We start from the raw sequence: 72,089 nt of genomic DNA on the forward strand, positions 1-72,089 counted from the left end.
TCAGCAATCAGCCAGAGTCCTGTTTCAACCCGGATGGTCCTCCCCACCCCCCATCCTCTGCTGCCCCCTCTTCCTGACCAACTGAACATTTCCATTATCCAGCGTTCAGCTTTTCCCCTGCTGTATTCCCCTCCCTCCACTGGGTGAGAACCCATGGATATCTGCACTGGCTACATCAATCCCAGATTCCCCACACATACACACCAGTTTGACCTGCCTCAAACCAATAAGTACATTTATTAACTGATGTAATAAGAAGTCCAGAGGTAGGAAGATTCCAGGGTTGATTAATTTCATGGCTTTCAAGTGTCATTAAAGACATAGAGTCTTTCACCTTTCTGCTCCGCCATCCCCACCACAATGCCTTCTCTTTTCACAAGTTGAGTTCTGCAGCTGTCAGTGATCATGGTGGGCTGGAGTTGGTTCCCACAGGCTCCTGAGAGCCAATTGCTAAATATTTAGGAAGTTTGCCAGTCAGTTGTAGAGCTTGAAATTGGCCATAATGGGAGAATTTACACCACAGAAATGGAAATAGACAAATGCTACAAACCAGGGCTTTTCATTTCTTGGAGAGGGTGTTAGCAGCAGGTTAATGCTGCATCACATCTTCATACAATAACATTTAGAAACAGAAAGGGTCTATTTCTCAAATATAGCTTCTTTTTTTTTTTTTTTAAGAGCAGAGAAACATTTTCTGAAAGCCTCGTAGAAAATCCACCACCCCCACCCTCACCCTCCCAACTTCCTTGGCCTGATTATGTCACATGCCCACGTTTTAACCAAAGATTGACAAATGAACAGGATGACAATTTCCCTGAAGTATGGGCACCTGATACCTGAAAATCAGGGTTTTCTTAGCTGGAAATAGGGTAGGAGGTAGTGTTTGTGTGAGGAATCTGCAGGATTTGTCTCGTGCCCATACACACATTCTGCCAGATGATTCAGAGCTTCTGTCTCTGCCCTGGCCCACCATGGAGGTTTCAGCAGGTTTACAGGGCAAAAAGGATTAAATGTTTGCCAGGAAGAGAATTACATTAATTCTGTTTGTTTGTTTGTCTGTTTGTTTGTTTTTAGAGATGGAGTCTCACAGTGTTTCACAGGCTGGACTTGAACCACTGGACTCAAACAGTCCTCCTGTCTCAGCCTCCTGAGTAGCTGGGACTAAAGGCACGTGCCACCATGCCCAGCCATACTACTTTTTTTTTTTTTTTTGAGATGGAGTCTCGCTCTGTAGGCTGGAGTGCAGTGGCGCGATCTTGGCTCACTGCAACCTCCGCCTCCCGGGTTCAAGCGATTCTCCTGCCTCAACTTCCCGAGTAGCTGGGACTACAGGCACACACTACCACGCTCAGCTAATTTTTGTATTTTTAGTAGAAACCGGGTTTCACCATGTTGGCCTGGATGGTCTCGATCTCTTGACCTTGTGATCCGCCTGCCTTGGCCTCCTAAAGTGCTGGGATTACAGGTGTGAGCCACCGCGCCCGGCATGCCACATTAATTTTGTGTGTTGACATGCTATTTCAATTAAGTTAAATAAATACAAGACTAGATCTCATTAGGCAGTTTACTCAAAATTAATTTTTCTCTCTTCAGACTTAATCTAATCCTGATTTTCTCTCTGGCTTGAGTAGACCATAAAGTTGGAATGTACCTGAATCTTTTTTGGGAGCCAGCTTCTTCAACGGCTTGTCTGAAGTTCCAAAACTTCCTACGGTATTGTGAGGTATCAGACTCTATGCCATCTGTCTTCACTGACTCCAAGGAAGGGACCCCAAAACTGCTCTTTGATAATTCCAAGAAAGTGTCTAAATTGCACTTCTCTGCATCCCATTCAGCTTTTTGAGCTTTTTTCCTTCCTTTAATGAAAAAAGAAATAGAAACCTTCTTACCACGCATGCCTATGTTTGTGCACAATGAGACTGGCTTACATCAATTTTAAAATGGCCGGGCACAGTGGCTCACACTTGTAATCCCAACACTTTGGGAGGCCAAGGCAAGAGGATGCTTGAGCCCAGGAGTCTGAGACCAGCCTGAACAAGATAGCGAGACCCCATCTCTACAAAAAATAAATTAGCACACCTGTAATCCCAGCACTTTGGGAGGCCAAGTTGGGAGGATCACTTGAGGTTAAAAGTTTGAGACAAGCCTGGCCAACATGGTGAAACCCCACTTCTACTAAAAATACAAAAATTAGCCAGGCATGGTGGCAAGCACCTGTAATCCCAGCTACTCAGGAGGCTGAGGCAGGAGAACTTAGGAGGCAGAGCTTACAGTGAGCCGAGATAGCCCCACTGCACTCTAGCCTGGGCAACAGAACAAGACTCTGTCTAAAAGAAAAAAAAAAAAAGAAAAGAAAAAATTTAGCCAGGCATAGTGGTACACACCTGTAGTCCCAGCTATTCAGGGGGCTAAGGCAAGAGGCTCACTTGGTTCCAGGCTGCAGTGAGCTACGACTGCACCACTGGACTCCAGCCTGGGTGACAGAGTGAGACCCTGTCTCTAGTAATAATAATAATAATAATAAAACTTTTACATGAGACTCTGTAGGGTATAAAAAGAATTAAAAGCCCAGTCCTTCCCTTCCAAGAGCTGACAATCTGTTGGAATAGGCACATACAAAAACCAAATGAACAGTATAAGTAAAAAAAAAAAACTATAGCCTTTTGGGAAAAGGATAAATCGTTGCTGGGTAGGTTAGCAATTTTTTTTTTAATTAATGTTTTCCACTATTTTATTATATTATAAAAATGTTCAAACAGAAAAGTTGAAGGGATGGTACAATGAACACCATGACCCCATCAGTTAGATTTAATACCTGTTCATTTTCTGCCATATTACCTATCTAAATATTTTGCTACCCATTTTAAAGGAAGTTGCAGTCACTGTATAAGGATAAGATAGTCAGCCTTGTTCCTTCAGTAGGCACCTTTTTTAAAAGGACATTTGCCTGAAATCCATAATACCTTTATCATATCTAAGATAATGTTTTTAATATCATCAAAAATCTAGTCAATATTAAAATTTTCCTAGTTGTTCCAAAAATAAATACGGTATAGGATATAGTATAATATGATTTTGCAAACCAGACTTATACATTGCATTTGATAGTTATATCTCTTTAGCTGACTTTAATCTGGAAGAGTTCTTCTACTATTTTTTTTTTATAACATTAACCTTTGAAACTACCAGACTAGTAAATGGTCCCAAATTCTAGATTTGTTTGATTGTTATCTCAAGGTGTTAACTTGTTTTTCTAGACTTGATGTCCTGTTCAAATAAAGGACAGGTTTGGTTCAGACAGAATCAATCATTGTCCTGACCGGAAGCAGAGGGCATACTCAAAGGGTCTAACTGAAGGATGTGAAATGAAGGGACTATTTACAGATGTGTGGGCAGGCATAGGGAACAAGCGATGGTGAGGCACTGTGGGACTGCTGCCCCTAGGTCTGCAACAGCCTGAGCTGAGCGCAGTTACTGAAGCATTGCAGGAGCTGGAGCTTTGGGAGAGGGCTCCCCACCAGGAGCCATGGATGTAGCAGTAACACAGGCACCACCAAAACTGCACCCGGGCAGGGAGTTGGGTGGTGGGGAACAAATACCACAACATCTCTCTCATCTACCTTCAAAATGGCTGTTGGAGCCCCTGCACTGGCCAAATCTAACCAGAAGCCCAAAAGCAAAGGAGCTTGGACAATGGAGTCTGCAGAGGGGAGTCTCCAAGGGTGCAGGGCAGGATGGTGAAAGGTGTCGAATGGATTTCTAAAGGCAAATGGAGAATGATGAGCACACAGCTTTGACAGTTTTGGCTAGAATGCTTTATAGGTCATGCTGTGAACTTCAGACTGCATCACATCAGGGGAAACGAAATGTTAGGTTGTCTCACCCATTAACCAAGTTGGATTTGACTCCTCCGTTAAAGCAGTGCTAACCACATCTCCCCACTGAGATGTAAAGGTGTGTTTTCACTTTGCAATCAGCAAGTGATCCAGCTGGAGACACTTGGCACCAGGGGGATTCATGCTTTTGCCCCAGTAACTTTTTGCATAATTGTTTCAGCATCCATGGATGATTCTTACAATCAGTCATTTCATTAGGTGTCACAAAATGTTGATCTTTCTGATTTTTTTCATCCCATATTTGGATATGGAATGAAAATCATTTGAAATTTTATACATTAAAAATAGTTGAGGCTGGGCACCAGTGGCTCATGCCTGTAATCGCGGCACTTTGGGAATCTGAGGTGGGTGGATCACAAGGTCAAGAGATCAAGACCATCCTGGCCAACATTGTGAAACCCCCGTCTCTACTGAAAATGCAAAAATTAGCTGGGTGTGGTGGTGCGTGCCTGTAGTCCCAGCTACTCAGGAGGCTGAGGCAGGAGAATTGCTTGAACCTGGGAGGTGGAGGTTGCAGCGAGCCGAGATCACGCCACTGCACTCCAGCCTGGGCAACAATGCAAGACTGTCTCAAAAAAAAAAAAAAAAAAAAAAGGTTGAATATAAACCATTTCATAAGGTTCAAATGAAAATATTTATTACCTAGCACTGTTTGGGAAGGAAATCTTTCCTCAAATGGAGAAAACCTACAGTTCTTCCTAAAAAGAGGGAGTTAATATTTACTTCTTTTCCTTTATATATCAGTTGTCAAAGTGAGAGTCAAATGAATGTTAAACTGCTGCTTTTCTTTTCCTCCTCTTCCTCTTCTTCCTCTTCCTCCTTTTTCTTCTTTCTCTCTCTCTCTCTCTTCACTTTTTCTTCTTAATGCCCAAATTGTCCCAAATTTAGTCAGTGAGAGCTCCTTCAAGCCAACCCCTTGATAGGCCCCTGTTAGTCCTAGGGGACTTTCCTTGTGGAACTCTGGTATGTCTAGGCTTACCTGGTTTAAGTGATATTTCCCTGCCCCAGACCTCCAAAGAAGCTTGGCTACTTTTAGTAGAAAATGATATTTAGAGGCTGGGCATGGCGGGTCACACCTATTACCCAGCATTTTTGTGGGCCAAAGGAAGAGGATCTCCTGACCCCAGGAGTTTGAGACCAGCAACATGGTGAAACCACGTGTCTCCAAAAAGTACAAAAATACTAGCTGGGCATGTTGGCATATGCCTCTAGTCCCAGCTACTCCGGAGGCTGAGGCGGGAGGATCACCTGAGCCCAGGAAGTCAAGGCTGCAGTGATCAAGCCACTGCACTCCAGCCTGAGCGATGGAGTGAGACCCTGTCTCAAAAAAAAAAAAAAAAAAAAAAAAAGAAGAAGAAAAGAAAATGCTATTTAGAGACCAGTAAGTGTTCTCTTTGCCAGTGAGTCATTATTGCTTCTAGGCTCTTACAGTGGACAGAGCCTATGCGCACACACACACACACCCTTTAAATCAGGAGTTCACATTAACCCTCCAATTCAAATGTAATGTTATCAGATAGTCAGGAATTTATGTTGAGAAGCAAGGATTTAAGTTGGCTGTGAGAGGTATGTACAGTATCTTTTTAAAAAATAATTATTTTCTATACTACAATCCTACTTACAAAGAAAAACGAAACTAAATAAGAAAAGAGAGAGAACAAATTTACCAACAACCTCACCCTTTTAACACATCACTCAATCTTTTTATATACGTCCTTGGTGGTTAGGGTTTTAATATATAGAGAACTGAAGAGAGGAGCTTCCAAACAGGAAAGTACAGGTCCCAATGTAGATTTAGGACCTGAAATGAAAAGTGTATATACAAACATTTCTCATCTTTAGGCCTCTCTTTATGCCATACTTTCTGGGTGCGTAACCTTTCCACTGTCTCTGTCAAAATCATATTCATCCTCAAGAGCTTTCACCGACCCCCAGCATGATGTAGCCTTGCCCTACCTGCAGTGCGTTTCTGTGGATCTGATACCACTTTTCACTTGATACCTGTTAGAGGTATGTGTGGACCTGCCGTATCTCCCTAACTAGTTCCCAGCTAGTTATAGTCAGGAACTGCATCTGGTTGTCTTTGTATTCTAAAAGCTCTTAGCTCAGTAACTCATATAGAAGAAGCTTTCAATAAACATTTGCTACAAAAAATTCAACCGTGGAGGGTCCCAGAATGAGTCTAACAGGTTCACACTATATTGTGAAGACCCCCATAACTGTTCTCCTAGATTAAAAGAAACTTTTCCATTGCCTCTCCATCTTTCACCCTAGTTACTTACTTTTGAAACCTCGGGCTTATGTTATTTCTAACTATTACAGTTGCCTAGTAATACTTCTATTTTAAGGCTGCTTCTAATTTTCAAATAACAATTTTAAATACCTTTAAATAGAATATATTAGTTTTTTTAATGTCGTTAGGTTGAGAGGTATAAACAATATTCTAATGCTTTACAAGGGAGGTGACTGAATTGCCTTCTTTATAGGCTATAAAGAAAAAGACAACCTGGTGATATGTTTTAAACTCACCATGATAGAGGCAGATAGATACATTATTGTAAGAGACGTGGATGTCTCTTTCAGCTCTCAGATTTTAATTGAGCTATATAAATGTACACAGTCCACCTTTTTATGACTAAACTAAATTGGTTGGGTTCTAAACTTCATTATTGGCAAATATAATAGTAATTTCAGTAATACTTACAATACAGAAACCTGTTGGCCTCTATTTTCTTATCTATAAGATGAGAAGGTTGAATTAATCAATCTCTATAGTCCTGAAGCACTGTAGTTATGAAACACCACATAAATCTTCTGGGAGTCTATTATTGCTAAGATGTATGCTTTCTATAATATTGATCAGAATAATTTTTTGGCTCCTAAATCTTCCTAATAGCTGATAGATTTTCTAAAGAACAAATTTAGCTTCATTGAATACCTTTAGATTCTTAACACAAGTACTACAGTTGAGGAAAAGGAAAAACAGACATATTGAAAGAATATTAGACATGTGTTTGAACCAGCTGTGCTACTTACAAATTATATGACGTTTGGCAGTTTACTTATCCTTGATGTAATAGACTGAATGTTTGTGTCCCTAAAAATTCATATACCAAAATCTAATCTCCAATGTGATAGTATTTGACAGTGGGGTAGCCTGGGCATGGTGGCTCACGCCTGTAATCCCAGCACTTTGAGAGGCCGAGATGGGCATATCACAAGGTCAGGAGGTCAAGACCATCCTGGCTAACATGGTAAAACCCTGCCTCTACTAAAAATACAAAAAATTAGCCAGGTGTGGTGGCACATGCCTGTAGTCCCAGCTACTTAGGAGGCTGAGGCAAGAGAATCACTTGAACCCGGGAGGCAGAGGTTGCAGTAAGCCAAGATTGCACCACTGCACTCCAGCCTGGGCAGCAGAGCAAAACTGCATCTCAAAAAAAAAAAAAAAAAAGACAATGGGAGGTGATTAGATCATAAGGATGGAGTCCTTGTGATTAGTGCCCTTATAAAAGAGACCCCAGAGAGCACCCTTTCCCCTTCCACCATGTGAGACCACAGAGAGAAAATGACTGTCTATGACCCAAGAAGTGAGCCCTCATCAGACACCAACTCAGCTGGGGGCTTGATCTTGGACTTCCCAGCCTCCAGAACTGTGAAAAATAAATTTCCATTGATTTAAGCCACCTTGTCTATGGTATTTGGTTATAGCAGCCTGAATGGACTAAGACACTTGGTATTTCCATCTCAAATTAAATAGTAATCCCTATTTTGTGGTATTGTTACAAGGTTAATTTAGATAACTTAGAAGATAGTCCCTGGCATACCACCTGGCAAATTGTAGATAATGAATGAATGTTTATTGAGATGCCCCTCACTATATAGATTTGGTGGAAAGTGGTGGTTGGATATCCCAGGTCAGATTGTCCATTATAATTAAGGGGTTTTTTTTGTCAGATCAGAAATTACTATGGCTAGCTTAAACAGAGGGAAATTTACTAGGAGGATATGGGGGAGTTCACATGAAAGGGAAAGCTAGAGAACCAGGCCAGCAGATGACAAAAAGTAAGGCCATGTCAGGGTCTGTGTAGCGAAAATATTCCAGTAGTCTAGTCTAGACACAGTGTTGCTTTGTCCAGTGTTACTAGAATAAGTGAGCTTTAGCTATTTTCAGTCTGTCACACTGATTGAGAATCAGATCCCTGTTAGATTAGCTTGGGTCTTACAGTTTCCACCTGGCTACGGGTAGTCAGAGCAAAACAGTCCCACCAGAATGCAACCAATGAGAGAGAGAGAGAGAAAGAGAGAAAAGAAAAAAGAAATTAATCCTCTACATATAGGACTTTTTAAAAGTGTTAGATATACTAGAAAAGAAAAAGCAGAATCCAGAAATAAAAGACTTCTCCCCCACCCTCTGTAACAAGGGACCAGAGGACCCCACCTACCCATCACCCTTTGTCACCACTATCATTACCACCACCACCCACAAAAAGAACAGCATGATCCCTGACATGTTGGGTAAAGAATTGCTTGTAAACTGAAAGAGAGGAAACTCAAATGCCCACCAGAATATAAAAATAACAAGTAAATGAAGCTGACCAAGTGTAAGAAAAATGGGAATGGTAGGAACTGGGGTGGAGGAAATACATACGCCCTGCACTGCCCTGCCCACGATGGGCAGCGGCTACTCGGCTCTCAGCAGCTGTTGTGGAAGAATGTGGGCCCAGTGTTGTCTGATCTTGGTATTTTCTCAAGAGATACTGGAAATCCAGGTTTTTATAATGAAAAACATTTTAAAACACTGGGTAAGCCAAACAAAACATGCCGGAAGGCCTAAACACACTCACACTACACCAAGTGTGAATAGCTGCTGTCTGTAGGTGGTGATGCTTGGGGTTGTTTATATTTTCATTTTTATATTTCACTGCTTGTTTCAGAATTTTAACAGTGAACATCATATTACTTTTATAATGAGAGAAGAATGAAGGTTGTCAAATATTTAAAACTTCATTAACTAAACAGGTAGACATTTGAGTTTTCTCTTTTTTAGTTTACAAACAATTCTTTACCCATCATTTCAGACACCAGGTTGTTCTTTCTGTGGGTGGTGGTGGTGATGGTGGTGACAACGGGGAATAGGTAGGTGGGGTGCCCTGGCCCCTTGTTGTTTTATCTTGCATTAAGATCAGGATAAAACAACAAATGTTACAGACATTTTCTCTGGGTCAATGTTTACATGTGACTAAATTTTTATATTATGTTTTACAACAAAAGTTTGCAGTACATCACAAATAATTTCAGCCTAACTGCAGCAATAGGCCAAATCTCAGGTTTGCTGATTCGAGGTTTGTGGTCACTATCTTTAGCTATTGTTTGCCCATCAGGACTTATGAAAGCAATTGCTCGTTCCATAATATTATTCTCGTTTCTACTTAAGTATTTAGCCCAGATTCTATAATATGCGAGTCTTCTGGATTCTGACTAGATGTTGGAAAAAAAGAACAGGCAATTCTTCCCCTGGAGTAATTATAGTGTAGTCTACTATCTAGAGCAGTTAGAGTGATTGTGAGTACTAAATCAGTTAAAATTTATAAAGCACAGACTGGATGCAGTGGCTCATGCCTCTAATCCCAGCACTTTGGGAGGCTGAGGAAGGTGGATCACCTGAGGTCAGGAGTTCAATATCAGCCTGACCAACATGGAGAAACCCTGTCTCTACTAAAAATATAAAATTAGCTGGGCGTGGTGGCACATGCCTGTAATCCCAGCTACTCGGGAGGCTGAGGCAGGAGAATTGCTTGAATCAGGGAGGCGAAGGTTGCAGTGAGCCAAGATCGCACCACTGCACTCCAGCCCGGGCGACAAGAGCAAAACTCTGTCTCAAAAAAAAAAAAAAAATTATAAAGCACTTTGGATAGGTGCTTGGCACAAAGAAGATGTGAAATGAGTGTTAGCTGCCATTGTTATTATGACTGTTGTTAGCATTGTCATTATTACTATTATTCAGGAAGTGGCAGTTAAAATGATCATTTCTTGATAGGGAATGGAGGATGCATGGGACGGAAAGGAAAAATGGGGGTATGGAAGGGTAAGAAAAGATAGATGAGGCATTTCTGATTTACCATTTCTTAACTTAGAAGACAAAAAAGGAAAAACTGAAAAAATTTGAGAATATGACAAATCTGGAGAGTCAGGGTGGGACAGTAGGTCCAGGGTTAGGACATTGGTAGTGGCATCCAGCAAAGTCCTACAGAACTACTAGACCATGACTTTTCTAACTGCCAATGACAAACCCATTGTGGGTCATGCAATTAATTTAGTATGTGACAATCAGCTTTTTTTTTTTTTTTTTTTTTTTGAGACGGAGTCTCACTCTGTTGCTCAGGCTGGAGTGCAGTGGTACAATCTCGGCTCACTGCAACCTCTGCCTCCCAAGTTCAAGTGGTTCTCCTCCCTCGGCCTCCTGAGTAGCTGGCATTACAGGCACACACCACCATGCCCAGCTAATTTTTGTATTTTTAGTAGAGCAGGGGTTTTACCATGTTGGTCAGGCTGGTCTTGAACTCCTGACCTTGTGATCTGCCCACCTCAGCCTCCCAAAGTGCTGGGATTACAGGCGTGAGCCACCACACACCTGGCCAGCATTTTTTAAATGAAACAGAAGGGAACAGAGCGGAACACAATAGTGCCAGCAGTGAAGATAAGTACTGTTTATTGAAAATTCGTGTGTTGTCTTATGTAGAAGTATGTATAGGCGGCAGTTGTGGAGGCTAAAATTTTTTGAAAGCTACTTTACTAGACCAAAGTTGAAGCCTTGGCTTTATTTTCTGCATCGAGCCCCCTCTGTAAAACAGAAAGAAAATGTCTGTGTGTATGTATGTACATTCATGTGCATATGACTATGTGCATGTATATACGTAATTATCCTAAAAGAATTTCAGAAAAAGGGGCCAGGTGCTGTGGCTTACACCTGTAATCCCAGTACTTTGGGAGGCTGAGGCTGGAGGGTTGCTTGAGGCCAGGAGTTCAAGACCAGTCTGGCCAACATAGCAAGACCCCATTTCTTAAAAAAAAAAAAAAAGTTTTTTAATTAGCTGGGCATGGTGGCATGCACCCATGATCCCAGCTACTGGAGAGGCTGAGACAGGCGGGTTGCTTGTGCCCAGGAGTTTGAGGGTGTGGTGAGCTTTGATCACGCCACCACATTCCAGCCTAGGCAACAGAGTGAGACCCTGCCGCTAAAAATAATAATAACAATAGATAAAAATAAAACAAGAACTTGAGAAAAAGGAACTTTTTAAGAGGAGAGAAGAAATCCCCCATTCCCCAAATAGATGGCCTAGATCTGAAGATGTTTATTCCAAGGGTAAACTTTTCAATAGTAATAAATAGTGTTTACTGAGACCTTACTGCATGCCAGGCCCTGAGCTAAACACTCCACATTTAATCCTCCCAACAACCCTATGAGGTGAAAATAAACACCAACAGTACAAAGAAACCCCAACAAACACTTACAGATTGAAAATCTACAGATAACCCTGCCTCACTGACTCCTCTCTCTGTCTTCCCCAGCCCCACCCTACCTACCCCCTCCCGTCCTTTTTCTCTCTCCCTGTTTCATATTTCTGGAAAAGAAAAGAACAACAGTCAAAAAGAAGGGAGAAGGGAAAAGAAAAGCCACGGAAATAAAACAGATGGGAAAAGAGGAGAGGAGGAAGGAGGGAGGTGATCAAAGGAGAAAGGAGGAGCGTACTGAGCATCGTTGGTGCCATACCTTATATCGCCAATAAATTCTCATTTTGAATAAAAACCCTTGCATGGGACTGTTGAAGAGGGCTCAGTCTTTAGGGTGGAGTTGAGAAGGGCAGAGAGGTGTGGTGTGCCAAAACAAATTCCTGCTTCCTCATTCTGCTCAAGGTCAGCCTTGACACACACTCGTCCAATGTGGCATGAACACCAGCTACAGACAAACCGCTTCCGTGAAAACCAGTATTTAGGTACTGATATTAGCATCTGGTGCAGGGTAGCCTAGAGTTACGCATTTTCTCCTCTCAGGAGCCCTCTATATCCGTTCGATTTCTGCGATGTACGCCAGCAGGCTTTGGTTCAATGTTAATAACTTTGTTCTCTTTGAATTCCTGTGAGATTTTATTCCCTTTGGTACCCAGGGGTTGTGTGCCACAGTGATTTCTGCCCAGCAACACTTCTGCTGTGATAAAAAGAGACTGCGGGAAAGGCCTGCTGCTTGTCCTCTGCCGGATGCTGCTACCCAACACAATTACTCATACTCGCATTCAGAGAATGTGAGAGAGTGATTCTGTTTCCAGGGCCTCGGTCCTGAGAATTTACTGTCTAATAAACTGAGAACACTAAGCCACGCGCTAAGCGCACATCGTCACTACCTGGAAAAGGCACCTTCTGGCTAGAGCCAAATGGACTATCATGTCTGTATGGACAAAAATGTTGTGCTCAGCAACCTAGCTCTCTCTTCTTCCCAATTATGAGACAGAGCATCAGAGTTGGTGAACCACATTACTGCGAGACACCAGCATTGTTGTTAATGCTGTCATTTCAATTATGTTTTGAACTAGGGTTCTGTTGGCTTGCTTGCTTCCCCCACCCCATCTCCCTCCCTCCATTGAAGGAAGAAGCCAAGGTAGGAAAATACCTGCTTGAATTGTTCATGAAATGTTAAAATTTCTGCTTTACCATGGAAAACCAGAGTTTAGACACTATTACTCATGCTGGCTCAGAAACTCAATTTTTAAACTTTCTGACCCCAAAGAAATCACAGAATTATCCTCTTTGCTTCTGTATCTTCCACCTGGGGCCCACATTTGATCTGTGTCAATGCCACTCTGAATGCAGGACCTCTTATTGCCTTGGGCCATGCGAAGGTACAGGAAAAAACTTCAGGCTGATCACTCTCAGCAAACTAACTCAGGAACAGAAAACCAAACACGGCATGTTCTTACTCATAAGTGGAAACTGAACAGTGAGAACACATGGACACAGGGAGGGGAACATCACACACCGGGGCCTGTCGGGAGGTGGGGGGCCAGGGAAGTGAGAGCATTAGAACAAATACCTAATGCATGCAGGGCTTAAAACCTAGATGACGGGTTGATAGGTGCAGCAAACCACCATGGCACATGTATACCTATGTAACAAACCTGCACATTCTGCATATGTAACCCAGACTTAAAGGAAAAAAATAAAAATAAAAATAAATTACCCAGAAACAAATAATATTTCTTAAAATAAAAATAAAAAAAAATTTAAACTTCAGGCTGGGACACCAAAACCCGATCGATTCCTGATCCAGCCTTTAAAAGCACCCCAGGCCGGGAGTGGTAGCTCACACCTGTAATCCCAGAATTTGGGAGGCTGAGGCGGGTGGATTACTTGAGGCCAGGAGTTCTAGACAAGCGTGGTCAACATAGCAAAACCCCGTCTCTATTGAAAATACAAAATTTAGCCAGGCATGGTGGCGCACACCTGTAGTCCTAGCTTCTTGGAAGGCTGAGGCAGGAGAATCGCTTGGACCCAGGAAGTGGAGGTTGCAGTGAGTCAAGATCGCGCCACTGCACTCCAACCTAGGTGACCGAGCAAGGACTCTGTCTCAAAAAAAGAAAAAAAAAGAAAAGAAAGCATCCCAAAGAGTCTCAAGGTTTATAGGGGAGTCACAGAAAAAATGTTCTCAAGTCAAAATGAATTCAAAGCTGCTTTAATTAAATGCCTTTTAGCACTGTATAGAAACATATGAAGATTTTGTTACAAAATCAAAAAACAAGTGATTCTCTAATCTTGTTTTTGTTACCAGCTTCCCACTGACCTACTTTTAAATTGCACGAAAAATGTGGCCTCCCCCGCTACCCCTCCTTCCTGTCCCCTCTCCTCCTGACCTCTATGCCTCTTCTCCCTTCCAGTTCTGTCTTCTATGGGCTCCTTCTTCTCCTCCCACTTAGATAGGGTCTCAAAACTGGTATTCATGTTCTCTTCTTCCTTCTCCCTGATGATGAGAACCCCAACCTTGTGGCTTCCCTGTGTATCTCCAGAAGGGAGATACCCAAATCTCTAGCCATAACTCTCGTGGATGTTCCAATCACTTAAGTCCAAAGGCACCGCTCGTCCCCTTTTGCTGGGCCAACCTCCATGTATGCCTCTTGCTGCACCTTATTATTAATAGTGCAGCCAGGCATGGTGGCTCACACCTGTAATCCCAGCACTTTGGGAGGCCGAGGCAAGTGGATCACCTGAGGTCAGGAGTTCGAGACCAGCCTGACCAGCATGGTGAAACCCCATCTCTACTAAAAATACGAAAAATAGCCGGGCGTGATGCCACACGCCTGTGATCTCATCTACTTGGGAGGCTGAGACAAGGGGATCGCTTGAACCCGGGAGGTGGAAGTTGCAGTGAACTAAGATTGTGCCACTGCACTCCAGCCTGGGCGACAAAGCAAGACCTTGCCTCAAAAAAAAAAAAAAAAAAATAGTGCCCACTTTCACTCTCACAAGGGTCTTGGACAATATATTATTTAGTCATTCTCCTTAAAAGCAGGATTTTCTTCCTGAATATTTACTTGATCCAACATTTCCTCCCTCAGCTACTTCTTTTTCTGAAGCTCTGGCCTTCTTCCCAGCATTTGCATTTCTGTCAGTGCTTCTGACGCGTTTCCATCTTCCAGAACCTGGAAGCCCTGGCATCCTGTTGACTCCTCCCTCCCCATCTCATCTTAGCCATGCAGAATGGCGACACCAACGTCAAAGGAATTGGACACAAATCCTGACTGCATCACTTACCAACTCTGTGCCCCTGCTCCCCTCTGGTCTCTGCCTCAGCACTGTCATGTGTAAAACAAGAAGAACAATACATTCCTTGACCAGCGTCACTGGAAGCATAAATAAGGTGGCTTCTGAAGGGCCACTGGGCACTGTGCCTAGCACAACAAATCTGACTGCATCTTATGCATGCGTTCATTCAACACATTTATGGAGCACCTACTGTATGCCAGGCACTGTTCTAGTTCCTGGGGATACATCCATAAGCAAGACAGTCAAAAATATCTGTCCTCATAGAACCCACATCCCAGTGCAGAAATCTGACAATAAACAAATAAAGAGCTCCTAGGTCAGGTAGTGATAAGGGCCACAAAGAGAAAGCCAGACAGGGTAAGGGAAACAGGGAGTGCCGAGGTAGAGAAGGGCTGCTGTTTTAAAAGGGCGGCTAAGGAAGTTGTCACTAATAAGATGACATTCAAGCAGACACTTAAACAAGAAAAGAGGTAAAGGAATTATCTAGGCAGGTATTTATTTATTTATTTATTTATTTAGAGACAGAGTCTCACTCCGTCACCCAGGCTGGAGTGCAGTGGCACGATCTCTGCTCATTGAAACCTCTCCCTCCTGGGTTCAAACAATTCTCGTGCCTCAGCCTCCCAAGTGGCTGGGTCTACAGGCATGTGCCACCACACTTGGTTCATTTTTGTATTCTTAACAGAGACAGGGTTTCACCATGTTTGCCAGGCTGGTCTTGAATTCCTGGCCTCAAGTGATCCACCCGCCTGGGCCTCCCAAAGTGCTGGGATTACAGGCGTGAGCAGCCACACTCAGCCTAGGCAGATGTTTAAGAACAGGCACAGGCAAGTTCCCTGAGGAAGGCCTGATGTGTTGGAGGAAGTCAGGGATGGCAGCTTCGTGGAGTGGGGTGGATGCCTAGTAGGGAATGAAGCCAGTGGAAGCGGGATTCCCACGAGGGCCTCGTAGATCCAAGCGAGGCATTCAGCTTGTCCTCAGAGGGCAGTAGGAGAGCTGCCAGACTGCAAAGGGGTACCTGTGAAGAGATTAGACCTCAGGGCAAGGCCAGAGGCAGAGGGATTAGGGGAACATTGCAGTAATCCACACAAGAAGTGACAGTCACCTGGATCAGGGTGGCAGCAGTAGAGGAGGTGAGAAGTGGACACCTTCCCTTTGAAGTCTCTCCAATTTCCCACCGCATTTCCCTCTCACAGCGACGGTCCTGTCCCTGGCCTTCATCACCTCACCCCTGAATTATTTCATTAACCTCCTCACTCCCTCACTGGTGCTCATGGACTGCCCCCGCCCCGGCTCTCCTGCGGTCACCTTCATCACATCACTCCCCTGCTCAGGAAATATGACTGTGCCCTGCCCATCATCCCCAAGTCCAAATTCCTCTCCCTGGCTCTCAAAGCCTTCCACTGAGTTCTACACACTCGATGTTCTTCTGACCATAAACCAGTTCCTACCAGTACTCCAGCACCAATTCAGACAGTAACTGGCTTACTTAATGACCAAGAGATCTGCTATTCTATATCCAGTTCAAAATTAACTGGATAGTTCTTTCAATCAGCATAGCACCAGAGTTCCATTACAAAAACAATTAGTTGACATTGATCAAATGCTTACCAAGTGCCAGACACTAATCTAATAACTTTACAAACAGCTTCCCCTCCAATTGTACAACATCCCTATGAAGTGGGTACTGTTATTATCCCCAACTTTACAGATGAGGGAACTGAGGCACAGAAAGGTTAAGTAAATTGCCCAACACCACAAAGCCAGTTGGGGGGGGCAGGTAGGGGGGAGGGAGGAGCTGGGATTTGAATCCAGAAAGTCTATCACCATCGTCAGCACCCTTGCCGTGGCACTCCATTGGCTCCCGTACTTGGACACAGTGTCTCAGGTTTCTTCATGTGAATCATTAAATTGTAAGTTGTGTTTACAACAAAATTCTCATTACTGTCCCCCAAGCTTTTGCTAAGCATTTTGTCTTCTTCCTATCTCTACCATCTCTACCATGTCTTCTACCTATCTCTACCATGCCAAATCCCACCCAGCTCTCAAGGTGTAACTCAACTTCCTGATTTTCTACAAAACTTCTCTAAATACATGAGACCTCACTGAATCTCCATTCTTCCAGCTATTTGAAATCCACTGCAAATCACTATGTTTGATTTTTTTTTTCCATGTATCTTCCCAACTATACTGGATACTGCTTATGTAGAGCAACCATAAATTATGTTTCTTTTTATATCTCTACAGTATGTAAAGCAATCCTGAGCCATTCCGTTCAACAGACATTTTAAAATAAACCCTACAGTGAGCTAGAGCCTGTGTGGGTCCCAACAACACAGTGAAGACAGCACTCAAAAATACTTGTGGGCCAGATGTGGTGGTTCACACTCGTAAACCCAGCACTTTGGGAGGCTGAGGCAGGAGAATCCCTTGAGGCCAGGCGTTCAAGACTAGCCTGGGCAACATAGAGAGAACCCCCCACCATATCTACAAAAAATTTTTGAAAAATTAGCTGGGCATAGTGGCACAAGCCTGTAGTCCCAGCTACTGGAGAGGCTGAAGTGGGAGGATCACTTGAGCCCAGAAGGTTGAGACAACTATGCGTGAGCTATGATCGTGTCACTACATTCCAGCCTGAGCTATGATCATGCCACTGCATTCCAGCCTGTATGACAGAGCAAGACTCTATCTCTGAAAAAAAAAAAAAAAAAAAAGTAAAGAAAAGAAAATACTTGAAATACTTGTAGACCAAATGAGAAGATCCAGGGAAATGCCTGTTGAAACATAATTACCTATTTTAATTAACATTTTTCATATAAATGCCATCAGTAGTGACACTTCATACACAAACATATGATTTTCATGTCATTTCAGTATAAATTCATTGAGCATCTACTTTGTGCTTGTTGCAAAAAGGAATGAGACAAAGCCCTGCCATCAGAGAATCCTCAGTCTGTGTTACCGTATGTCTTAGGGCATGGTTGGAGATCAAGAATAGAAAAGCCACTAAAATATACTTAGGTAAAAGAAAACAGAAGGTAAAAGAGAACCAACAGGCCTGTTGTGGGTGATTGGAACAGAAAATGACCAAAGATGTTACTTTCTTCATTGCCATGTTATCTCTTCCTCTGCTTCCCTCATTTTACATTTCTCTCTTTCCCCCACCTCTTCTCCCTCCCCATCCAGCCCATTCCCAGATTGCCTTCCTTTGCTCTCCTATTACACCATCCACCATGGCTTACATTGGATGGTGCCCTCAGCCTCCAACAAGTACTGGCGACCGTCCAGGTCCAGCTATGTCTGTTAACTTGACTCTCTCCATTCTAATCCCAAGTGTCCAGCAAGAGACTCCAAGGGGCCTACTGTGGACAGGTTTCCAACCCTAGCCCAAACAGCTGTGGCTGGGGAGTGGGGAAAGGATGCCCAAGGTCATGTTGAATGGTATGCAGGGGACTGCTCTTTCTGGGGCTAGGCTCAAAGGTGTGGGATGATGGCTTCTGTAAAATATAATGTGATAGGGCTGGGCGTGGTGGCTGACGCCTGTAATCCCAGCACTTTAGGAGGCCAAGGTGGGTGGATTGCTTGAGGTCAGGAGTTCAAGACCAATCTGACCAACATGGTGAAACCCCATCTTTACTAAAAATACCAAAATTAGCCGGGCATGGTGGCAGGCACCTGTAATCCCAGCTACTCAGGAGGCTAAGGCAGGAGAATGGCTTGAAGCCAGGAGATGGAGGTTTCAGTGAGCCGAGATGGCAACACTACACTGCAGCCTGGGCGACAGAGCAAGACTCCGTCTCAAAAAAAAAAAAAAAAAAAAAAAATTTATATTTATATATATATATATATTTTATATATATAATGTGATAAATGGTCTAATAGTTGCTCTACATACAACTCAGATTCACATTTTGCAGACTTCACAAATTCATAGAATTTTACAAATATAAGGGATTCCAGGAATCATTTGACACAATCCCCACACTTGAACTCATTGTAAACCAAAGCCTGAGAGCAGATAAGGGTGGATCCCGTACTCTCTGACTTCTAGTCTACTCCAACATTTACCAAACCAAAGCAGTTTAAGACCACCTTTGACATCTTCGGTAGGTAACCGAAGATAGTCCACACTGCATCATAGCATGTGGATTTGTTTCTTTTTTAATATAATTTCTGTACCTACTAAGAACTTTCACATATATCATCCCATCTAGTCCTCTCAGCAATCATGAAAAGAATTGTTAAGCCTATTTTGTAGATGATAAACTGAGACCCAAAGAAATCAACAGACTTGCCTACACTTTACGGTTCATATCAGGCAAAGCCAAGATTTAAACCCATACGATTTGACTTCAGACCTCACTCCTTCTGCTATGCCATGCTGCCTTCACTCTCTGGGAATCAATGAAGTGTCAATTTGTATTTGTAATTTTTTTCTATATGTTATGATGTTTTATTTATTTATTTATTTATTTATTTATTTATTTATTTATTTAATTTATCTATTTGAGACAGAGTCTTGCTCTGTCGCCCAGGCTGGGGCGCAGTGGCACGATCTAGGCTCATTACAACCTCTGCCTCCTGGGTTCAAGCCATTCTCCTGCCTCAGCCTCCCAGGTAGCTGGAATTACAGGCACTCGACACCACACCCAGCTAATTTTTGTATTTTTAGTAGAGATGGGGTTTCACCATGCTGACCAGGCTGGTCTGGAACTACTGACCTCATGGGATCTGCCCACCTTGGCCTCCTAAAGTGCTGGGATTACAGGCATGAGCCACCGTGCCTGGCCTGTTATGATGTTTTAACATCTTAAAAATCTAGCTGAGAAGAGACTGCCCCTTTTGGGTTAGCCAGTTCTTAGAGATAGCAGAGGGCTCATGGAGAATGCCTTTGATATGCAAACCAACCAGTCCAGAGCCATACCTCCTCTACCAGGAGGCAATATTCCTCTGCCTTAATCATCCCAGGGTCACATACCAGGCAACTAAAGACCACTCCTATAGCCCAAAGCTTACAGGAATTATTCAAAATAGCCAGTTCTAACCAGTTTACTCTGCCATACCTTTCCCATGAAAACCCCAGTAAAGATGCCTCCTGTTTCCAGACCCTATGGGCATAATAAGCTTTGTTTTCCTGAGCCTCTGCTGTGTGGCCTCTTGTGGCCACACCCCAATGACCATCACATAAAAGAACACGGAACACAATAACAACAACAACAACAAAAAGGATTAGAAAAGCAGACTGAGAAGTTCAGAGGGTCCTTTAGTAATTTTCAAGGAATTAGCATGCACAACAGAGGAGTGGTCAAATGATAATGCGCTCAGACCATAAATACGATATTCTCAATCCCAGCAAGCACGACTTCTGGCACTTCTTGCAGCATTCTTGTCTCCAACGCAGCAAAAGGAGTGACAGAAACATTTTTCAATGCACAGATCAATCCGATTGGTTTGGAGGGAAAAGCTGGTTCTCATTTAAGACGATTTAGTAGCAGTGATTCATTCTATCAAAGGCATCGCTGCTATCTTTGATGCAGACACTATCATCCTATGCCCCTCTGCAATCAATCCCGAGATGTATAATTTGTTTAGCCCAGTGAAATTCTTCACAATTCTCTAAACAACTTCAAATGCTTCTGATAACTTGACCCTGCATTCCTTGGATTGAAAAGCAGCAAGGCACAAATGTCTGAATCCCAGGCTGGTTCCAAAGAGCAGTACTTCAAAGAACTCTGCAAGGCTGAGTCTTGAGGGTTTTTTCCTTAGTATACTTTTACTTATTCTTCCTTAGTATACTTTTACTACTTATTGACTTTAGTTTCTTTGCCATGGTGGAGATTTATTATTCTTTAACTTGTAAAGCTGTAAAGCAAATCAATTGTATGCTCTGGTTTCAAGAAATCCTGATAAGGTCTCCCAACAACACAAGTAGGGACAGGGTGACTAACCTCCATTTATCCAGGCCTGGAAGGACACCAGGAATGTGGGACTTTCAGCTTTAAAACCAGGAAAGTACTTGGCAAACCAGGACAAGCCGGTCACCCTAATCTAGAGATTTAAGAAAAAGCAAATCTTTTGTCTTATTAAACTTTAAGAGGTGTCTTAGAACTAAATGCCTTGACGATGCAGGATGCTAATAGCCCATTAATATCTTAAAGCAGAATATTTTCTACAGGTTTGCGGAAAGCCCGAAGTATGACTGTGTGACAATAAATACAACAGCTCAAACAGTGATTCTTAATACCTCCAAATGTGATGAAATACATCAAGCAAATGAAGAGCAAAATTGACACAGGTGACAATGATTCATTTCAATATGTAAAGGCCCGGCAGGGCCTTTATATAAAAGTGAGTCTTTAGCCTTCAGCACAAGAGTCTTTGATTCACTGCCACTAAACGATGGGAAGTGCCAGTTGTAACTCTCCCAATGGTGGGAAGCAGGGGCTTCAGTCCCATTCTCCTGGTTCAAACTCTTACCTTTACCTATGTCCAGCAGTGTTGGAATGGACAGCCCAAAATAATGGGCACATTAATTAAATCTTCAATAGGGATGGGCGGGAGGGAGCCTGCTGGGAACCCAGATTGCTTTCATCCTTTCTAGGGAATATGAAGAGTTAAGACATTTACCAACCCAGCCTCTAAAAAAAAAAAAAGAAAGAAAGAAAAAAAAAAAAAACTCTCAAGACTCAGCCTTGCAGTGCTAATTGATTGATGTCATTTATAAGAAATCTAATAATGTTGAATAATTTATTTTAAAATGACAGATGTTGAAAATATACAGTCATACTAATCTGGGTCTAGCAGAGGATACATTCATGATCATCATAAATAATTTCATGTCAGGATTGAGTTTTTATGTTTTAAACAATCTTCAGGTATCTCATTTTAGTGCTTATATTAAAGTAAATTTAGGAAAAAGGTAATTTGATCCAGTGGATAAAACCGGATCACAAATTTGTCATTCCTCAAACATATGCCAACCGCTGTGTTAGGTGGTGGGAGACATGGTGGAGAACAGAGAAATAGTCCTTTCTCTCACTGGGTTTCCATTCTAGGGGGGAAAACTGACAATAAATAAGTACACAAATATAAAAATAATTATAGATGGCGATTAACAAAAATTCACAGTAAATCTACTTTCAGTTTTCCCATCACTCTATCCATAGCTCTTTTTTGCTTTGTTTTGTTTTGTTTTGTTTTGAGATGAGGCTTCACTCTGTCACACGCACTGGAGTGCACTGGAGTGATCTCGGCTCACTGCAACCTCCCACTCCCTGGTTCAAGTGAGTCTCCTGCCTCAGTTTCTCCAGTAGCTGGGATTACAAATGTGTGCACCACCATGCCCGGCTAATTTTTGTATTTTTAGTAGAGACAGAGTTTCACCACGTTGTCCAGTCTGGTCACAAACTCTTGACCTCAGGTGATCCCCCCGCCTCGGCCTCCCAAAGTGCTGGGATTATAGGCGTGAGCCACCATGCCCAGCCTATCCATAGCTCTTTGAACCATTCACAATAACCTAAGAAACCTCAGTTTCGTATATGAATACATATATCTTCATGAAGAAGGATGATTTAACATTACATAATTTTTCCACCAGAAGAACTACACTATACTCACCTCAGGCTATTAAAAATTTTTCATTACTTTTTTTGTGTTTTATTGAATATTTTTAAATCCCTGGAAACAATTTACATCAAAATGCAAGGCCTCACGAATAAGTTCGGTTTCTCGCTATTGCTGAGGCCTTCTTTCCTTGCTAGTAAGATTGACACCTGTACTTTCTGGTTCCTAGAACAAAGAGAAGAATAAGGAAGAAAATCGTGCTCCATCTCTGTAAGTGTAACCAGTGCTAGCATAGAGGAGAAGAGGCATGGACGATAAAGCTACTTTAAGAATGTAAAATACCCAGGCTCGGTGGCTCACACCTGTAATCCCAGCACTTTGGGAGGCTGAAGTAGATGGATTAAGGTCAGGAGTTCAAGACCAGCCTGGGCAATATGGTAAGACCCCGTCTCTACTAAAAATACAAAAATCAGCCAGGCGTGGTGGCACACACCTATAATCCCAGCTACTCAGGAGGCTGAGGCACAAGAATCACTTGCATCGGGGAGATGTAGGTTGCAGTGAGCCAAGATTATGCCACTGCACTTTAGCCTAGTGGACCGAGTAAAACTCTGTCTCAAAAAAAAAAAAAAGCAAAATGGCCCAATCCTCCTCTCTAGCCAGGACAGTCTTAGTATGGCCACCCTCCCCTCTGCACCTCCCTCTCTCCTCTGCACCTCCCTCTCTCCTTCTCTGCAGAGTAGCTGTGGGTTCCCCCCCAGTTTCCCTGTTAGTCTCCCCCTCCAGTAAACCTGCTCTTCAAACCAGACTCAAACTCACTCATACCAATGTGTCAGTGATTGATGACAGCAAGGATATTACCATTTTAATAAGGATGAAGGTCTTTAAGAAGTGAAACTCTAAGACTGGGGTCTGCAGCTCCAGTGAGTGATAGTAGGTAGTATATATTTAGCCAGCCCTAAAGAGATCCTGACTACACATTCACAGTCTCCTGGTCTAAAAGCCAACTAGCATATAGGGTGCTGGCTGCTTCAGATGCAACTTCATTGTCACACACCGCGGTCATGATTTACCATACAGTAATGCTGTTTCCAATATATGATGGAGTGGCACCCAGAGCATCTGCTCAACTGAAAAACCAAACAACAACAACAAAATCACTGTAGGTACACTCGGTCCGTCTTGGGTTACTTTCTTTAATCATTTTTCAATGTATTGAAATGCCCTCCATCCATTGCATTATTTAAATGTCTGTGTGTGACATTTCTCTCTCCAGCTAGAGCAGGCACTTTCTTCTAAATCACCACATAGAAAAGATTGAGAGATAGTCTCTCAACTATTAAGCATAAATTAATCTTTCCAGGATTCATTTCAAATGTTTTGTTCTGAATGCTTTTCACATTATTATTAATAACAATGGCAATTATGTTTATGGGACATTTGCCATGTACCAGGTGTTCTTCCTTAAATTATTCCTCATGCTCACAACAGCCTCCACGTTAGTTATTATTACCTCTCTTTCTGTAGTTGAAGAAACCACCCAAGGCCACACAATTGCAGAGAAATTCTCCGGCGTTTGTCTATGTCTCCTACAAAAGATGCGAAGGGAGTTTATCATGGTTTTTGCTCCTGACTGGGTATTGGAAAGGCAGGAAAAATACTGTATGTCTCGACAATTCTACAAAACATATTAGGGCACAAGGTTAAAAGACAGGCAACTTTTAAAGCCTCTGTGTTTTCTGTGGGCTATTTATGAGTCTGGAGGTGAGTCAAGAATGAAACAGCCAGTTACAGAGAAGAAGAACTATAATCAACACGATGGGACTCAGCAGAAACAGCCTGAACCAAGGAAAGAGCATTCCGATTTAGACTCGCCCTCTCCAGAGCAGGTAATGATAGAGCAACCAACTGGCTGCCAGCCACAGGTTTAAAGCATGTGATGTCAGGACCAACCCTCCTTGGCAAATTCCATCTTGTTCCAGACTAATTTCTAAGTGTTCCTGCTTTATTGGATAGTATTATTAACCTTGCTTTCATGGGATAAACCAGGGTTTCAGTCAGGGGAGGCCTGGGGGCGGCTTAAGGATGGTTGTTCATTCCGTTCTTCCCTCCCACTCTCTCTCCAACACCCTGCCTGAACATCAGCCTAAGAATAGTCCCAACTACCATTTGCAGACTTCACCCCAATCTACAAAGTCTTTTCACATACCTTATTCATATAACCTTGTGAAATTGGTGCCATTAGTAGTCCCTTCCTAAACAGAAAGATAACACAGAGAAAAGTTATGACTGACTCTAAATCACACTGCCCAGAAGGATCAGAGCCAGAAGTGGATCCAAGTTTTCTGGGTCTTCTGATTTGAAAAGAGACCAAATGAAAGCCTGCCAAAGAAAAGGTAGCATATGGTTATCCTTTGCTCCACCCCACCTCTCTGACGTTAGGATTAAAATTAATAATAATTTGTTGGATTATAATAGTGTCCTACCATTCACTCTAGCCATCTCCAACAAAAACATGCCTCAGTCCCACGGAGCTTTCCATTTAACATCTTCCAGTTTAATTTCACTCATGGGCATTTATAGAAAGCATTGCTATCCAGCGGTTTCTATTTTCCCCCCTGAGGTTTATAGACAATGCACAAGTATTACTAAGTGTTAGATGCGTACATGAGAGAATAAATCTTCCTACATGTCCTGTTTATGCCTGAGATTGAGTTTCACTGCTTAGTTATGAACTTCCAAGGGGATAGCTTTTATAAAACACATACATACACTGAGAATTTAGTCTGTACACTATGGGCGATAGTAGCCATTCTTACTGTCAAGACAGAAACTCATTCTCGGTGAAAACAGGTTTCATTCACCTGAAGTCAAAAAGAAGAGAAGAATTTGAAATTACTGCAACCACTATTTAGATTGATGGTCAGTTACTCAAGAAACAATTATCCAATCTGTGGATTTCCTCTGTTCCTCCTGCTTACTGTGTGCTTGGCATTTTTTACTATTCATTATCATCTCCTGCAGAGGGTGTTAGAGAAAAAGAGGGGAGGTGAGATTCAAAATAAAATTCCAATAAATTATCATCAAGCACCTACTGTATGCCAGATGCTGAGATAGGTACTGAGAATCCTAAATGAGTATTTAGGATTTAATCACTGGTCCCTGTGCATAGGTTGCTGTCAGAAATGCTGCATTAAAGATATGTATAAGATACTACAAAACTCCAGTAAAAGAGCGATTCACCTGAAAAGGAGGGGAGGAGGTGAAGACAACGGGAAAAAAGTGATACTTCCACTGGAACTTGAAGAAGTTGAACTCCAGGAGGAAGCAGATAAGTGGGGAAGAGAAGATAGGATGAGCGGGGCAACAGCAGGAGTGTGGGCAGTGGGGTTCAGAAGTGGGAAGGTTTCACTAAGGGTGGTGCAGGTGGTGACCACACATCCTGGTTTGCCTGAGTCAGTGCTAATTTATGGTCACTGTGTCAGCATAATTAATATAGCACCTCCTTTTACTCTCAAAAGTATCCTAGTTTGGGTAATGAATTATAGCCATCTGTGTCAATCTGAGGCACATATGTCATCACTCTCCCCTCCTTTATCCATGGAAGACATTACTAAATTACCATGGTACATTCCTAGCTAGGCCCCGACTTGTCTTCAAAATCCTACTGAAAATATCACTTTAGGCAGTATCACAGATTGGAATTGGACCTACATACGTTTTCCAAGCTATGGGTCAGAGAGGTTGCAAAATGGCAACTCACCGGCCATATCTGAATGGTATCTGTATTTTATTTGACCTGCACAGGATTTTTTGCAATTCTGAGCCAGCATTTACTATCATGGGATATAACTCAGAAATTTGTATTTCTGACTTTATTTGAGAAATGGGAAAATCCAATAACATAGGACCTGTATTCCACATAGTGGAACAATTGGCTGAAGTTAAATAGCAAATATCACCCTTTTGTCCAATATCTACCTGTTGTTGTCAGCCTCCAAGCTGGTCCCCACTGATCCTCACTTCCTGGTATCCACATCCTTGTACAGTCCCCTCTCACACTGTATCAGGTTTGATATGTTTGATATGTCAATGGAATATGACAGAAGTGATGTTATTCCATTTCCCAGGCTAGCTGTCATTCTGCCTTTCTTAGATTACTTGCTCTGGAGGAAAACAGCTGACATGTTGTGAGGAGAGGCCCACATGGTGACAAACTGAAGCTTCCAGCAATCACCATAGGAATGAGTCTTTTTGAAGCAGAACTTCCATTCTAGCATTCAGATGATTGAAGCCCCCATCAACATCTTGACTGCAAACTCATGAAAGACCTGAGCCAGAACCATTCGGCTAAGCTGCTCCCAGATTCCTGACCCTCAGAAACCATACAAGAAATGAGCATTTGTTGTTTTAAGCTGCTAAGTTTGCAGGGCAATTTGTTATACAGCAGTAGATAACTAATACACCAACAAAATTGATTTTCTTACGATCTGCTTGTCTCTATCAATTATTTTACCTACCTGGCTCTCAAGACAGTTGAGGTTACATCCCAGCTCTACAGAAAGAAATATTGTTGATGGTTTTAAGCAAGAAAGTGAGAAGGTCAGATCTGGCTTTAGACGTATCACACTGGCATCTGTGAGAAGAAGAAGTAAGAGGGAGGCTCAAGATCAAGTTTATTTCCTGAAAAACTCATAAGTAGACTTGGCAGTATAGCACAAAGGGGATGTGATATATAGAACCATGTGTAAGAGAGTAAGCTCCGACTCTAGGTCAGATGATATAAGTTCAAATCACCATATCACCACTGAAGGATCATATATATTTTAGTAAGTTACTTAGCCTTTTATTTCCTTAACTGAAACATGGGATTAGGAAGGCTTACAGCTGCAAGTAACTAAACACCCATCTACTCACAGCTTAAACAAATAGTTTATTTTTCCCCTATAACTGAAAGTACAGAGGTAGGCAGTTGCTGGGAATGATTCAACTGTTCAGCAATGCCACCAGGATTCCAGGTTCTCTCTAGCTTTCAACTCTGCCTTTCTTAGCAGATTGGCTCATTGCCTTGTGTTTCTAAGGTGGCTGCTATATCACTCCAGCCATAACAGTTCTGTCTTAGGTCGTAGACTTAAAACAGAAAGAAGCAGGGGCAGGTCGAGAGCTTTAATCTAGCTATGTGTGTCTTATTTTACCAGGAAAGGGAAAAGCTTCCCAGAAGCCCCCAGCAGACTTCTGCTTACTTCCCATTTGCCAGAACTGGATCACAGAGCCTCATTACTGGTAATGGAGATGGGAACATGAGTATTTAGTTGAATATATTGATATTCCAAGCAAAATTGTGTTCTGTTGGCAAGCAAGAAGAGAGGAGAATGAATATTAGATATTCAATTGCCCCTAGTGATACAGTCGACTTCAGAATATTGATATAAGGGTTAAAGTAAGCTGATACATGCTTTAGACTAACAGTGTTTGGCATGGAATTAAGTGTTCAATAGATCTTAGCTGTTGAAATTGCAATAATTCAGGCACAGAATATTCATCCTGGACTAGGACATGGAAGAGGGAATAATTTTGAGACTTAAGGGCTTGAAAAGAAAGACAGATAAAATTATTGGTGGCAAAATAACTTTGGTTTTAATTGTTTTTTATTATCTTTCTTTCTCCTTTGTCCTATAACCACAGAAGTGGTCTGTTTATCACATCATCTTTTTTCTTTCTAATGATTTTATAATTGTGTATCTTTTGTTAGAATGTCAGTACTTTATTATTTTAAAAATCTAACTAAAGGAAATATAAACTTTGAGTTCTTTAATCTACTCAGTTAAAAAACCTTCTACAGTAACTTTAACTCTACATTCCAATTAGTAGCCTGCACAATTATATAAACACATAATGCAGAGCACTGTGACCTACTCTTCAGAAGATTTGTGTTTTAGACATAGCTCGCCTATGTGAAGAAGTAGAAATATTGCCTCTGGTCATGCTAAAATTAATTGCAATATTTAAGTCATATGACATTTAATGTTTCTAGAACTAGCAGGTAGCACAGCTCCCAGAAACCCAATTGCACATTGCTGGATGTGTCTCAAGGCACTTTCAGGTGGATCAGATAATGGGTGGACCCACCACATACTTTTCAACTGTGGACAATGATTCAGGGGCCAGGATTTAGAAACCATGAGCAGCTATGTAATTGCATAGTGTTAGAAACAAGAGGGGTGAGTGGTGTGGAATGTAGGTTTAAAAGAAAAAAAGGAAGGTTCTGAGTGTATATTCAAAATAATTGAAAGCAGGGTCTCAAGGAGATATTTGTATGCCCATATTCATAGCAGCATTATTCACAATAGCAAAAAGGTGGAAGCAACCCAAGTCTCAATTGACGAATGGATAAGCAAATGTGGTATATATGTCCAGTGAAATATGGCTCAGCCTTAAAAAGAAGGAGATTTTGACATGATACATGCTACAGCATGGATGAAACTGGAGGACATTAAGCTAAGGGAAATAAGCCAATCACAAAAAGATACTGTATGATTCCACTGATATGAGGTACCTGGAATAGTCACATTCACAGAGACAGAAAGTAGAATGGTGGTAGCCAGGAGCTGGACAGTTATTGTTAATGAGCACAGAGTTTCAGTTGGGAAAAATGAAAAATTTCTGGAGGGGGATGACAGTAATGGGTAACAGCAATGTAAATGTAATCAATGCCACAGAACTGCATGCTTAAAAATGATTACAATGGTAAATGTTATGAGTATTTTACCACAATAAAAAAAAAATTTTAAGGATAAAAAAAAGGAAAGAAAGAACTTGAATGTAATATCCCCACTTCACAAACTTAGCACCCCACCACCACCACCACCACTCACAAAGTCCTCTAAAAGTCTGCTTATTAAGGGGAAAAGAAAGCAACAAAATTGGGAAAGAGCCTTCCAAACTCTTCCAAGATCTGAGCAGCTTCTTTTAGTCATTCTGTTTTCTTTTTTATTTTTCACAATAAATATGGAGTGTTTTTTGTTTTTTAGACAGAGTCTCGTTGTGTTGCCCAGGCTGGACTGCCGTGGCACAATCTCGGCTCACTGCAGCCTCCACCTCCTGAGTGCAAGTGATTCTCCTGCCTCAGCCTCCTGAGTAGCTGGGATTACAGGCGCACCATCAGATCCAGCCAATTTTTGTATTTTTAGTAAATATGGGGTTTCACCATGTTTGTCAGGCTGGTCTCGAACTCCTGGCCTCAGGCAATCTGCCTGCCTGGGCCTCCCAAAGTGCTGGGATTACAGACATGAGCCACTGCACCTAGCCAATAAATATGTATTATATTTGTACTCGGGGAAAGACAAGAAAGAATATTACAAAAGGAAGAAGTGGCATAAATTCGTCTTCATCTCTGGCCTGAGGTCAAGGCAATTCTTCCCTCAGCCTCATGAGGCTTGAGTTTTTGCTCAGAAGCATGAAATATCATTACCTTTACCTTTCATAGTCCCAGTTTAGGATAAACTCTGGGTCAGCAGTTACATGACTGACCTGGAATGATTTCGCTCTGCTGCTGGCAGCGAAGTAAATGACTGTGTGAGCAGCTTCTGGTGAGACCAAATAGCAGAACTGCAGCAGATAACTTACTCTTTTTCATTGTTTCTGATTAGATCTTTTCACATTTTGTTTTTGGTTTTGTTTTTTTCTTATAAAAGACAAGGGTGTCTCATGGAAGCGTTAGGGAAATAGTTGAATTTTAATGGAATCGAATTGGCTCCCATGGTTATCTCAAAGGAGCTGTGGTCGTAAAAGTTAATTAAATTAGATTCATTTGCCTATTCAAGACCATTCCCTTCCTTCACTTTAAAGGCAGAGAAAGAAAATTTGTCCCAGCCTCCTCACTGGGATTACAATACACAACATGTCCAGATCACTCTGTTTGTATGCTGGAACTTAGTTGGACTAGCAGGCTATTTTTAAATTCTTTCTCCTAGCTTGTATTCTCCACTTTTTAAGGTAAATGTCAATACAAAAGTTAAATTGATATGCATTGCAGTTCTTGCTTTGAAATATAGAATAAGTCCTTTAGAGAAAGAGATTGCCGTGCTTAAAGACTGAAGTAATTTCTTAAACAAAAGGTGAATTGAGAACGCTAAGTAGAAAATGAACTAGCAACATTTACAGCCACAAGACTGTGCAGAAGCGTTTTGCATTTGCGTATGTATTGGCAACAACAGCATCTATAGCTTTATTTATTATGGGTCAGAGGAACAGAACGATTGGACCCTAAGAGGATGTCTAGTCTACCTGCTGCCTGGAGTAGGCCTAAAATAACCGGCTAAAATGGAACTCTGGCCTGTTTTCTGAAGCCGCTAGGGAAGGTGTTTCCACCACCTTCCTCTGTTATCCGACCCATTTTTAACGATCCTTAATATCATACCAGAAAACGTTGCCTTATATCCAACCTATATCCCCTCTGCTGTTGATTTACTGTTTACTCTCACATGCATACAATGCAAATGTGAGCAGTTGCACTCAGCCCCTCTACCCTGCTCATTTGTATATTTCTTTGGTGTATCAGCTAATGCCTAGATCAGTATTTATAGATTAAAGGGAGTGTCTGCCCTACTTCCTTCAGCACACATGCCTGCTAATACAAGTAAGGGTATCTCATTATCTTCATTCTTCCATGAGAAGACAGGGTTAATTTATTTTTTTTCTTTAATGAACACAAATGTGCCAGACAGACTCTATGTTCTTGGGAAACAGTGGTGGACAGGACAGACCAAGATCCTGCACTCATGCATGGAACTCAGACATAATACAAATAATTACCAGTATGATGAAGGCTACAAAGAAGTGTAGGTTACTAAGAAATTACACAATAGGCTGAGCTAACATAGTCTGGGAGGATAGGAAAGCTTTCTAAACAAAGCCATGTTTCACCTGAAACCTGAAGAATAGGAATTATCAAAGTAGAGAAGGGAATTCAAGGTAGAAGGAACAGCATATGAAAAGTCCCTATCATGAGAGTGTGACCTGTTCGAGGATTGACAATGAAGTTCAGAGAGCAGGACAGGAGAGACTGTGATCAAGCTATGGAATCTTCACACATTATTCACTGTCCACACTTGCTTGGCTGTGACTGAAACCTAATACCTTCGTCCTGCTTTGTACAATTTTAGAACCCTGAGCAACTGGATGCTTAGTGACAAGGATTAGGCACCTGGAGTAAGAATGGAAGAAAAGAGGCCTCATTTCAGCGCTCGGAAGGCCTGGAATGCTCCAGTGGCCTCAGTGAATCAGCATGGTGTTGTGCAGCGTTGGTGACCTCGTCCCCAGAGTATTCAGGTGCTACATAGTCTTTAGCAAGTCACACTTTCAGGGTCTCTGACCTCACTTGTATAAGTGAGGAGGTTAGATATGGGCTTTTCTAACTCACCTTCTGGAATCAGTTAGCAATAATAGTCCCCATACAGTTCTTAAGTGGGTCACGTTATTACTGAGCTAACCTACATTTGGTAGTGGGAGGAGGGGATTATTCAGACAGCCAGCAGGCCTGTCTCTAATTTCCTTTTTTGTTTCTTTTTGAAATTTTTTTGGTTTGGTTTTTTAGTACTTTTTTTATTGTGGTAAAATACAGATGGCATAAAACTTACCATTTTAACCATTTTTAAGTGTACAAATCAGTGGCATTAATTACACAGGTACAATACTGTAAGCTATTACCACTATTTCTGAAAATATTTCATTCCAATGCACTTTTCTTTTTTTTTTTTTTTTTTTTTGAGACAAAGTCTCACTCTGTCGCCCAGGCTGGAGTGCAGTGGCACGAACTCACTGCAACCTCCGCCTCCCAGATTCAAGCAATTCTGCCTCAGCCTCCCAAGTAGCTGGGATTACAGGTGTGTGCCACCACACCTGGTCACTTTTTGTATTTTTAGTAGAGACAGGCGATTCACCATGTTGGCCATGCTGGTCTCAAACTCCTAACCTCAAGTGATCTGCCAGCCTCAGTCTCCCAAAGTGCTGGGATTATAAGTGTGAGCCATCATGCCCGGCCCAACGCACTTTTAAAACAATCTGGGCAAGCTCTGCGAGGGTCCTCACAACTCATGAACCTGGCTCCCTCTCACGATTCCTGATTTGGAACTTGAAAAATCAGGTACTGCTCTGAAAGCAAACAAGGCTTCTTACTCCCACTGTATGAAAAGGAGTAAAAAGGGAAAAGATAAACTGTTGAGTAAACTGCTGAGTAAAGGGCAGTTAAATCCCCCTTTGCCTCTGGAGAAGTCACCTTGTTCAAGATCATAATGCTTAATAACCCTGAGACCTAAAACAGGTAAAGGACACAGCAAAAAAAGGAAACCATAAACCAATATCCCTCATGAACACAGATGCAAAAATCCTCAACAACCTCTAGCAAACTGAATCCAACAACACATCTAAAAGATTATATGCCACGATCAAGTGAGATTCATCCCAGGGATGCAAGCCTGGTTCAACATATACAAATCAGTACAAGTATTACCTCACGTCAACAGATGAAGTACAAAAATCACATGATCATATGAATAGATGAAGATAAAGCATTTGATAAAATGCAATTTCACTTCATGATAAAAACTTTAAATAAATTACGTATGAAAGGAAAATACCTCAACACAATAAAAGCCATATATGACAAACCCACAGCTAACATTAAACTGAGCTGGAAAAAGCTGAAAGTTTCTCCCCTAAGAACTGGAACAAGACAAGGATGCCCACTCTTACCACTCTTATTCAATATAGTACTAAAAGGCCTAGCCAGAGCAATTGGGCAAGAGAAAGAAAAAGCACCCAAATTGGAAAAGAGTAAGTAAAAATGTTCTTGTTTGTAGATATGATCGTATGTGTAGAGTAACCTAAAGACTCTATCAGAAAACTTTTACAGCTGATAAATGAATTCAGTAAAGTTACAGAATGCAAAATTATGTTAGTCCGTTTTCACACTGCTGATAAAGACATAGCCAAGAGTGGGAAGAAAAAGAGGTATAATTGGACTTACAGTTCCACGTGGCTGGGGAGGCCTTAGAATCATGGTGGGAGGCAAAAGGTACTTCTTACGTGGTGGCAACAAGAGAAACTGAGGAAGAAGCAAAAGCAGAAACCCCTGAAAAACCCATCAGATCTCGTGAGACTTATTCACTATCACAACAATAGCATGGGAAAGACTTTGATTCAGTTATCTTCCCCTAGGTCCCTCCCACAACACGTGGGAATTCTGGGTGATACAATTCAGTTGAAATTTGAATGCGGAGAGGCCAAACCATATCATTACGCCCCTGACCCTTCCAAATCTCATGTCCTCACATTTCAAAACCAATCATGCCTTCCCAACAGTTCCCCAAAGTCTTAACTCATTTCAGAATTAACCAGAAGTCCACAGTTCAAAGTCTCATCCGAGAGAAGGAAAGTCCCTTCTGTCTATAAGCTTGTAAAGTCAAAAACAAGCTAGTTACTTCCTAGATACAATGGAGGTAACCGTATTGGGTAAATACAGTTGTTCCAAATGGGAGAAGTTGGCCCAGAAAAGGGGATTACAGGGCCCATGCAAGTCCAAAATCCAGTGGGGCAGTCAAATTTTAAAGCTCCAAAATGATCTTCTTTGACTCCAGGTCTCACATCCAGGTCACGCTGATGCAAGAGGTGGGTTACTGTGGTCTTGGGTAGCTCCTCCTCTGTGGCTTTGCAGGGTACAGCCTCCCTTTCAGCTGCTTTTATAGGCTGTTGTTCAGTGTCTGCAGTTTTTCCAGGAGCATGGTGCAAACTGTCAGTGGATTTACCATTCTGGGGTCTGGAGAACAGTGGCCCTCTTCTCACAGCTCCACTAGGCAGTGCCCCAGTAGGAACTCTTTGTAGGGGCTCTGACCCCACATTTCCCTTCTGCACTGCCCTAGCAGAGGTTCTCCATTAGGGCCCCACCCCTGCAGCAAACTTTTGCCTGGGCATCCAGGCATTTCCATACATCTTCTGAAATCTAGGCGAAGGCTCCCAAACCTCAATTCTTGACTTCCATGCACCTGCAGGCTCAACACCATGTGGAAGCTGCCAAGGCTTGGGAATTCCACCCTCTAAAGCCACAGCCCAAGCTATATGTTAGCCCCTTTCAGCCACAGCTGGAGTGGCTGGGACACAGGGCACCAAGTCCCTAGGCTGCACACAGCACGGGGACCCTAGGCCTAGCCCACGAAACCACTTTTTCCTCCTGGGGGGTCTCTAGGCCTGTGATGGGAGGGACTGCCATGAAGGTCACTGACATGGCCTGGAGACATTTCTCCATGTTCTTGGGTGTTAACATTAGGCTCCTTGCTACTCATGCAAATTTCTGCAGCTGGCTTGAATTTCTCCCCAGAAAATGGGTTTTTCTTTTCTACTGCATTGTCAGGCTGCAAATTTTCTGAACTTTTATGCTCCATTTCCCTTTTTAAATGGAGTACTTTTAACAGCACCCAAGTCACCTTTTGAATGCTTTGCTGCTTAGGAATTTCTTCCGCCAGATACCCTAAATCATCTCTCTCAAGTTCCAAGTTCCACAAATCTCTAGGGCAGGGATAAAATGCCGCCAGTCTCTTTGCTAAAACATAACAAGAGTCATCTTTGCTCCAGTACACAACAAGTTCCTCATCTCCATCTGAGACCACCTCAGCCTGGACCTTATTGTTCATGTCACTATCGGCATTTTTATCAAAGCCATTCAACAAGTTTCTAGGAGGTTCCAAACTTCCCCACATTTTCTTGTCTTCTTCTGAGTTTTCCAAACTGTTCCAACCTCTGCCTGTTACCCAGTTCCAAAGTCGTTTCCACATTTTTGAGTATCTTTTCAGCAACACCCCACTCTTGGTACCAATTTACTGTATTAGTCTGTTTTCATGCTGCTGATAAAGACATACCCGAGACTGGAAAGAAAACGAGGTTTAATTGGACTTACAGTTCCACATGGCTGAAGAGGCCTCAGGATCATGGCGGGAGGCAAAAGGTACTTCTTACATGGTGGAGGCCAGAGAAAATGAGGGAGAAGCAAAAGCAGAAACCCCTGATAAACGCATCAGATCTTGTGAGACTTATTCACTATCACAAGAATACCATGGGAAAGACCAGCCCCCATGATTCAATTACCTCCCCCTAGGTCACTCCCACAACATGTGGGAATTCTGGGAGATATAATTCAGTTGAGATTTGAATGGGGACACAGCCAAACCATATCAAAAATTAACATACAAAAATCAGTAGCATCTTTATATACAAATAACAAAGTAGCTGAAAAATAAATCAAGAAAGCAACCACTTTTACAATAAGTACACACACACACACACACACACACAACCTAGGAATACATTTAATCTAGGAGGTGAAAGACTTCTACAAAGAAAACTGTAAAACAGTGATGAAAGAAATTGAAGAGGACACAAAAAATGAAAAGACATTCCATGTTCCGGGACTGGGAAAATTAATACTGTTAAAATGACTGTACTACCCAAAGCAATATACAGATTCAGTGCAATCCCTATTAAAACACCAATGACATTCTTCAGTGAAATAGAAAAACACAATACTAAAATTTTTATGAGACATAAAAGACCCTGAATAGCCAAAATAATCCTAAGCAAAAGGAATAAAGTTGGGGGCGTCATACTACCAGACTTCAAAATATACTACAAAGCTATAGTAACCAAAATGGCAAGGTACTGGCATAAAAACAGACACATAGAAAAATGGAACAGAATTGTTCACTGAGAACAATTCTGAGAATCCAGAAATGAATCCATCTATCTACAGCCAACTGCTTTTGACAAAGGCACCAAGAATATTCATTGGAGAAAGACAGTCTCTACAATAAATGGTGCTGGGAAAACTGGATATCCATATGCAGAAGAATGAACCTAGACCCCCACCTCTCACCTATACACAAACCAACCCTAAATGAATTAAACACCTAAAAGTAAGACCCAAAACTATAAAACTACTAGAAGAAAATAAAGAGGAAATGCTTCAGGACATTAGTCTGGGAAAAGACTTTATGAATGAGACCTCAAAAACACAAGACACAAGAGCAAAAATTAATAGAATTATGTCAAACTAAAAAGCTTCTGGGTAACAAAAAAGAAAAACAATCAGCAGAGTGAAAAGATAACCTACAAAATGGTAGGAAATATTTACAAACTATTCATCTGACAGAGGATTAATATTCAGAATACACAAGAAACTCAAACGTCTCAATAGCAAGAAAAAAAATCCAATTAAAAAATGGGCAAACGATCCAAACAGAAAAGATGTACAGTTGGCCAACAAATATATGAAAAAATGCTCAGCATCACTAATCATCAGAGAAATGCAAATCAAAACTACAATGAGATACTGTCTATCTTATCCCAGTTAGGATGGCTATTATCAAAAGACAAAAAATAACAAATGTGAGTAAGGAGGTAGAGAAAGATGAACTTTTTTTTTTTCTTTCTTTGAGACAGAGCCTTGCTGTGTCACCCAGGCTGGAGTAAAGTGGTGCAATCTCGGCTCACTACAAACTCCGCCTCCTGAATTCAAGCAATTATTTTGTCTCAGCCTCCCTAGTGGGACTACAGGCACACACCACCATGCCCGGCTAATTTTTGTAAAGGAACTCTTATACACTGTTGATAGGAATGTAAACTAGGACAGCCACTATGGAGAACAGTATGTAAGTTCCGCAGAAAACTACAAATAGAACTACTATTTGATCCAGTAATCTCATTACAGGGCATTTATCCAAAGGAAAAGAAATTAATATATCACAGAGATATCAGCACTACCATGTTTATTGCACCACTATTTACAATAGCCAAGATAAGGAATCAACCAAAATGTTTAACAACAGATGAATGAATAAAGAAAATATGCTATATATAGGAGATGAAATACTATCCCCCCATTAAAAAGAATGAAATCCTGTCATTCATGGCAACATGGATGAAACTGGCAGACATTCTGGTAAGTGAAATAAGCCAGGAACAGAAACAAACACCACGTGTTCTTACTTATGTGTGGAAGCTAAAAAATGTTGATCTCAGAGAAGTAAAAGTGGAACAGAGGTTACCAGAGACTGGGAAGAATAGGCAGAACAAAGGGATAGAGAAAGATTTGTTAAAGGATACAAAATTACAGCTAGATAGGAGGAATAAATTCTAGTGATCTGTGGCATTGTAGGATGACTATAGTTAACAATATTATATTTTTTCAAACAGCAAGAAGAGAGGATATTGACTGTTCCCAACACAAAGAAATAATAAATGTTTGACATGATGGATGTGCTAATTACCCAGATCTGATCACTCTACATTGTATGTATCAAAACATCACTATGTACCTTATAAATATGTGCAATTATGTGTCAATTTAAAAATAAAATTTTGTTAAGAGATGATTCTAAGATGTGAGGGTCTAAGACTCCAGGATTTGAGGACTGGTGAGTGCTCAGGTGCTGAGATCCTCACACATGAGTCTTTGCTGCTGGAAAAGGTTGTCAGAAGCCTCCTTTGGCTGGGAGTAGGTTATCCTCTTCCTGCCCACCTCCCCCAGTGCTATGTGAATGTAGCTCTTTGTGGCTTAGAGAATGTAAATTTTATTTTGCATTTCCAATGTCACATGCTTACCTTATCAGCATGTTCCAGTTTCCAGAATAAATATTTGGAGATGAAAAATAAAGATCATGATGCTTAATATACCAAATTTACTGAGCCCCGTCTATGTGCCTAGCACTAAGCTAGTTACTTTGCACATGTCACCTTTTTTACCTATTACATGTATGTAACATTACTCCCATGTTACAAGTATAGAAATAGGCTATAGTAGAACCTGACTCCCAACCCAAATCAGTTTGACTTTACAGTTTGGCTTAACCTCTGTACTTCATTGCTTTCCCAAAGACATCTACAGGGAAACCAGAATAGAGAATACAGGGAAACCTGAAAATAATGAAAGAGAAAAAAAAAAATGGCAAAATCTGGCCAGGCCCAGTGGTCCTTGTCTGTAATTCCAGCTATGCGGGAGGAGTGCTTGAGCCCAGGACTTAAAGGCTGCGCGCGGTGAGCTAGGATTGCACCACTGCACTCCAACTCAGTGAGACTCTGTCTCGAAAAAAAAAAAAAAAAAAAAAAAGAAGGAAAAAACTGATCCTAGGCTCACATTGTTCAACCTTATTCAGATTTGTGACTGGTTTTGTCATGCAGCTTCTAGCACCGTTTCAGTGTTTCCTCTCTCTACTACATAGAATTGATGGTATTTACTGCCCTAGTTTTCAAGGATGGCATTTACTTCATTAAGTAAATCAATTACTTCATTAAGAAAATCCTTAGAGCATCAGACGGCTCAGCAGTCAGAAAGGGTTAACAGCCTCAGGAAGGACGGAGCTCCCACACCGCAGGTGATGACAGAAGACCAAGAATAATGAGGCTGGGGAACTGCCCACCCTCTGGAAGCTTTTCTGTACATCTAAATAGAACAGAAAGTAAACGCTGACAAAACGAAACTGTCAGGTAAATTAATGTGAAAAGTGCAGGTTTTGTTTTATTTTCCTTTCAATGGGTGAGAATTCAAAGCATAAGGCAGGAGAACGAGTTAAAAATAGTATGACAGTAGCCAACTGATGCTTGCACAATAGAAAGGGCAACATGGGTTACACAAGAGGATTGTAAAAAATGTGCAAAAAAATAAGAGGACAGTGGCAGGAATGGCTGGATCAAACACACTAACACCATGGGATCTTCAAAGGTTCAAAATATAACCATGTTGTGACATTATAAAATAACTATATAGGATTCCAGAACATGAAGGTATTTAAATAAAAATATTTGTTCCTTGGGGTAAAGTCAGACATCGTTATCTTGGCTTGCATAGCTCTCTGTGGTTTATCTCCCAAGCCTCATCCCTTCTACTGCCATGAACAACAACTTTGCAGAACCTCCTGAATTACTTTCATTTGTTGTCAGACCCTCACTCTTTCTCCCAGGCCCTTACTTCCCTTCTCTGACACCTAAGTTTAGGCAGGGTCTCCTAGTTACACCTTCTGACAACTCCATGCTAATGTATTATCCTATAAATATTAGATAACATCTGTTTCCTGCTAGGATCTACTCTCCAAGGGCAGGGTCCATATCTGCTTTGTTTATTGCTATATTGTCATCTATGGCACAGTTATGAATAATTGAATGAATGCTGGCGGACATCTGGGTTCCAGACTGTCCAACTTCATGATATATAAGGCAACAATTGCTTCTTCAGTTTATGTATCAGTCAGGGTTTGACATGAAAAACAGAACCAACAGAAGATTTTTTGTTTTTGTTTTTGTTTTTTAATCTATCCATTGAGTTTTTACAAAGAATTATCTTACACAACTGCAGGAGCTGGCTAAGCAGGCCTGACATCCACAAGGCAGGTAATCAGAAAGGGAAAGTCATAAGCAGGCTAGACTACCACAAGGATGAGCTCAGTGATGAGGATGTCATGCAGAAGCCAGGGCTCTTAGTCATGGAGCTGTACACACACACTTAACCCAAGAGCCAGTGAAACTGGAAGTACACACATCTGGAAGGTAAAGCAATTATAGACCTAACTGCTGCTTCACACCAACAAGGCAAATCAGCAGAGCAGCAACAACATGAATATTTTTGTCCCAAAATGTAGAAAAGTTCTACAACTTTCCTTCTGCTCTACTACTTGGAATCTCTGACCTCAGGGAGGGTATAGATCAAGCTTATCCAAACCACTTTATTTTGTTGTTGTTGTTCTGTTTTGTTTTGTTTTGTTTTAGGCTTTTAGCAGCCTGAAGCCATAGTTTTTAGTTTCTGTCTCTAGTAACAAGCAGAAAAGAGGGATGAGGAAGGGGCTTTTCTGGCCCAATGAGAAATAGAAACTAAGAACCCATGACTGTACTCTCTCCCTTGGTCTGATCTAGAATCTAATTTTAAAAAACTTTTGACTGATTAAGTCACCTAGAATAACATATCGTTTGACTAACTTAAAGTCAACTGATTAGGGACTTTATAGCTGCAAAATTCCTTCCCAGCAGCACCTAGATTAGTGTTTCAATAATTAGGAGAAGGTACGTGTGTGCTACAAAGTGGCTGCTGCCTCGCTTCCATCTTCCAAATTTTGCAAGAGACTCTCCTTGTAGACCACCCTAGTCAGAAACATACTAGAAAGGGAGTTCTGGGGGATGTGACTTATCCAAGCCAAAGCAGACATACCATGAAACCATCACAGGTCACATCATATAACTACCTCTTTAACCTTGAATGAAAGAAATTAATAACAGAAACCAGTGATATTCAGGAGTAGGGGAAACCACTCTGTTATAGAAATAGTGCTGATTCTGCAGATGCAAAGGAAAAGAGCAAATCTGGATAAGAGGGCGGAGCTAACAACGTTAGAGGAGCATGCTTCCAAGAAGTAGAGGAGGTATAGGGGAGCTCTTACAGCCAGAATGGAAATGATAAGCATGTATTCCTATCAAAGATGGGGAAACTTCATTCCAAGACAAGCTGGAATGTAGGTGTGTACCAACACACATTTGTTAAAGAACTGATCAATCAATGAACAAAAGAATAACTGCCTCCTTAAGCTTAAGCCCTGTGCTGAACCATAGAGGTAAGGTGACATCTTAGTCTGTTCAGGCTACTAGGACAAAATACCTTAAATGGGTAATTTATAAATAACAGAAATGTATTGCTTACAGTTTCTGGAGGCTGGAAAGTCTAAGATCAAGGTGACAGCAGATTTGGTGTCTGGACTTGCTCTCTGTTTCAAAACTGATGCCTTCTTGTTATATTACCAAATGGCAGTAAGGGCAAGGCACCTCTTTTAAGAGGACACTGTTTTGGTTAATACTGAGTGTCAACTTAATAGGATTGAAGGAGGCAAAGGATTAATCTTGGGTATGTCTGTGAGGGTGTTGCCAAAGGAGATTAACATTTGAGTCAGTGGGCTGGGAAAGGTAGACCCACCCTTAATCTGGGTGGGTACCATCTAATCAGATGCCAGCTCAGCCAGAATATAAAGCAGGCAGAAAAAATGTGAAAAAGCTAGACTGACCTAGCCTCCCAGACTAAATCTTTCTCCACTGCTGGATGTTTCCTGCCTTCAAACATTGGATTACAAGTTCTTCAGCTTTGGTATTTGGACTGGCTTCCTTGTTCCTCAGCTTGCAGACAGCCTAGTATGGGACTTTGTGATCGTATGAGTTAATACCACTAAATAAACTATATAAACTTGATAAAATTAAAAAAATATATATATATATACACACATACATATATACACACACACACACACACATATATATATATATATATTAGCTCTGTCCCTCTAGAGAACCCTGACTAATATAGGCACTGAACCATGACTTAATCACTACCCAAAAGGGCTCACCTCTTCATACTATTACATTGGGTATTAGGTTCCAACATATGAATTTGAGGGGGACACTAACATTTAGACCATAGCAGGTGGTAAATAAGACATATTGTCCTCACCTTATGGAGGTTCCTTAAGGTGGAAGGGATGGAAGATATACAAGGATCAAACAGTTCAAGCTACAGGCCAAGGTTTCTCTTCAGAAAGATGGCTTGACTGAGAGAAAGCAAATTGGTGTTCATCAGTCTTTTAGTGGATGCTAGATACTTCCTTGTTGCCATTTCTGCATTGCCAGAGCCACACACACACACACACACACAACACAATAGACTTTGTACAGCTTCCAGTGCAAAATTAGAAACCAGAGCTGAATACCTAGTTGACAGTGACAATATGGTGATTATAAAAGCCTAAGTATGACATGTCTTGAATAATCAATGATTGAATCATGTGCCTTTAAGCTTAGCCTATACCAAATGCCTCCAGGAAAGGTTATTTAAAAAAAGAAAAAAAAAAAAAAAACCTCAGAATGTGCTCACTGGCTTACAGTGATTGAGTTATGCTGTAGGCTATGGTAACTTCTTTGCAGTGCTAAAAATAGATAAAGGGCAGATCAGTCACCCTGGGGAATTTTATCTGCCTCATTTATGCATCCAGAGATGCTGCTTACATAAAGCCGAAATAAGCACAACCAAAAGGGCACCAAGAAAGACAAATAAAAGGTGATGATTCAAATAGAAACCAAGAAAACAAGCAAGCAGTCAACAGCAAAGATCAGAACCGGTCCCTGTTGTAAAGATCCGAACAAGAATTCGGCCTGTGAAGATGGTACAGTACCTTGAACTTTCTGGTATCTTCTAAGAGGCAAATTTAGAAACTTCTTCCTAGAGAAAGCCACAGTCTCCAGCTGTTCTTGCTCTACACATTCAGGCATGGACCCTTGCCACAGCCTCTCAAGAATTTACACTTCACACTGGCAGAGCGCTCTCTGACTCCTCCTGGAGATACTGGCTCCTTCTTAACCTGCAGGCAGAGCACCAGAAAGTCAATCAAGAACCATGTAAAAATGTGACTCAGGCAACTCACAGACAAGCAAGGACCTCCAGGCAGAGCACCAGAAAGTCAATCAAGAGCCATGCAAAAATGTGACTTAAGCAACTCAGAGTTAGGCAAAGAAACTGAACGTTTCAAGAGTTCCCCTTGGCCAAGTTTACACCAAATCATTTTTATTAAGTGAGTGGTTTTTAAAGGAAATCATTTATCATAAGGTTGCAGAAAGGGTCTGTTCCTTGTCTCCAGCTGCCGTGGAGATGGTCAAGGGGTGGCTAGAGGTGTATCTAAGAGACTGGAAATTCAATTCATGGTCAAATCCATCAGTGTTTTAAAACATTCTAAAAAACCCAACAGCACCATCTGTAAGGACTGCATCATTTGCGAAATTTCTTGCTAAATCAGCTGGCCAAATGCAAAGCCAATTGCTTTGGCTTCCGTACAACACCATGCTGCAGCCGGGAAGTATTTTAAGTGGATAATGAGTAGTCTCTTCTCTCAATGACTACGTTCAAATAACATCAACTGCCTGTAATATGCAAAGTTCCTAGTCAAGGCTGCCTTAGGAACTCCTGCCCCTTAACTTGAGGCTTTAATCTGTATGAGGGAAAATATCCCTCTTCTCCAGTGATGTTTAAGAAATCAATTCCCTAGCAATGGCCCAATACACTTTCCAGCTCATACACAGACATGTAAAACTGTGCACACACAGAAACACCCAAATGCACACCATTCGCACTAGTTCTGAGATATGCAAGGCTTACCCCCTGCATCCAAGAATGGCTGCCAAGTTTTTCCTTTATTTAGTTATAATACCTCCTCTAAAATTATTTGGGTACCCAAAATGGCCTTTTTGTGTGAGGAAACACACATAAGAAATACCTCTCTGCCTTTTTCCCCTGAAAAATATAGTTATCTATGGAAAATGTGCGTGCGCTCTCTCTCTCTTTCTCTCTGTCTCTCAGATAAAAGTGGCAAAGCAGATGGAAGCTCCTTCTGTGAAGAAATCAAATTCTATACTCCTCATATCCAACCTCCATTACTCTATTTTTATCATTTAAGTTATATAGTAGATATGCAATAAATGCTTCATTATTTCACTCATTAAGTTGGCTTCTCCCTCAAGGTACTTTAGAACTTTGGTACCCAACAGCAGCTCTGGGATTATGAGCTTATCAGAAATGCAAACACTCTGGTCCCACCCTAGCCCTCCTTGAATCAGAATCTGCATTTTAACTAGATTTCTAAGAGATTTGTAAGCACATCCAGGTTTGAGAAGCACTGTTTTGGAACACACCTTGATTCTTTTTTTTTTTTTTTTAGTTTTGGTTTCTTTTTTTTAGACTTAGGGAATACAAATGCAGTTCTGTTATATGGATATATTGTGTAGCGGTGAAGTCTGGGCTCTTTGTGTACCCATCACCCGAATACTATACATTGCACCCAGTAGGTAATGTCTCATGCCTCATCCCCACTCCCACCCCCCTCTCCCATCTTTTGGAGTTTCCATTGTCTATTATTCCATTCTATATGTTCATTATATCTTGATTTTTATACTGTTACTACTAGTCTAGTAAGCTCTGTCTCTCCACAAAGATCATGTCTTGCCATGGGCGACACTTTTCTAGAGGATGGTGATTATGAGCTGATGCTATTGGGAACTAACCGTGTGCCACGAGTGGAGAGGGCACATGGTTAACATGAGAAAGATTTACTCAGTTAGTAAAAGGTGGAGGTTGGTTGGAACTCAATCTGGCGTCTGGGTCCATGTTTTCCAGGTGCTGCTTCCCTTACTGGGCCCCTGCAGGGTGCAAAACTGTCCCACTTTCTGCAAGATGTTTGACATCCCCGTCTACCACACACTAACTGCAAGATACCTTCAGAATCCCGACAACCTAAGACCTGCCCCCCACGTTTCCAGACACCCATGGGAATGGCGCTGACCACATTAAGAACCACAGTGTCTTGTGTTCATGCAGTAATTTTGAGAAATTAGTTTCCTGGGATTTGTTTCTTCCAGTGTTTAACCAAATAATAAAAATCCTTTAACTTTTTACATGTTATTTTTCACTTCAATAGAAGGCTATCACTATTGAGGGCCTGCTCTATGCAGACTAAAAGATAAGCTCCTTGCCTCTAGCCACTGACAATTTGGTTAGAGAAATAAGGCCTTAGTAGATGCAATAGCTAAGAAACAATTCAAGGCACTATAAGATTAAGTCCAGAAATGACCAAAAAGACCTAGATTTATAGTCCGGCTTTGTGCCACTTACTAGTGTGAGCCCAGTGACATTCTCTAAGCCTCTTTTTCCCTACCTGTAAAACAGGGGTATCATTAAACAATGCACATAAATTGCCACCACAGTACGTAAAGCATGAGATATACTTAATAATGTTAACCATATCCACCAATCGCCACCCTCTCTGAATCAGGAAGAAATAGGACAAAAATGGGATAGAGAGAGGATGTGCATAGAAAATAGACAGCATTCTGGGCAGGAGGCACAGCCAAGCAAAAGTGTGGTGTCAGGAATGTGCATGCCTATGGCAGAAACTTACAGGACTCTCAGACTGGAAGAAGTCAAGGGTTCCAGTCAGGGAGTTATGAGAAGTGAACACATTAAAATAAAGATAAGTTTGCATTTGTTATGTGGACATGGAATCTCCTGGGGATTTTTTTGAATTTCTTCAGTATCATGACTTTCAAATACAGAAGAAATGCAAGCCTGCACAAAAGAAAATGAAGGAGCCTTCTAGCCATTCCCCCAGGGCTTCCCACACCAATGAGCATGGATGCATCTATTACCAATCAATATCTTTAAGAAGCCTGAAGAAATAAATGCATAGCACTGCTGTGTGACATATTTTTAATTCTTATTTAAATTCAAACCTGCCATCTAATTTATTTTCACTTTCAGTAAATGCCTTTTAAGCTTCTCAGACTTGAGCTAAGTCATACAGCTGATAAATAGGATAAACCTACAGGAATACACTTAGATCTTATGAAGTCTGCAAAATTGTATAAAGTCAACAACTTCAGCACGAATGGACCTAAAATGGCCAAGAAGCTATTGCTACTACTACTGTGTTAAAATCGCTTGCTGGAGCATTCTTGCTCATTAGGAAAAGTACTATCACACCCAGCAGAAAAGAATAATTAGCAAATCAACTAATTAAGGCAGTATCGACACTCCTCTTGTCACCCAATCACTTCTTTGTTGTAAATAAGCTTACTTGCTTACATTAAAGTCATTAGCTCTTCATATGTAAATAATAATGCCCTTCAATTTAAACTGATTAGATATCTGCAAACAAACTTCAGTCCACTCTGATCTGGCCAGGATAGGGAAAACAAAGAGCATTATTGTCTTACTTAACCTAGTACATTCAACGCAACTGTATGAAGCTTCCGAATTCATTAATATCCAAATTCACCTTCCCTCCTGGACATTAGCCAGAATTCTATCTTTAGTTATAACACACACTATACTAAACAAATACTATAGTCATTAAAGAAACCACCCATTTCCTTCCCCCTAAGTTCCAGGAAGCCATGTTATTTCTGCAAACCAATTTCTATTTGCTGACTATTCTCCAGGGCTTTTAAAAGCAAATAAAATGTACCGGAAGCTGTTTTGCAAATGACAACGAAGAACACATCTCTTACTCTCTCTTCTCCCCCAGTGGGAAAAAACAAATAAACAAAAAAAAATGTGAGTGTTTGTGTATATTTAAAGCATATACATTTAAGGTCTTGTAAATCCTGAAAGATTGAAAGCCCCACAGTGTCCTGAAAGGAAATGTTTGAAGAAACTTCTCAAGTCTCTAAAGTTAGTTGGATCCTTTGCAACACTCACCTCTCATTTTGGCTCCTATAATTATCCCTTTTAACTTAATGTTTATTTTTATATCTCTTCCCATCTGTCCTCATACCACTTTGTTTACAGCTGGTTTTAAAAAAAAAAGTTTATATTTACATATGTTCAATTCTGTCTTCATTTTAACTTCTCAGCTTCCCCTGCCCCATTTACCCTGGTGGGTTTGTTTGTTTGTTGTTTTAATTTCTTTATCATTGTCATTCTTCAGTCTAAACAGGATGAATTATCGATATAATCCCCAGCAAACAACTTCTTAACCACTTCCCACTCCTGAACCTTTAGTTTGTATTAAAGCACGAAGATATATGTCAACCAAGAGTCCCATATAGATCATTTCATCATGGGAGGCAGGGGGTTGGGAGAGGGGAGGAAATGAGACTTATTTTCATCCTGTTTGGATCCAAGACAAATATTTTATGTCACCCAAAAGGGAGCCAAGACAAGACAGAGCCCCATAGTAATTGTCCACACTCTAACCTTTCCCATCTCCCTTCTTGTCCTTCACGAATACCTCCCAGCAGGCCAGATTATTTTGTCAGAGAAGCTCCAAGCTGCCTACAACCCTGTAACAGGATAAAAGCTCTAGCAAAATTTATGCAACAGACACTTATTTCCCTCACATCTCCCCTTCCTGTTCCTCAGATGATGCCCTTCACTTCCTGTCCAGGTCAGGTTCCTGTGCGGGAGGGCCACCCCAGGGTGCACTTCCTGCCTTCTAGCTGGTTTCACTGTCTGTGCCCTTAAAGCCCAGCCTTCCCCATGGGCTCCTGTGCTTTTCCACCCATCACATTATTCTGTTTACCTCTTGTTTGCTTTTTACTCCTTCCAAAGTATCTCCTAGACCTGGAGTTCTCTCCCATCTCCTTGCCTACACACCAATCTCACCCTTTCTTAAAACCACATTTCTCCCAGCAGTCACTCGGTAACTAAAGCCAATCAGGATTTTTGATATCCCGTCATCCTTGGTTTGTTCTACCAACTTCATCGTGAAACTGACCGCCACCTGCCGCAGGATTCTGTCTTTTAAAGGCCTAGAACCACACGCTTAACTAGGAATATTTCATATCTGAACTATGCTGCTTATCAAACCAAAGTCATGCTTTTGTTTTTGGGGGGGGTTTTGTTTGTTTTACACTAAGCAAGACTATACCCTACTGGCTACCTCCTCTGACCCCCTAGGTTAGATTAGTTCCTATAGTTATTCTTTTACTCATAATCCACTTTACTTTTTGTTGTTGTATTTATGTATTTTGTTAGTATACTATGTGTAATAAATAGTTTGTCTAATTTTCAGTTTAGATAAGTTTTTCCTCCATCAACCTATAAACGTGTGAATTTATGAGGGGTTGGGGGAGCTAGGTGTTTCCTTGTCAAGCTGTCTCCCTTTCCTTCTCTTCTGCCTTCATTATTGTTCTGTTGCCAGCACAAAAACAGGCCTGGCACATATTAGTTGATCAATAAATATATATTAAATGATGTGTATTCTCACCCTATTTTAAAACTGGATAAATAATAAACACATGCATACATACATACTGAATGAATGATACCACCACCCTTCCCCCACCCCCAGTCTTCTCCTTTCAGCACAACATCTGGTCCTCTCCTCCAACCATGGCAGCACGCCGGCCCTGCTAGGACCAGAGAAGCATATGCCATACCCCTTGTTGAGCCCATGAATACTTTTGAGGTCTTTTCTGAAACAGTGTTCAGGGTACAATCATGGTGGTAAGCCTGGCTTTAGCTGAAACAATGCATCTTTCTTTAATATTCTTCATTTTTTTAAAAAAAAACCATATATAGAAAAAACAGTGTCTTCAATAAATGGTGCTGGGAAACTGGATATCCATATGCAGAAGAATGAAACCAGACCCCTATCTCATCATATGCGAAAATCAAATCAAAATGGATTAAAGACTTAAATCTGAGACCTCAAGCTATGCAACTACTACAAGAAAACATCTGTGAAACTCTCCAGGACATTAATCTGGGCAACAATTTCTTGAGTAATACCTCACAAGCATAGGTGACCAAAGCGAAAATGGACAAATGGGATCACATCAAGTCAGAAAGCTTCTGCACAGCAAAGGAAACAATCAACACAGTGAAGAAACAATCCCCAGAATGGGAGAAAATATCTGCAAACTACCCATCTGACAAGGGATTCATAAGCAGAATACGTAAGGAGTTTAAACAACTCTATGGGAAAATATCTAATACTCTGATTTTAAAATGGGCAAAAGATTTTGAATAGACGTTTCTCAAAAGAAGACATACAAATGACAAACAGGTATAAGAAAAGTGCTCAAAATCATTGATCTTCAGAGAAACGCAAATCAAAACTACAATGAGGTCAGGCAATGGCTACTCACACCTATAATCCCAGCACTTTGGGAGGCCAAGGCGGGTGGATCACTTGAGGTCAGGAATTTGAAACCAGCCTGGCCAACATGGTGAAACCCCATCTCCACTAAAAATACAAAAATTAGCCCAGTGTGGTGGTGCATGCCTATAATCCCAGCTACTTGGGAGGCTGAGGCAGGAGAATCTCTTGAACCCGGGAGGCAGAGGTTGCAGTGAGCTGAGATTGCGTCACTGCACTACAGCCTGGGTGACAGAGTGAGACTCTGTCTCAACAACAACAACAACAACAACAACCTACAATGAGATACCATTTCACTCCAGTTAAAGTGGCTTTTATCCAAACAACAGGCAGTAATAAATGCTGGCAAGAATGCGGAGAAAAGGGAACCCTCATACACTGTTGGTGGGAATGTAAATTAGTACAAATACTATGGAGAACAGTTTGGAGGTTCCTCCAAAAAACTAAAACTAAAGCTATTATATAATCCAGCAATCCCACTGCTGGGCATATACCCAAAAAGAAAGGAAGTCAGTATACCAAAGAGATATCAGCACTCCCATGTTTGTTGCAGCCCTGTTCACAATAGCCAAGACTTGGAACCAACCTAAGTGTCCATCAACACATGAATGGATAAAGAAAATGTACTTATACACAATGGAATACTATACAACTGTAAAAAAAGAATGAGATCCTGTCAATTGCAACAACATGGATGGAACCGGAGATGATTATGATAAGTGAAATAAGCCAGGCACAGAAAGACAAACATCACATGTTCTCACATATGGGATCTAAAATAAAAACAATTGAACTCATAGAGATAGAAAGTAGAAGAATGGTCACCAGAGGCTGGGAAGGGTAGCTGGGGGAAGGGAGGGAAGGTGGGGGTGGTTAATGGGTACAAAAAAAAGAATGAATAAGACCTATTATGTGACGGCACAAGAGGGTGACTACAGTAATAATAATAATTTAATTGTACACTTTAAAATAACTAAAAGTATAATTGGATTGCTTGTAACACAAAGGATAAATACTTGAGGAGACAGATATCCCATTTTCCATGAAGTGATCATTATAACATTGCTTGCTGGCACCAAAACATCTCATATGCCCTATAAATATATACACCTACTACGTACCCACAAAAATTAAAAATTAAAAAAATATCCCTTTATATCTGCTCTCTACACCAGCACATTATATAATCTGATACCTCCGGGCTCTGTGGTGACTGATTTTGACATATATACAGGAAGTTCTTCTTCAAACATGAGTAGAAGTTGGTGAAAGATTAGTTTTTTGCCTTTACTTTGTAGAAGCCATTAATGTGGGGTGTATTGCATAATAATAAATTATTCAGTTTATAAATCTAGAGAAATTAGTCCATCATGATCAATACCTCTAAGTGAATTGGTATGTGGGATTCCATTTTCATAATATAATTAGCTTTAAACTATTCAAATTAAGGGAAGCTAAGATCACTGTGAAAAGTACTGAGTCTCCTGATTTCTAAGTAGGAGAATACTGCATTTTGGTCTTAATACTAATACATCTAAATTACATTATTTCCCACTTAGTTACAAATTTCTTTCCTTTTTTTTTTTTTTTTTTTTGAGACAGAGTGTCCCTCTGTTTCTCAGGCTGGAGTGCAGTGGTGCCATCTCGGTTCACTGCAACCTCCGCCTCCCAGGTTCAAGTGATTCTCTTGCCTCAGCCTCCTGAGTAGTTGGGATTACAGGCGTGTGCCAACACACCTGGCTAATTTTTGTATTTTTAATAGAGATGGGGTTTCACCATGTTGATAAAGCTGGTCTCAAACTCCTAACCTCAAGTGATACACCCGCTTAGGCCTCCCAAAGTGCTTGAATTACAGGCATGAGCCACCACATCCAGCCCTCACTTAAATACAAATTTCTATAATTTATTTTCATTAAATCATATCTTACTGCTGTTACTAAAGCCCTGGCTATTATTCAATGAATAATGGAAAGCCAGCGAAGGAGGCCGTTTACTGATGAATTTAAGGGCTCCTATCACAGGAAAATTTATTTTGTAAAAAATAAACCATAAATTGTCAGTTTTGAAAACTGTCACCTCTTAACCACAAAGAACTTAACTGGTAACTTTTCTTTCTTATTAAAAACTCTAGATTATCATCTATTCATATGTGCAACATAAACCATGCCATTTCCTTACACTAATTTTTGTGTTCTACACTTGCAAAGATAATATATTATCTCCTATTTTCAAATTCTTCTGTGCTTGGAGAAGTGATGTTTACATGGCTCATTAAAAGTATACTCAATAAGGGCTGGGTGTGGAGGCTCATGCCTATAATCCCAGCACTTTAGGAGGCCAAGGAGGAAGGACTGCTTAAGACCAGGAGTTCAAGACCAGCCTGAGCAACATAGCAAGGCCCCCATCTCTATCAAAAAACAAAAACAAATACAATTTTTTAAGTATATTCAATGAATTCTTGTTGTTCTAATGCAAGGCTTGTCAACCTCAGCACTACTGACACTTGGACCTGATAATTCTTTACTGTGGGGCCCGCCCTATGCATTGTAGGATGTTTCATGACAGCCTTGGCCTCTGCCAAGTGGACACCAGTAGCACCCTTCCATTTGTGACAACCAAAAATGTTTACAGACATTACCAAATGTCCTATGGGGGTGGGGGACTAAATTGCCTCCAATTGAGAATCACTGTTCTTTTGCATTTTAGGCTTTTGTTGTTGTTGTTGTTGATTGTTTGTTTGTTTTTGAGGCAAGATCTCATTCTTGTCACACAGGCTGGAATGCAGTGGCTCCGTCATGGCTCACTGCAGCCTCAACCTCCTGGGCTCAAGCAATCCTCCCATCTTGGGCCTCCCCATCTCCAGTAGCCGGGTAGCTGGGACTACGGGTACACACCACCACACCTGGTTAATTTTTAATTTTTTTTTTTTTTTTTGATAGAGATGTGGTCTCAACTACGTTACCTGGGCTGGTCTCAAACTCCTGGGCTCAAGTGATCCTCCTGCCTTGGCCTCCCAAAGTGCTGGGATTATAGGTATGAGCCACCATGCCTGGCCTCCACTGTTTTAATCTATTGTTTTCTTCCAAATAAGAAGACAATAGTAAGTCATTATTTTTATTTTCCACTTTATTCTTTATCAATAATATTTGCAATACTTAATTGAACATATATATACTACACGCCAAGTAAGCACTTCACATTTAGTAATTATCTCATTTAATCCTCACTACCAGGCTATGAGGTAGGTCATATTATCCCCATTTTCAGAAGAGGAAAGTGAGGATTGAGAGGTTAAGTAATAAGTAAGGATACAGGTGGGGAACAACCCCAGGTCCAGCTGACACTAGCACCCATTCTCTTGATCGCTACATCTACCCAGCTCAAAATCTCTAGTCAGAATTCCCAAGTTCTGGTCCCAACGACACCGCCTGCATCTTGGGAAAATTATAAAACCATCTTGAACCATAATTTTCTCATACCTAAAGTGATATCAATTATAATTTCTATTTCAAAGCATTGGGAGTATTTGATGAAAGAGCACGTAAGTGTGAACAGCTCATATTTAGTTATAAGGTATTGTTATTGTATAAATCAAAGTACATTAATTTTCTGATATATTTTTACTTCAGCAATTTAACTATAAAAGAGAATACTGAATAATTTAAACAATACTCATAAAGCACCAAAAATAATTGTCTTATCTCCCTGCTGTGCAGGAATGACAAATTGTAAAGAACCACATTATTAAATCTGCAGAACATTTTATAATAATACTTAACTCCCACTCATGTTTCTTTTAATTCTTCTTCTTATAAAACAGACCCAGTGCATTTTTTTAAATTCCTAGAACATAGATTTCTGACCACTCAATATTATGTCCATTTCCTTATATGACTTCACAAAAACATGACTTTAAATGGTACTGTCTCCCTTGTCTATCCTAATTAAGCGTATTGGCAGCAGAAAGTATTCACTTTGCTTTCTCGGACATGGAGTACAGGAATGTGTGCATTTTCCCCTCTGGAATGTGTTTTGCTCTCATAACAGATGAAATACTTGTAAGATAAATTTTAACATAAAAATAAATTATCATCAGTTTTTCTAAAATGTGGCACAGATGTCCAGATAGCTCAAAGACAAACTCAGGGAGCCAACTTTGGCATTCCAACAGTCCTGCTGACCTCCACCCAATGTAAGGTTCTGTCCATCATTACAATATAGAATCACGGCTGTAAATTTCCAAGACTCCTTTGGCGATGGAGGAGCCTTTAGTTCTCTGAATATGTCAGGTGTCTCCATCCCACGTCCATTTCTGTAATAGAACATCAAAATATTAGCTCCATGGGGACCATGAATTGTCTGTTTTGTTCACTGCTACCAGGATCTGGAACAAGTATCTAAGATTCAAACCAATTTGAGAGCCCACATTAGGCGCCAGACACTTGTTCTACTCAAACTGTTGTTCGGTTTTGCAGTAGTAGGATTTCATGGGGTACCCTTGTAAGAAGGGCCCCCTTACTCACAGTATTTACCATGTCCTGGGTAACAGGCATATTCCTGGATGAATATCTTGGTCCTCATAAAGTCAATCCAACATAGCTTGCATACAAAACATCAGCTGCTTCATCTTGGGTGTTCTACCTGGTTTGTAGAGAGAGTTGAACAGCCCCTCATCCTTGGGTAAATACACCTTACAGTGGCTTTTATCCAGATCACCAGGATGCCGGTTTTCTCAGGAATAACCTCCTGTGTGTCTGGATGATGTCTAGCGGTCTGCAATTGTTCCATAGTTAGCTGCAGGTCCTGTATTAACCAAACTTGCTCTTGCACTCTGCAGCATTTAAAACCAAAGAAACTGCCCCTAAATTTGTCACTCTCACGATCCATTTTAGTAAAGGTTTTTTGGGAAGCTGATGACAGCTGATCCACAAAATGAGACAACTCCTTCACGCCACACCACTGGCTTAAGTCGTTTTTGGGTTTTGTCTCTCCCCGATGTGGTCTACCTTCTTGGTGACCGGAGGATTTAGAGTTACTTTCTCAGCGTAGTTTCCCCTTTAGGGGTAGTTTTGAGGCTAGTGACTGAAGCTCAGACCAACCAAAATCTGAGCCTACTCCACCATCAAAGCCCAACCCAGCACTCACACTTTTACTTTCGTTTCAGCTATTACAAATAACAAAAACCAAGAGATTGCAGATTTAGGATGCTTGTTATTATTTTGCATAGTCTTACAAATCCAATTGCCAACTCCTTGGAATTTAGGTCTACCACCATTTCAAAATTCCACCAGTAACTTTTACCTTTAGTCTTTTTTTTTTTTTTATGAGGCGGAGTTTCACGCTTGTTGCCCAGGTTGGAGTACAGTGACACAATCTCGGCTCACCGCAATCTCCGTCTCCTGGATTCAAGACATTCTCCTGCCTAAGCCTCCCGAATAGCTGGGATTACAGACGCACACCACCATGTCCAGCTAATTTTTGTATTTTTAGTAGAGACAGGGTTTACTATGTTGACCAGGTTGGTCTCAAACTCTCAACCTCAGGTGAAGTGCCCACCTCGGCCTCCCAAAGTGCTGGGATTACAGGCATGAGCCACCACGCCCAGCCTATCTTTTACCCTTAGTAACTGATCACAACGAGACTGCAGTTTCATACCATGGGTGACTAGGTAGCCATCTAGGGATCAAAGTTTCCTCATTCCCACCCTTTCTTCCTTTCTCTTCCCAAACCAAATATTAGTAAGGGCTGTTCTAGCAAATCCCATGTTTTCTGACACCAAATGAGTGGGATTTCTTTCCACCAGAAACCAAATATGTGGTGTCTTTTCCAACAATTCAATTCAATTCTGACACTGACTCCCGGAGTTAGCACCAGACCCCACAGGTTAAGGACTCAGTCCCATAAGACTGTCCTCACTTCAGATGCCGGCTCTCAATGGAATGCCCAAGCTACCCACATTCCTGCTAGACTGACTATAAATTCAGGGGTTCCCCCAACCCCCACTCAGATTCAATAATTTGCTGAAATGACTCTCAGTAACCAGAAAAATGCTTTACTTATTGTTACCAGTTTATTATAAAAGGTACAACTCAGGAATAGCCAGATGGAAGAGATGCATAGGGCAAGGTATGGGGGAAGGGAGGACACAGAGATTCCATGTCCTCTCAGGGTACGCTATCCTCCCAGCACCTCAACATGCTTACCAAACCCCATCATTCGAAGTTTCTATGGATTTCTTATTACATAGGTGTGATTGTAGCCATTGGTGATTAACTCAATCTGCAGCCTCTCTCCTCTCCCTGGAGGTTGGGAGGTAATGCTAAAAAAGTTCCAAGCTTCTAAACAAGGCTTGGTCTTTCTGGGGACCAGCTCCTATCCTGAAACTATGGGCCTTCCAAAGTCACCTCATTAGAACAAAAGATGCTCTTATCACCCTTCTCACTCAAGAAATTCCAGAGGCTCACCACATATCTTTCTTATTACACTACAATGACTTAACAAATTATTAATGATCCCAGCTCACTGCAACCTCTGCCTCCCAGGTTCAAGCGATTCTACTGCCTCAGCCTCCCAAGTACCTGGGACTATAGGCATGCGCCATCAGGCCTGGTTAATTTTTGTATTTGTGGTAGAGACAGTATTTCACCATGTTGCAAGCTGGTCTTGAACTCCTGACCTCAAGTGATCCACCTGCCTCAGTCTCCCAAAGTGCTGGGATTACAGGTTTGAGCCATCATGCCCGGCCTTGTAGTAACAATATTTAAAATCCAACTAAGAAAACTCACGTGGCTATCACTAAAACAAATAGAGGAATGCATTTCAGGCAGAAATTGATTTTCCCACTTTTCCTGATTATTTCAGTAATACTGTCTTTTGACTTAAACCCCAATCTCTTGGTTTGCCAGTGTAGACCTGAGACTTGCTATACAACAAAGGAGATATAAAATGCACGTGTCCCTATTTTTATACATTTAAAGTTCTGGAAGTTGACTAAAACCTAGAGCATATACATGTAAAATTCTGTAAATTGACTAAAACCTAGAGCAGTGTAGTGCAACGATCAAGAGCATGTCATGCTGGCATCAGACTGCCAGAGGGCCTATGCTGGCTTAACTTGGTGCTTCAGTTTTCTCATCCGGCAAATGGGGATGATGACAGTAACAGTACCTCATCCTTGGGTTTTTAGTGATACATAAACAGCACTGAAAACAGTAGTAGACCCATAGGGTGTAGTTATTTACTAATTATCTATAATTAAGTTATTTGCCATGTCACCTAAAGATTCAGTATGTTTTCCCTGGTTGCTGCAGCAAAAACTTCTGATTCATAAGCATTAAAGGATCAGTTCCCTTAACCCTGAACTGTGGGGAATTGGTGGGCTCTGCCTTCCAGCAGCACTCTGCAGACGAATTACTCTGCAACTCTCATAACTCTAGGGACATGCTCACCACATTTTTTTTAAGATGATGGGAATTGATTTTTATCTTTAATTTTTGCTTACAAATAATTCATCTCTTATGAGAAAAATAACAAGCTCCAAAGGGAAAAATGCAGACACAAGTCTGTTCCCATTCTGCCTGGAGTCAAAGGATAAGAATTATCTACCAGCAATAAATGTAATGAGAAACAATCTACAAGTTGTAATTTTAAGTTAGACGATAAATTGAGTTCTAGCTCTGCCCACTGTGTTCTTCTAAAATCCAAGTTAAGACCAGGCGCGGTGGCTCACGCCTGTAATCCCAGTACTTTGGGAGGCCGAGTCAGGCAGATCACTTGAGGTCAGGAGTTTGACACCAGCCTGGCCAACATAATGAAACCCCGTCTCTACTAAAAATACAAAAATTAGCTGAGTGTGGGGATGCTAGTCTCCCAGCTACTTGGAGGGCTGAGCTGGGAGAACTGCTTAAACCCAGGAGGCAGAGGCTGCAGTGAGCCAAGATCGTGCCACTGCACTCCAGCCTGAGCAACAGAGTGAGACTCCATCTCAATAAATAAATAAATAAATAAATAAATAAATAAATAAATAAATAATAAAATGTCAAGTTAAATATAGTCTCATTACCCTGTCATATTAGTTGGGACTCTTTCTGATGCAAATGACTGAAATCCAACTAAAACTAGCTTAAGCAAAAAAAAAAGGGGGAGGGAAGGAGGGTAAGTTACTGGCTCTTGCATGATGGAAGCCAAAGGGCATTCTGGCTTTGGCTGGGGTCTTGTCATTTGTTCTCTGTCTTCATGAGCTGCTTCCCTCTGTTGAGCTGGCTTTGTTCTCCAAGAATGAGGATTTGTCTCTTATCAAAAGGAAGGGTAACAAAGAAAAGGCATGTTGAGAAGCTCAAGGCACTGCTATTACAGTAGATAAAACCCTGAATTACACATGATTGTTAATGTATAAATGAGTTACAGACCCATTTCCTATCCTTAATAAAACCAAATTCTACCCACTATTCAGAGCCGAGGAAAATTGCTACCTCTGCCACGAAGACTTCTCTAATCACCTCAGCTTCTTTGTGATTGCTACTTCATCAAAACACCGATGTGTTTATTTTCTACGTGGTTTATTTTGCAAAATAGCACACATTTCTTTGTATTATTAACTTTAAATGTATCAACCTATGGACAAGTACATTTTATATCGCTAAATAAATTCTTTTTTACAACTACCATTATGTTTTCGTATTACTAGAGTTACACATACTTCAGGCTATACACATGGCAGATTGAACACTCATATTTATTGCAGCTTTTTCCCAATCTCCCCTACTGTCTGCCCTAATTATGGTAAAAGACTTTGTTTAAGGTATAGGTACACACAAGGACAAAGAAGAAGCAAAAACAAGAAAATATCAGAAGCTGAAGTGTCAGTGATAACTGATTTAGCAAAGTCAAGGAAGCTGAAACAGCTTTGGGAGGAGCTTAGAAGATGGCTGGCCTGTGCTATAGAACGCCAGAAAGACTCAGGAATGAGAGGTCCCAGATATCTCTAGAAAGCAGAGTCTTATTTGAGTGTCCATGTAAGAGCAGTTTGTCCACCAGCCAGAACTCTTTGCTACCCAGTGGAGTGAAGTAACTGCCCTTCCTCAGCCTAGCAGAAAACAAAGTTTCCTCCTTGAGGAGGTGAAACAGGGAGATCCAGGCATCAAGATCACTAGGCCTAGTTGGGATCAAGGGCATACTACCAAGATCAAGGACACCAGGCTCAGTTGGGTTTGGGGAGTGGTCATTACATACTAATCCATGCAACTCCAAATCTAACAACAGCAAAATGACATTACAGCTTACATTTATTGAACATTCATTGTGTACTAGCCACTGTGCTAAGCATTTTCAATACAGTACCTCACGACTAATTCTCAAATCTGATGAGGTAAGCACTATTTTGTTGCCACTTTAAAAGGTAAGTAAATCAAGTCTTTCATGGTTAAGAAATTGGCCAAAGAACCCACAACTAATCAGTGGCAAAGCCCAGCTTTGGACCCCTAATCACTATACTATATCGCTCCCATTTATCAATTAATTTGTTCATTTATTCGTTCAACAAACATTTTCTATGTGGCAGATACTGCTTCATTAAGCTTTATAAAGATGAATATAATACGTGAGTTTCTATCCCCAAGAAGCTGTCAGTATGAAGAGGCAACAAATTAATAAACAAATGTCACTGGTACATTGAACAAGTAGGTCTCCAAACTAGGGTTGGGGTTTGGCAGGTAGAAACTCTAGTCTTTCTGTCTGCTAGTTGTCTAATCCCATTCTGTGAACTTCCTTCCTTACTTGGAAAGTGGAAGAAATCTTGGGCAGCTTCCATAAACTCTTTTGAATACTCTTAATGCAAAGTCCTTGTATCTGTTAGCCACAAGAACAGTAAGCTTTTAGTTCAGTTTAATAATTTAATTGTCACTCAAAATTAAAGTTCTTCAGCTCCCTGACTTGGGCTGCCTCAGGCTGCAGAGAAGGCAATGGGAAAGAAGGGCCATGGTCAGTTTCTCCTCTATCTGCCTCCCCTGTACATCTCCTCTCCTCTGTTCCCCACAACCCACCACACTCTGGCTCTTCCAGGGCTGGAGCTGGAAAAGACAGAGAGAAACAGCAAGAGGTTTCTTCCTGTCAAGTAGTCTTGCGAGCGCTGGTGCTCTCTGGCCTCAGAGAATGTTGGAGCTGACCCTTCCTATCATGGGTGCTTTTGTGGGATCCACAGAGGTGCGCCCATCGGAGTCTTCTCAAAAGCCCCTTCATGTGGACAGTGCCTCTCTTCTGACTTCTCATTCCTCTCTGTGACCCTAGCCATCCACATTCATACCTCCTCTACTGAAGTCCCAGCTCCCTGTCTTCTGGCTGTGCTCTTGGGCACGGTCCAAAACTAGCTCCAGGCTGTTTTGTGTTGGTGAGTCCATGTCTGGTCAATGAGAAACACTCATGCAGTCTTGCCAGCTGTTATGAATGGGAGTGCAGCTTTTTCCCAGTGGAAGTCTGTCTCCCTCTGCTCTGCCATCAGACAGGTGGCTCAAGTCCCAGCCTTTTCCCCTCAATATTCTCAGGCACAGAACCGAAGCCCTCAAACCCTGCGAGACTTCTGTTTTTCTCTTGAATGGTCCTGCTGAAGCCCTCTTGCTTGAGTCAAGAAGAGAAGAAAGTCTCTCCCTCCAGTCCCTCAGTGTGGGTAGAGGGAGAGAAACAAACAGTACCTATTGTCGATGCTCTTGGAAGAAATCATCCCTCTCCCTGTGACTCTTCAACTCTTTTATGTCCCAGAAATAGATAATAATCTCACAAAACAGGTCTTCGAATCCCAGCACTTGTGGTCTAGCATTTCATGTTGGAATTACGGTAGTACATAGCACCTATATTTTCAGTCTCAAACTTCGGGGTCTTACTGGCAATGGAGGCATAAAAAGAAGGTTCCATTTTGATGAATAATGACAAAGCATTCTGACAAGTGATATAAAGAGATCCCTTATGCCGAGAAGGACCTCATTCCTTTCCTGAAAGAATCAGAAAGGATTTCTCAGAAGTGACATATGAACTGCTTTTTAGGCAGAAGGTATATTCTATCAAAAGCATAAACATATTTACATGGCATGCTCCATGAAGGGTGCAGTATGATGAGAATATAGGGGGTGTGTGTGCTGGATAATGGGGGAAGATGAGCCTCAAAGGCCAGATTACAGAGGTCTCACATGCCATGCTAAAGAGTTTGGTCTTTACTGAGCACAAAAGGGAGCCACTGAAGGGGCTGGTGCGGGAGACATCTGTCCTGTTCAAATTAGCTGGGAGGTCATGTGCAAGCTGAACTGGAGGGAGCAGAGACAGGACGGTAGAACAGTTAGGAAGACACTGCAATGGAGACATGGGGCAGAGGTAGCTCTCAGGCCTCCTTCCGGTTTATTTGCATATATTTTGACTTCTAAAGCATTATGCTTATGAAGACAACCACATGTTTTTGCTTAATTTTCTGCTGAGGTCATATCCTATTTTTAGAAATGTATTCTGTGCAAAAAATATATATATGTAACAGGCTTAGAGTAATGGTTTCAAATGCAGGGCTATGTAGCTCCAGAGAAATAAAAAACCTTTGGGGTCTTGTTTCTAATTGTATTCACACTTATCAAAAAGTCACTTGAGAATTATTTTATAAGGCAAAAAAGGCAGATAAGTCTGCCACACAGCAACAACTTTCCAGACAAACAGAATTCCATGTAAGCATTAACATGTGAATTGCACTCACTCATTCTTTGCTTGCATGTCTCATTTTTTGATATATTATTTGAAAATAATCTTATCCCTGATGCTAGTTGTTTTTCCCAGAAAACTACCATGCACACAGATATGTATTATTTTCACTGAAGTATGCAACTTACTGTCTCCTGAAAAAAACCCTTAAAAACTCTGAGGGAAATATTGGTTGAACTATGTAAATCCAGCCTACTCTATCCAATCTGGCTCCTTCTTTTTATTTTATTTTATTTTTTTTTGAGACGGACTTTTGCTCTTGTCACCCAGGCTGGAGTGCAGTGGAGTGACCTTGGCTCACTGCAATCTCTGCCTACTGGGTTCAAGCGATTCTCCTGCCTCAGCCTCCCAAGTAGCTGGGATTACAGGTGTTCACCACCACGTCTGGCTGATTTTTGTATTTTTAGTAGAGATGGAGGGTTCACCATGTTGGCCAGGCTGGTTTCGAACTCCTGACCTCAGGTGATCCACCTGCCTTGGTTTCCCAAAGTGTTTGGATTACAGGCATAAGCCACCACGCGCAGTCAAGCTGGTTCTCTGTAAACAATTTCTCAATACGTTCCACAATTCAAGACCAAAGGGCTCATTTCCTCGTTACTGTTTCGCCCTTTTATTTCCTTATCTGGATCCCCTGTGGCTATATTATCAGCCTTTCCCTTACATTATGATAAACTTATTTATGTTTTCAATGGGATTATGAGATTTTTCTTAATTAAACATGAAGCAAATTCCAAACCTCAACTCTCACTAGAAAACACAGAGGCTGGCCAGGCGCAGTGGCTCATGCCTGTAATCCCAGCACTTTGGGAGGCTGAGGCAGGCAGATTTCTTGAAGTCAAAAGTTCGAGACAAGCCTGGCCAACATAGTGAAATCCCATCTCTACTAAAAATACAAAAATTAGCTGGATTTGGTGGTGGGCACCTGCAATCCCAGCTACTCTGGAGGCTGAGGCAGGAGAATTGCTTGAACCCACAAGGTGGAGGTTGCAGTGAGCCGAGATCGTGCCGCTACACTCCAGCCTAGGTGACAGTGAGACTCAATCTCAAAAAAAAAAAAAGAAAAGAAAACACAGAGGCTTACTGGATAACAGTTTCTACATATCCTTCCTCTTACCACACATGGTTGTAGATCAGTATCAATCACAAACCTGGTAGTCATATGACGAGAAGACCCCAGAGAAGATGACCCAAGTCTGCTACCGTTCTATAGGAAGTTCTCACAACTAGACTTAGGTGCAGCTTCCCTAACACCCATACTTCACAGTTGCTCCTTGAAGGCTGAGTTATGTTCCCTTTGCCTCAACATCTCCTGAGCCCCACATCAGACCTGGAACACAGTAAGCCTTCAATAAATGTTGATTGAATTGTTTGCTGAATTTTATGCAGGGTCAGCCAGACCTCTTAGAAATCTTGTCACAGATGTCTTGAAGTTCTTTTTGTGGAGTCTGCTCACAATCAGCAATTGTTTTATTGTTTCTACAATAAAAATTAAATCGAGGAAGAATCACGCACCGAAGGAAGCAGAGCCTGAGGGATTTAAGGTCATTTCCTGTCCTTTCCTAGCTCTGATTTGGTCTTCTACTGAGCAACTATGCCTTTAGGTTTAAATAAAGAAAAAGAGAAGGAAAGAAAGAAGATTAGAAATATCGGGTGAGTTTTTCAGAAGAGGAAAGAAACACCATCATTGTCATAAACAACAGGAAACATTTCTTGAGCCTACTAATTGGTGGGTGCAACTATGGAATCACTTGGATCACTTCGAAGGCCTCCACTTTGAAGAGGACAACCTAAAGAGGGCAAAAGGAACATAACTTCAAACTTGCTTAGACTTGACTTTTTTAAAAAGAGACTTGATCTAAATCATCTTCCAATACTCCATTTCTAATTTAAAAGCAGAATAAATTGTTATTCATTAATGTGTTAAAAACATTCATCTTAATGCGTATTGGTTTTAGGAAAAATTTATGATAGAGTAGGATGTAATTTTATGTTTTTACATACATTTACATAATTCCACATATCTTTGTATAACCAATGTGTGCTTATGACTTTTACATAGGACTTGGGGTGTGATTTTACTATTTTAAATTGCTTTAGAGGACTGTAGTTGCAGGTTTGTCTTTTTGACACGTTATTTATCATGACTATATTTTATTTGATACTGAGTCTTTGGTCAGCCTTTAGTTTTACTTACAACCTTGTCACTACAGGAGAAAATGTTCCATTTTACAAAGACATGATTTCAAAGAACACAATGTGGCCAAAAGAGGGAACTGACTATAAAATGTACTTAAGGCAAGGCTACAGTCACAGCGATGACAGGAAATGTCTTAGAAAGAAGGGGACGAGCTAACAGATTGTAAGATGGATAATCTTGCAATTATCCATCTTTCTGGGGAAATAGGCCTCAATCTGTTATTTAAAGGAAAAGAAATAAAGATGAGAAGACACACTGTAGGTGGTTGCAGTTATTGTTACTTAACATCTGTTGAACAGAATGCATTGTATTGCATAGGCCTGCACTCTCCTCTACTCACTCCAGTTACTCCAGTTACTCCCACCAGGTAACAAAGCACTCAATAGCATGGAGAGTGAATGCATTTGTTTTTCTTTATAACGTAGCATATAATTATAGCTTGCCTACCATGACCTAGACACCATCCTGGGGTGGTATATAAAGACAAATGTAACTTGGTCTTTGCTCTCAAAGGGCTCACAAGTCTAGTAGGGGAGACGGACAAGTGGATGGTGCAGTAAGTCCTGTAATGGAGACAATATTGGAGCACAAAGAAACGGATACTAAATCTATGTTTGTGGGCACGAAGAAGGCTCCCTTCAGAAAACTATGAAAAGATGAAGACATCCAAAAGAAGGTTCAGCTGATCATTTCTTGGTCTGCCAAGGGCAGCAGCCTCTCCCAAGCAGGGGCAGCCTCAGCCCATCCTACCACCACATGGAAGAGGAGCGAGAAGAGCCTTCCTCCTAAAGACAGCGATCAATAGACAGGGCTCCCAACCACTGTTTCTTCCACCAAGGCCCAACTCTCCCCCAGCACAATGGGCAACTGGACATCCTGGTTGTTCCGCTGGTGACAAACTTGCCATAGAGCTTCTCTGAAACTAAGCCAGAGAAGACAATGAGCTTTTTCTAGAACTTAGAGGATGCAGCTTGAGTATATGTGATGTTTGGAGAAATGACATTCACCCCATTCACATCTTCAGAAAATGAAGTAGGGGTGCAGGGGAGGGTCCCTTCTAGCACCCCATCAGTGTCTCAGCCTCTCCAATTCTCCCCTGATGACCCAGTCCACAAGAGTTCTATCTTTCTGCTATTACTCTTTTTTTTTCTTTTTTTTTTTAGACAGAGTCTTGCTCTGTCGCCCAGGCTGCTGCAGTGGTGCGATTTCAATTCACTGCAACCTCCACCTCCCAGGTTCAAGTGATTCTCATGCCTCAGCCTTCCAAGTAGCTGAGACCACAGGCTTGTGTCACCACACCTGGCTAATTTTTTGTACTTTTAGTAGAGACGGAGTTTCACCATGTTGGCCAGGCTGGTCTTCAACTCCTGACCTCAGGTGATCTGCCTGCCTCGGCCTCCCAAAGTGCTGGGATTACAGGTGTGAGCCACTGTGCCTGACCTATTCTTTAAATCTGTCTTCTGCAAAGATCAAAACATTTCAAACTTAACTGGGAACAATATATTTGTTTCCTGACTCTACTTCCCCTTGGGAACTGGAGACCTACCTCTAGCTGGCCAAATTTGGGATGCAGCACTAGGGGAAGGGAGGGTGTGCAAGGGTCCACAGGATAAAAGGAGACTATGCTTTTTAAGAATCTGTTAATATTTCACCCTTCTTATATATACTGCTTTGATTGTCTGTCTGTCAGATGAGTTAGTTGCACAGACAAGAATTGCAATTGAAAACACTCTTAAGAACATGATTGAAAACTGAAAATCGGGATGGGAGGGGGGTGAGGGATGAGAAATTACTTAATGGGTACAATTTACATTCAGGTGATGGCTGCACTAAAAACCAAGACTTCACTACGACACAATACATCCATGTAAAAAAGCTGCACTTATACGCTCTAAATCTATCATTTAAAAAGGGAAGCAGCTTCTCATCATGGCGGACCCTAGAGATAAGGTGCTTCAGGACTACCGCAAGAAGCTGCTTGAGCACAAGGAGATCGACGGCTGTCTTAATGAGTTAAGGGAACAATTAAAAGAACTTACCAAGCAGTATGAAAAGTCTTAAAATGATCTGAAGGCCCTACAAAGTGTTGGGCAGATTGTGGGTGAAGTGCTTAAACAGTTAACTGAAGAAAAATTCATTGTTAAAGCCACAAATGGACCAAGATATGTTGTGGGTTGTCGTCAACAGCTTGACAAAAGTAAGCTGAAGCCAGGAACAGGAGTTGCTGTGGATATGACTACACTAACTATCATGAGATATTTGCCAAGAGAGGTGGATCCACTGGTTTATAACATGTCTCATGAGGACCCCGGGAATGTTTCTTATTCTGAGATTGGAGGGCTATCAGAACAGATCTGGGAATTAAGAGAGGTGATAGAATTACCTCTTACAAACCCAGAGTTATTTCAGCGGGTAGGAATAATGCCTCCAAAAGGCCGTTTGCTACAAGGACCACCAGGTATGGGAAAAGCACTCTTGGCACGAGCCGTGGCTAGCCAGCTGGACTACAATTTCTTCAAGGCTGTGTCTAGTTCTATTGTAGACAAGTACGTTGGTGAAAGTGCTTGTGGTTGATCAGAGAAATGTTTAATTATGCCAAGGACCGTCAACTATGCATCATTTTTAGGATGAAATAGATGTTATTGGTGGTTGTCTGTTTTCTGAGGGTACTTCAGCTGACAGAGAGATTCAGAGTACTTTAACGGAGTTACTGAATCAAATGGGTGGATCTGATACTCTGCATAGAGTTAAAATGGTCCTGCAAACAGACCAGATACACTGGATCCTGCTTTGCTGCATCCAGGAAGATTAGATAGAAAAATATATACTGATTTGCCATATGAACAAGCAAGATTAGACCTACTGAAAATCCATGCAGGTTCCATTATAAAGCATGGTGAAATAGATTATGAAGCAATTGTGAAGCTTTCAGATGGCTTTAATGGAGTAGACCTGAGAAATGTTTGTACTGAAGCAGGTATGTTCGCAATTCGTGCTGATCATGATTTTGTAGTACAGGAAGACTTCATGAAAGCAGTCAGAAAAGTAGCTGATTCTAACAAGCTAGAGTCTAAATTGGACTACAAACCTGTGTAATGTACTGTAAGATTTTTGATAGCTGCGTGACAGATGTTGGCTTAACATAAAAATAAAGTTAAAGAAAATAATGTATATATTGGCAATGATGTCATTAAAAGTATATGACTAAAAATATGTATGAGTAACATCATAAAAATTAGCAATTCAACTTTTAAGATTGATACAGAAGAAATGTGTATGTTTGTTAATGTTGCATTTATTGCAGCAAGTTACAAAGGAAGAGTGTGTTGAAGATTTTCGTCTTTGCTGTGTGAGCATTTTGTAAAACACTGAAAGTGGTTTGAGATAGTGGTATAAGAAAGCATTTTTTATGACTTATTTTGTATCATTTGTTTCCTCATCTACAAAGTTGAATAAAATCTGTTTGAGTCAGTTCTCCAAAAAAAAAAAAAGGAAGCATGCTTACATTTGCCTTTTAGCTCCATAGGTAAAGCCACGTAATATGAACTGATGGAGAAAGAAACATTTTCTAATAACATGTTCTCAAGATTTGCTTACAAAGATGTTTCTCTGTCAAACACATTCGTTCTTGAAAGAAAACAGCTTATGATGCATCTTAAAGAAACCATGCTTACATTTACCTTTTATTGTTGGATATCTCATCTTGTACCAATAGGTACCAATGAAGAAAGAAACATGCTCTAATACAAGGTTGTCCAACCCACGGCTGGCACATGTGGCCCAGGACAGCTTTAAATGCGGCTCAACGCAAATTCGTAAATTTTCTTAAAACATTATGAAATTTTTTTGTGTGATTTTTTTTTTCTTTTTTAGCTCATCAGCTATCATCAGTGTTCGTGTATTTTGTGTGTGGCCCAAGGCGATTCTTTTTCTTCCAATGCAGCCCTGGGAAGCCAAAAGATTGGACACTCATACAACATATTCTCAAGGTTTGCTTACAAAAATGTTGCTCCATTAGACACTCCCATACACTGAAATAAAACAGCTTATGACACATTTTTTAAAAAATTAAAAATTGAAAAATTACGCCCATACTTGAGATACATCATGAGTTAAATAATCTTTCTTTTCTTTTTTTTTTTTTTTTTTTTTTTTGAGACAGAGTTTCTGTCTGTAACCCAGGGTGTACTGCAGTGACACTATCTGCACTCACTGCAACCTCCGCCTCCCAGGTTCAAGTGATTCTCATGCTTCAGCCTCCCAAGTAGCTGGGACTACGGATGCACACCATCACACCCGGCTAATGTTTTTTGTTGTTGTATATTTTGTAGAGACGGAGTTTTGTCATGTTGGCCAGGTTGGTCTCGAACTCCTGGCCTCAAGTGATCCACCCACCTTGGCCTCCCAAAGTGCTGGGATTACAGGTGTGAGCCACTGCACCCTGCTGAGTTAAATAATCTCTCTTTGTGTGACTTAGAAAACTTAACACCAATTGCCACTGGGAAAAAAAAAAAAGTGTTCCAAAGGCCAAACTGTATTTATATGCGTTGTGTAGATGATTCTGTTAATATACATATCCTGATATAAGTCTGATTTGTGAATTTATAAATGCATGTACTTATGACTTGCATATCTGTGGTGTCAAGAGTTTTGGAACTTTGTTTCTATCCCTTGCTTATATTCCCAGGAATATATAATCCCTTTGCTTTCTAGTCAGTTAAGCAAATCTCCCTAACCTGAACTAATTCAACCTGATTTTCTCTTCTGGGAGTAACTGTCCTATCTTCCACAGATTTTTTTTCCTTTTTTTTTTTTTTAATAATAGAGACAAGGTCTCACTATGTTGCCCAGACCGGTCTTGAACTCCTGGGCTCAAGCGATCCTCTTGCTCTGGCCTCCCAAAGTGCTGGGATTATAGGCCTGAGCCACTGCACCTGGCCCAGATTTTTCAATGATAAGACAAAAGTCTCTTTTTTTATGTGTGCTTTTTCACAATGATCCTGTTCCACTTTGGAAGCAGTTCTCCAATATATACATCAGTATTTACGGTAGCTGCTGTCACACAACCCACCAAAACAGCTTTCTAAGAAACTACACTTCTTTGCTGGTTCCATCTATTTCCCCAAGTTCTAAATGGTAGGTTGTAGTGCTCCAAGATTCAGTCCTGTGATCTCCTTTTAATCTACTTCTCTATTTATCTAGATGATCTCATTTCACCCCAAGACTTGAAAGATCTCAAATGTATAACTCCAACCCTGACCTTTACCCTGAACACTTCATACTCATATCTAGCTGCCTATTTGATATCCCTACTTGGACATAATCTTAAACTCAAAATATATAAAATAGAGCTCCTGATTCCCTACCCCCACATACAAACATACACACACACACACATATACACAAAACATGTGCCTCCCACGGGATACCTCACCTGAATAAAAGGTAACTCTGTTCACCCAGTGTGTCCAATTTCTCAGGCTGAAAACCAGGAGTTATCATTGGCTTTTCTCTTTCTGTCTTAGCCAGTCTGTATCCAGGATCCAACCACATTTTGCCCTTATCTCCACCATCATCCTGATCCAGAACACCATCATCTCTCTCCTGGATTATTACAACAGCTGTCTAACTGGCCTCCCTACCTCCACCATGCCTCTTCTACAATCTAGTCACCACAAAGCAGTCTGAGTAAGTTCTTAAAATATTAAGTTGGATCAGATCAGCTCTTTGCTCATAATACTATAATGGCTTCCTATTTCACACAGGATAAAACCCAAAGCCCTAGCCATAATTTACAAGACCACACATCATCCGTCTCCCTTTGATCTTGATGCTCTTGCCTTATCTCTTACCTCATCGCCCCCAATCCCTTCCACTCTCACGTTGATCCAAGTACACTGGCATAACCTCGAACATGGCAAGTAGCTTCCCCAAGACCTTTGCTTTTGCTGTTCTCTGCCTAGGCTGTTGTTGCCTGAGATGACCTCCGCTTCATTCAAGTTTCTGCCCAAATGTCACCTTATCAGGAATATGCCTAACCATCTTATTTTTAAAAAGCAAGCCCGCTACCCACTATTCTTTTATTCCCTTTCCCCAGTTTCATTTTTCTGCATATCCCTTGCCACCTGTCATTTAGATTTTTGTATTCATCAACTGTCTTTCCATACTTCTCAATACACTCTAAGAAAACAGGGACTTGAGGTGTTTTATTTTACCCTATCCACAGCAACTAGAATAGAGATTGGCACAAGTATTTTAAAGTATTTGTTGAATAAATAAATGAATGGATTTTAGAGACCTCAAAACATTGTGTTCCCTATGGGCTGGCCACATGGTTGCTGGCTATAGCCAGAGGACATTCCGCTGGAATTGCCTTGCTTCAGCCAAAAGAACAAACGATGTCTGGGCATCATAGTTGAGTATTGAAAATACATCTGGAAACATTATCCTACCCTGGTACCCAACCCTGGAGTGCCTCACCTGGACTACTACATGTAGCGTTAGCTCTTACATCTCAAGAAAGGTCCAAACAAAAGCAAGTATAAAGATCCAGAAAATGGAGAGGACTGCCAGAATAAAGAGCAGGACATTTCAGGCTGGAGTGACAGAAGATGAAGAATATTATCAAACTCTAGAAAATCAAAATGCTGTGATCAAGCCCAAGATGAACTTGTATACCAAATCCAGGATCAAAAAAAAAAAAAAAGGAGAGGAACCCTTTAAAACTTGAAAGATTGTGTGGTGGATGGAAAATGCATGGCACAATTGAACAATTGAGTCTAAACCCAAGATCTGTCTGTATGCATGACCTTGGACAAGCTACCAAACCACTACAAACTAGTACCTGTATGTAAAATTCTGATAATGTACCTGCATCACAAGTCTGTTATGGAGACAGTGTACATACAAAGCACACAGCAAACGTTTTTTCTCTTTCTGTGATGAGAAAAATATTGGGATAAATAAAAGGAAGTTCTAAAGCAGAAGGCAAGCTTAGGAAAGTTTTGTTATAGGAGGTGGAAAGAATCAGGTGAATTAATAGAGGCAGAAAATATATATTATATTCTTTCTGCATTTTACAATCTTCAAACTGTTTTCACTGACCTTCACAAACTATCTTGTGAAGTGAGAAAGGTAAGTAAATTGAAACCCGTTTTACAGATGAGGAAACTGAGGATGGGGATTTTTTTTTTAAGTCCCCTTAAAACAAGTTCCATGATCTTCCCACCAATCCGGAGGGCCTCTTCATAGAATTCAAGTAACTTCTCAGAAAACTTAGTCACTTAGGAGAGAGCCTCTGTGGGTGATTAACAAAGATGTCTGAGGAGTTAGACCGTAAGCAGATCAAAAACCACCAAGCTCTTTCTCGGCACACCTCTTAGACCTGTTATGAAAAGATTCAACTGGATGAGCCCTGGGTCTGACTCTCTGGAGCAAGTCTCTTAGTCCTCTGCTTGCTTTCCTTAAGTGGGCATGAATGCAGTCCATCAGTGAGGCGTGCCCATGGCGATTTTCTTTCTGCCTCTGGTTTTTGAAAAGCATCTAGTTATGCATTCCCGAGGGTGGAGGGCAGACTGGGGAAGCCTGGGTCTTCAGTCACAATAATACCAGTTACCAGAAACAGCTAAACCAAATTTATAACATATGTTTCCATAGCCTCAAATATCCACTATTTGTCCCATGACCTTCTCTCTTTAAACAAATGCCAAACAAGGAGATTCAATTATTCAGTCAGTCTAAAAGGAATCGGTGTATGCTGAAACCCAGTGCTGAATTTATATAATTTTACACTATGGGTCATACTGAAAGCTTTATGCAAGCTTGTAGCTGCAGCCAAGAAAGACTCCTACCTTTCTTTATAGTTAAATTATAATCTAGGTAGAATTAATCCTCAAAGCAGAAAGCTAATTACATCACACCAGTTTTTGAAATGAAAAACAACAGAGAAATAGCATTCATTCATCCATTCAATAAATATTTATTGTGTTCTTTTGAAGTGGTAGGCACCATACAAGGTATCTGAAATACAAAATGGAAAAGAAATAGTTCTTGGTCTCAGGAGTTCAGGGCTTTGTGTACAGATAGACACTGAATAGTCTGAGTCATTTAAAACACAATGTGATAAATATTATAACGGAAAGAATTACAAGGTGCAGTGGGAATCCAGGCTGCATAATTCCTAAGTGTTGCTAGGAGAAATCACTTCAGCAATTTGGATGACCAACTCAACCTAATGCGCCTGGGACTTTCCTTATTTTACCACTGATGCTCCCATGCCTGGGAAATCCCTCAGCAAACCAGGATGGTTGGTCATCCTACCTGCAATGCTAAACAAAACAAAACAAAAAAAGTTATGTTTCTGTCTGCAAAAGACCACGTTCATTCCCAGAGGCACATGGGATCAGAATGACTTCATTAGAATGAGAATTCAGTAGTTGATGGAAAAACGAATCTTTCATGGCTCTGCCAGACACAAAGGAAGAGTCAGCCTGATGTGTTAGACAGAACCCATACATGGTTTCCCTGTCATTGTGAAGTCTTGGGATAGCTATTTCCCCTCTACGAGAATGTGTCTGTTTATCTGTAAAACTACACTAAATATTGTATTAGTCAGGATAAGTCAGGTTATGCTACTGAATCTTACTGGCTATAAAATTAAGTTTATTTGCCTTGCAGGTCAGCTGGGGTGTGCTGCTCATCTCATTCTAGGAGCTCAGCAGACAGAGCAGCCACCATCTCAAACACTGTCTGTCCCCAGGGCAGAGGGAAAAAAACAAACAAACAAACATTCTTCCTGCCTCAGGTAATGGTTTTCTCTTCATCCACCAGCAATCCCTAAACCAACACGACATGGCTGTAGGCTTTTTTGTTGCAGCAGCATAACCTGGCCTATTCTGACTGATGGGGATACATTAAAGTGCAGGTGTGAGACTTAGAGGAAGAGAGTGAAGAATGTTTGGTACCCCCTTAAGGGCTGATATGAATGTTTGAAAACACGCTCGTGAACACTTACCTGTCATCTAAGATTATTCATATAAAAACTATCTTGTTTAGGCTTGTTGAGGTGGCTCACATCTGTAATCCTAGCACTTTGGGAGACTGAGGTAGGCGGATTGCTTGAGGCCAGGAGTTTAAGACCAGCCTGTCCAACATGGCAAGACCCTGTCTCTA

The 72,089-nt window shown here is 41.1% G+C and overlaps 1 long non-coding RNA gene and 1 pseudogene across 3 annotated transcripts; one reads left to right on the forward strand and one right to left on the reverse strand.

Moving 5' to 3' along the window:
• Positions 1-23,113: 23,113 nt before the first annotated feature.
• On the reverse strand, positions 23,114-42,635 carry LOC112635573. Of its 2 annotated transcripts, XR_003121942.1 has the most exons (4): positions 42,518-42,635; positions 33,301-33,378; positions 24,569-24,656; positions 23,114-23,404 (listed from the first exon to the last, which is right to left on the reverse strand). It is a non-coding gene; the product is annotated as an uncharacterized LOC112635573 (long non-coding RNA). The 2 variants fall into 2 exon arrangements; XR_003121941.1 differs by lacking the exons at positions 24,569-24,656; positions 33,301-33,378; positions 42,518-42,635 and adding an exon at positions 23,788-23,927 and having other exon boundaries at positions 23,127-23,404.
• A 22,203-nt stretch (positions 42,636-64,838) lies between these two features.
• LOC112635117 lies at positions 64,839-66,079 on the forward strand (annotated as a pseudogene). Its single transcript, XR_003121862.1, has one exon. The product of XR_003121862.1 is annotated as a 26S proteasome regulatory subunit 10B pseudogene (transcript).
• The last annotated feature ends 6,010 nt before the right edge of the window (positions 66,080-72,089 follow it).

Source organism: Theropithecus gelada, chromosome 11 (assembly GCF_003255815.1).
Source record: "Theropithecus gelada isolate Dixy chromosome 11, Tgel_1.0, whole genome shotgun sequence".
Classification (NCBI taxonomy): domain Eukaryota; kingdom Metazoa; phylum Chordata; class Mammalia; order Primates; family Cercopithecidae; genus Theropithecus; species Theropithecus gelada.